We start from the raw sequence: 72,089 nt of genomic DNA, 5'->3' as shown, positions 1-72,089 counted from the left end.
TCATGGCAATGACTTTGATAAGAACCAAAGCCATATATTAAATAACCAAACATTTTAGAGTCCCCTAGTTTAATTTGGGAGTCAATTATTCTCCAAGACGATCTTCTTAAGAGGACAATATTTCTGGTTTATTCTATTGAAACCTGATCAGTTAAGTTTAATTTGCTCCTACCTTAACTTTCTCTGTCCTTCTTTACAAATCTTTACCAAGCTTAGGAAAAGAATGTGCAAGACCCGAGTCTGAAGTAACCCCATTAGTTTTTATTTCCTTTAAAGAAATAAAACCAGAAGTATTATTTCTGACTCTTGTCTGCAAGAAGGAAATACACAAACAAGATCTCCCTCCCAAATGTCTTTTTTTTCCTGTAATCTTTCTTAAGTTACTGTACAATATGATTTTTAGAAATAGTCACATTTTTTTCTGACCAGAAAAACTAGGAAAGGTGTGATTTCTTTTTTTTTTCCCTGAATACTGTCATTATTCTCTTTAAGAGTTCATAACAAGTGTTTGGGTCACATATTCACAGTTAATCTATATGAATGTAAGTCTCTTGAAAGGATGTGGTTTGTTAACAAGGACCTATTTTCCTTGCCCTTCCTGCTGCACTGCAGATAAGGTGGAGACTTCTACAATGAGAAAAAAGATGGCATTTCACAAGGGCTGGTGAGAACATCAGGCAGGGGAGAGGGGCTAGAAGGAACAATGCGAATAACAGATATTGTGTGGAAATGGGCTAGAAGGAACAATGAGAATAACAGATATTGTGTGGAGTTTTCTGAAACCCATGATTCAAATATGTAGCAGGGAAAGGGGAGATATGCTTACAACCACTTTGTTTCTATTCTTTCTTATTCCCTATTTTCTTTTTTTTTTAATTCCTGAAAGCTCCTTGTTTCAATTCCTGTTCTAATAAGAAGCTAGCTTTGTACAGTCAAAGCCCTCTGATGCACGGAATTTAAAGACACAGTGGAATCAGAACCATCTCAAGTCTTTAGGGACCACATCACTACCACTGAAGAAGAATATAAACTAGTGTCTTGACTTTAATGCATAGTTCTCTTCCTGCCTAATGATGGAGGAGGGAAAATAATAATAATGAAACATCCTATCTTCCACTGTGCAATAGTTATTCTGTCTGGGAAGACCATGGCTCAATCTCACTCCTTTTGCAGCCCATCCAATCCATTCCAATTCACCTTGTCCTTCTGTCTCTCTATCTGAGATGATTAACTTCTAGCCAACACATTCTTCTACATCTAAAACATACAATGGAAGGGTTTTCATCAGTGCTGGGTTCACTTGTGCCCACAGCTCAGACTTACACAGCCTCTTGTTCAGTTTCCCTCAGGGGATGGGGGAGAGAATCAGAAGGGCAAAAACTAGAAAACCCATGGATTGAGATAAAGATGGTTTAATAGGGAAGGCAAAAGCCACACACACAAGCAGAGCAAAACAAGGGATTAAGTCATTACTTCCCACATACAGGCATTACTTTTCCAGACAGCAGGGCTCCATTGGGTATAATAGCTACTTGGCAAGACAAATGCCATTGCTCCAAATATTCCACTTTCTCACAGTTTTTATTGCTAAGCACAATTATGGCATGGGATATAAACTAAAAATAGATATATAAAATTATATAATCCTTTTAAACATAGAAAGGTTTTTTAATTTCAACAGAAATTACAGCATTCTGCCTGGATATTTGAAAAAAAATTTTCTTCTAAGGGACTGTATGTATAGCTCCTTACAAGAATCTGGTACTACAAAATACCCAGATAATTCCTCTGAAATACAGTCTTGAGCTTCTCTTGAAAGCCACACTAATGCCTCGGTCTTGGAGATGAAACTTCAGAAGGAAACACTCCGGAGTGAGTGTCTCCTCTGAAGGGAAAAGGGCCCCCCCCTTTTCTTCCACTAATAAGACAAGTGGGTCACAGCAAGTGAAAGTGGAAGAAAACAAACTCTTTATTAACACAACCAGAACAGGGTAGAACAGGATAAAAAACCCCCTCAAAATACAACAAATTCCCGGAGAGGGAATAGACACCCAGGCTCGGACCACCGGGGCCACCCCGCGGGCCTGCCGGGGCCACCCCCACAGGCTCCCCGGACTGATAAGGAGGGAAGGGAAGCAGTGAGGCAAGGGGAAGGAAAGGGAAAAAGAACAAGAAAAAAACCCAACAGAACCTTTTCCCAGCTAGCTGGAACACAAAGGAAACCAAAAAGCAGCACAGTGCTCCCGGCACACCCCCTCCCGAACCCTGCCCCCCTGCCCAGGGCCCCCAGAGCCCCCGAGCTGTTGGGCCCCGGCTGTTAAACTGCCCCGCACTCGGTCCCGTGGCTCCCCCGGGTCCATCTTAAAGGCACAGCGTCCTTGGGCACTGAGCAGACGGTTAAGGAAAAAAGCGGCTTCATAACATCACCCCAGGACATTCTATCCCTTATTCCATACCGTCTGCTCAATGCCCAAATTAATACATTTCAACTTTAAACACACATGTTTATACATATATATACAGCTAAGAATTGGATCTCTCGGGCAGGTCCCTTGACTTTGTTCTTTTTGATGGCAAAGCCGGCTTCCAGGAGAATCTGGATGATCTTCTCTCCCAAATACCTCCAATGCTGTGTTCCCCCACGCAATGATGTCATCAATGTACTGGAGATGTTCTGGAGCTTCACCCTTTTCCAGTGCAGTCTAGATCAGTCCACGGCAGATGGTGGGACTGTGCTTCCACCTCTGGGGCAGTCGGTTCCAGGTGTACTGCACGCCCCTCCAGGTGACGGCAAACTGAGGCCTGCACTCTGCTGCCAGAGGAATGGAGAAAAATGCATTGGCAATGTCAATAGTGGCGTACCACTTTGCTGCTTTGGACTCCAGCTCATACTGGAGCTCCAACATGTCTGGCACGGCAGCACTCAGCGGTGGAGTCACTTCATTCAGGGCACGATAGTCCACAGTCAATCTCCATTCCCCGTCAGACTTGCGTACAGGCCAAGTGGGGCTGTTGAAGGGTGAGTGGGTCTTGCTGACCACCCCGTGGCTCTCTATCATTCTCTATCTTACAAATCATCATGTGGATGGGAATCACAGCATCTCGATTTGTCCGATACTGCCAGAGGTGCACTGTCGAAGTGGCAATTGGCACTTGCTGCTCTTCTCCCTTCAGAAGCCCAACTGCAGAAGGATTCTCGGTCAGCCCAGGCAAGGTGTTCAATTGCCGAATGCCCTCTGCCTCCACAGCAGCTATTCCAAAGGCCCAGCTGAGTCCCTTTGGGTCTTTGCAATACCCACTCTGGGGAAAATCTATGCCCAGAATACATGGGGCCCCTGGGCCAGTCACTATGGGATGTTTCTTCCACTCTTTTCCAGTTAGGCTCACGTCATCTTCAAGCAGTGTCAACTGCTGCGATCCCCCTGTCGCTCCAGGAATAGAAACCAGTTCTGCCCCCACATGTCTTGATGGAATCAAGGTGCACTGTGCACCCATGTCAACCAAGGCTTCATATTTCTGTGGTTCCGATGTGCCAGGCCAACGGACCCACACTTTCCAAAAGACGTGATTTTCCCTGGCCTCTACCTGGCTAGAGGCAGGGCCCCTCTAGTCCTGGTTATCATTTGAAACTTGAGCTACTTCCCTTCTGGTGGAACTCCCTCTCTGAGCATTACCATCCTTCAATTCATGCACCCGTGCTGCCAGGACAGAAGTTGGTTTTCCATCCCACCTCCTCATGTCTTCCCCACTGTCTCACAGGAAGAAGCAAAGTTCAGCTCTTGGGGTGTACCCTCTCTCCCTAGCTGTGGGACGTCTGCTTCTGGTAACAGGGCCTCTGGTCTGCACTGATGTGATTTGGAAAAGGCCCTCTTTCAGCTCCTTCCTGAGTTTCTGATGAGTCTTGTCTATCCTATCTTCCATCTTCTGTATGGTGTCTGAGAGACTCTTTTCCACAGCTGCAATTCTTGCTTGTGTTGGGCTGTGCACAGTGTCTGCATACGCCCAGAGCCTCCTCACCGTAGTACTCACTGTCTCATCCCCGTCTTTCCATGTCATCACTGCTAAAGCAGGGGCATATTCTGGTGGCGTGTGCTGTGCAAGTTTCAGCCACATCACCGGTGTACATTTTACCATGTCAGGTCTCCTAATTGCTTGGTCACCTGAGAATATGATCTCTATCACAGCCAGTTCTCTCAGGCATTGAATCCCTTGTTCCATGGTTTTCCAGGGGTTTAGCTGCAGCTGGAGATCTTCTCAGCACAGGTATCTTTCCTTCACACTTCTTAAGAACTGTGTCCAGAGACTGAGAGCTTCAGGACCCCTTGTCATCTCTTGGTCAATACTTAAATCATGTGACAGGGGTCCCAAATGCCTTGCTTCAGTGCCATCCAGAATTGTACAGTCACCTGCAGCATCCCAGATTCGGACCATCCAACTTAATATAGTTTCATCAGGCCATCGGGTGTAATCTTTCCTCAGGGTACGAAGGCTCTCCATGGACAGGGACTTGGTAATGATTTCGGGTTCCAATTCCTCTGCTGGCTGTGAAGGTCCTGGCTGTCCATCATCATCCACTGGGCGAATGGATTTGGCTTTGTGTTTCTTTCATTGGACAGGGGCAATCATTATCGGTTTAGGCTCCCCATCTGCTTTAGCTGCAGCTGGAGTGATTGGGGTGTCTGCTGGCTTATTCTCCTGCTCCTCTGGCTGTATCATCTGCCCTATAGTACCCAGCAGCGTGCGGTAAGCATTAGCCAGGACCCAGCACACGGCAATGAGCTTTTTCTTTTCATCCACGTTGTTATTGCAGTTTTCCTTTAGATACTTTCCCACCTCAGCTGGATTCTGAATTCGTTCAGGGGGAAAGTTCCAGGCTACTGAGTCAGAAAACTGCTTCAGGGTCTGGCCTATGTCCTCCCATACCCCACACCACTTAGGATTTTCCACAACTGGGGCAGCTGTCTGGGCAACCCCTCTGGATATCTCAGCCCTTATTTAAGACAAGCTGGAGACCACATAGAGAAACCCTGCTAGATAATATAATAAGAAGGTGGTATCTTTGACATCCAGGGGAAACTGGATGCTTTCAAAAGGTGACATGCCAAATCTGAAGGGGAAGAAGGAGATGAAGGGCTGGGAATTATCATCCCCTGCTTTTCCCCTAACAAACTAGGTGTAATTACTAGTACATTCCAAAAGAAAACTACCAATGCCAGAATGGAAAAACAACATAACATACACATTCTCAGTGGTTTCCATTACTTCCGTAAAACTTTGAGAAATCACTAGCACCAGGCATATTAAAATGGCGGTCCTGATTCTTACTCCTGACTTATGAAAGGTGTAAGCCAGGGACCCGACTGCCCATAGCTGTGGATATGTACTAATGGTTAGGTTCCACAGAAAAATTATTAAATCAAACAGCATGGTCTTACTGCTGTACCTCAATACAAAATGGTTCAAACCAAATGTTGGGGTTTTTTTCCACTTTGACGTGCCCCTTAAGTTGGGCGCCAAATTTATGTCCCAGTTTTGGAGACGAAACTTCAGAAGGAAACACTCCAGGGTGAGTGTCTCCTCCGAAGGGAGAAGGGCCCCTCCTTTTCCTCCACCAATACGACAGTGGGTCACAGCAAGTGAAAGTGGAGAAAAACAGACTGTTTATTAACACCAAATAAAACAGGATAGAACAGGATAAAAAAAACCTCCTCAAAATACAACAAATTCCTGGAGAGGGAATAGATACCCAGGCTCAGACCAGCCAGAGCCACCCCGCGGGCCTGCCGGGGCCACCCCCACAGGCTCCCCGGACCGGCAAGGAGGCAAGGGAGGCAGTGAGGCAAGGGGAAGGAAAGGGAAAAACAAACAAGAAAAAAACCAGAACCTTTTCCCAGCTAGCTGGAACACAAAAGAAACCAAAAAGCAGCACAGCGCTCCTGGCACACCCCTCCTGAGCCCTGCCCAGGGCCCCCAGAGCCCCCGAGCCATTGGGCCCGGCCATTAAACTGCCCCGCACCCGGGTCCCGTGGCCCCCTGGCTCCATCTTAAAGGCACAGCATCCTTGGGCATTGAGCAGACGGTTAAGGAAAAAAGCGGCTTCATAACATCACCCCAGGACAACTAAGAAAACACAGATGTGAAGAAATAAACTCACCATAGCAGCAGCTGGGCTTTTGAAGCTCAGCAATGCCCATTTTCTTCAGAGATGAACAAGGAAAATTAAAAAATTATAATTTAAAAATTGACAAAATGGCTGACACTCCCAAAATTAATTCTGCTGACAACACTTCTTAGTTGTCCAACTCCTTTTATCAACAGTACATAAAGAAGTGCAGTATTAGTAACCTGATATTTTAGTGACAGTTTTACTTTCAGGAATTAACTAGTATTAGAAAATTTGTACCATGATGTAGCAAGGTATATTTTTGTCTACTTTAGTCAGCTGAACACACACGTGAGAGATTAACATTTTGTTGCTTTTCTTTCTGTATACATTTAAGAGGTTTTAATTGGCAAATTCCTTGCTATTCAATCACCTGAGAGGACTGCACACATCTCTGATTTCTACTGCCCTCTTATTATGTTTGTCCCCATAATATTTGAATTGGGTTTTGTTCAGGGCTTTTTTTTTAATATTACAGAGCATTAGTGGTGATTTTGAAATGTGACATGATTGTGTGGAGGATTGTAAAGTGGAATCTCATTATATGGACTTTCATTAGCTGCCAGTAAAAAGTTTGCAGATCACTCAATCAGTTTTCTAGGCACTCTTGTCTTGCTGCTGACACCTGCTGATGTTGTCCTACTTGCACAGAGCAGAACTGAAGACACACAGTCTGCAAGTGACTCTCTCCATTTTCTGACCATATAGGCCTAAACAGAACAGATACTTCACACTGAGCAAGCTGGTCCACATGCTGCCCCACACAAGTGAGACCCAGAAATGAATGCCATCAGAGGATGAACAGGTAGCCTTTGGCAACTGTTGCAAGATACACATCAGAAGAAATTGGATTACATAGATTTATAACTTTTTGTCTCATTTCTGATTTTAAGCAGCTTTGGTAAACTCTTTTGTTAGTCTCTTGTTTGTTTTTATCCTTGCTGAACACTAAGGGGGTCCTGTACAAACGAACACAAGCAGTAATAAATGTATGAGTAGCAGTTTTGCTGGGGATCTGTCCTACCGATACAACATAAATGGGCGACAGACTGTCTTGGTTTGAAAGACAGGTGTCTGCCAAGGAAGGCAGGAGTCTCCCTTGAAACGGAAGAGAAAAAATTGCAACCTCCTTCCCTCTGAATTATTATAATTTTGAAATTAAGGGGCTTTCAGGCAAAGATATGAGGAATAGGAATAACAGTTCCTTACTATTATATATCTCTATGTGTATAACAAGTCAAACAAACAGCAATAACTATGGCAATAACAGCAAACAATCACAGACCCAGTCCCAGCCTTCTCGGCTGTCAGGCCCTTTCCCCTCGGGTGCAGTTCCGCTCGCAGCCGGCAGGGGCGCTGGCGGCTCCCGGTGAGCAGGGCAGGTGCGATGGTTCCCCCGCGGCTGCAGGGGGCGCTCCGGAGCGAGCTCGGGGAGCACGCGGCACTGGTGCCCTGGGATCCTGGGAGGGATGGAACAAAGGCTTCACAAACCCCTGGGCAGCTCATCCCGGTGTCCGGCCAGACCCCCGGGAACAGCAGGCTGGAACGGCAGGGACAAGCACAAATCCCGGGTGGCAGACGAGAAGTATCAAACTCCGGAGCTGCAGTGGGGAGGTCTGGGCAGGCAGGGTGAGCAGGGCTACAGAGTAGCGAAGGCTCGAAGCAACGGTAGGGGCAGAGCGGCTGCAGCCCGGCTCCCAGCGGGGCAGGGAAAGGTAGACTTGGGATCCCGGGGTTTCTCCTGTAGAAGGACAGCAGCTGAAAAAGCAGAAGTCTCCAGTGCTGACTGGAGTGCTGAATTCCTTCCAGCCTCTCTCTCCATCCAAACACTGGGAACTAATTGCTCACAAGCCCAGGTGAAAGAGTAGCCAGATGGACCCCTGCCTCTATGGCCAGGTCTTTTGTTTTTCTTAAGCACCCAGTAATTTGTCCCCCTGGCAACATGTATGGGGAAAATTCTTTAAGAGAAAAAGAAAACAGAAGGAGAACTCCTAAAACCACAACACAGACATATAGGATAAATACATGCGCACTACAGTTAGTTGTCAATTGCTTAGGAACACCCTTTTTTCTGGAATTTTGCTGTCACTCTGAACTTTGCCTGTTGAATTGGTTAATGCCTCTGAAGTACTTAAAGAGAACTACAAGTTCTGTTATAGATGGAAAATTTCTTACACAGTTCTAATGACAAGACATTACACTAATTGAAAGGAACACTGAAAAAACATACCTGTAAGTTGTAGAATGGTAAAGAATCTAACTTTTGTCATTATTTTTGCATTACAGCAAAACCAAAATATCATACATTATAAAAATATTTATCTAGTACTTCAATTTCTTTTGTGTGAAACAACAAAGACAATGAGGGACAAATCTGTCAGTTTGTTTGGGAGTTGCATCCCATTAGCTTCTCTTTTTCCCGATGTGATTTAGCTTTCTAACAGATAAACTTCCGATACAGACATGTTGGGAAACTGGTATTTACCCATAGGAACCTTTACATATATATCAGATTTCGATACCAGAAAAAAACCTAAGATCTGGGAACTTCTACAAGTTAATAGAAAGCATAGGAAATTCTATGCTTTTTAGGAGAAAAGTCATTTATGCTTCTCTCAAGTAATAAAGGCATATAGTTACCATTTTCCTAATTTACTTTGCAGTGTCATAACTACATTAAAGAATAAGCAAAACATAATGAAAAAAATCTCTTTAGTACAGCTAGGGCTGAATTGGGCCAAATTGCTGAAATTCTATACAGCATGACCAGGAAAAAAACCTACAATATTCGAGTACTTTCCTCCTCTCTGGTATTCTATGGGGATAGGACAGTTTAAGTTATGTACCTGTAACATCATCTGAAGTTTGAAATTCTAACTGATTTAATAAAATTCATGGCTATGTCATCTCATTGCTTTGTCTACTTATATCCAAGAGTTTATAGTGAGAATTGTCATTTAAATGACTACTTTAAATTCTCAGTTGCCATAAAAATGTATTTTGAAAGACATAACTGAAATATTTGGTGAAGGCAAAAAGAGAGAAGAGTTATTTAAAGTTTCACTCTGTTAAGTAGGTCTGCACAAACGAGCTAGAGAAGGTGAATTATTTTTGAGGGGTTTTCAGTATTTTTCAGATAGAGTGCTCAGAAAAAAACTTTGCAATAACTTATTATAGCATGATTTTACACTGACCTGTGCTGGCAGCCCTGAGAGTCTTTTTGATTCATTTTTAAAAGAAATTTATTTCCTGCTGCAAATAGATGAGACCCTGCTCCAGAAAGAAACTTCCTTTAACCTGGTAAATAGAAATGAGATGAGATATTGTTTCAATCACCACTTAAACTCTTTGTGTGGGTGGACACAATGCAGTTATGTACAGTTTGACCTGGAACTGTTGCTCTTGAAGATGGAAAACAAGTGCACCACTTAAAGTCATATATTGTACCAGGCAGCAGCAGCAGCCAGATCCCGGAGGATCCCTTCAAACAGCTCTATATGGTGACAACAGACCTTCTCCTTCTCTCTTATCCAGCAGGACTTATCTGAACCATCTCAGATTGAATCATGGAAGTTATGATGGGGTGAATTCAAAGAGGTCAAGCTTAGGGTATATAACAAGGGATGTAATTTTTGTAGCTACCATTTTTCTTCTGATTTACAGAGCTTTACATTTTGATACTGTAAAGCTGTGAACCCACAAAGGCTGCTGCTCACCTCTGTATGGCTGCCAGGTGTATCTTCTCAGAAGTATAGCTACACCAGGCTTTCTTACTCTTCTCACTGTTTCCTTCCTAGTATGAAAGCAGTACTGAAAAAAGACCACCAAGGTTTATAACTCAAGTTGGTAATATATAGTGTTTTCCTACAGTCACAGTAATGAATGCTAGGTGTAGCATGGGAATGACCCATGAAGAAATTTGTTGTGTTTGCTGAAAGTGAGAGATGGAGAGAAAGGCTCCCAGAGCTTCATATGGGAAAAATTTCCTCATTGCACCACATGAGAAGAGCCAATACACCTGTGAAAAACTCCTGAAATCTATTTATGAACATTAAGAAAAGATGTTGTAGTATTTTTCTTAGTTTAATTTTCAAATAGAAATTAGGTAGAAATCCAAAATTGTCTGGCCACTGGGCTGAAGCCCACTGATGGAATCATAGAATCATTACAGGTGTAAAAGACCTCTAAGATCATCAAGAACATCTGCTAACCCAGCACTGTCAAGTCTGCCATTAAACCATGTCCCAAAGTGCCACATCTACAGGTCTTTTAAATACCTCCAGGGTGGGTGACTCAACTCCTTGGGCAGCCTGTTCCAGTGTTTGACTATCCTTTCAGTGAAGAAATTTTTCCTAATATTCAATTGAAATCTCCCCTGGAGCAACTTAAGGCCATTTCCTCTCATCCTGTCCATTGTTACCTGGGAGAAGAGGCTGACTCCCACCTCACTATGGCCTCTTTTCAGGTAGTTGCAGAGAGCAATAAGGTCTCTTCTCTTTCCCAGGCTAAAAATCCTCAGCTCCATCAGCTGCTCCTCGTAAGCCCATGCTCCAGACCCCTCACCAGCTTTGTTGCCCATCGTTGGACACCCTGCAGAACCTCAATGTCTTTCTTGTAGTGAAGGGCCCAAAACTGGACACAGGATTCAAACTGTGGCCTCACTCGTGCCAAGAACAGTGGGGGCAACCATTGCTCTGGTCCTTCTAGCCACAGTATTGCTGATATAGGCCAGGATGCCATTGGCCTTCTTGGCTCCCTGGGCACACATTGTCTCATGTTCAGATGGCTGTTGACCAGCACCCCTGATTCTTTTCCACCTGGCAGCTTTCCAGCCACTCTGCCCCCAGCCTGTAGCACTGCAGATGGTTTTGACCCAATTGCAGGCCCCAGCACTTGGCCTTGTCAAACCTCACATCATTGGCCTTGGCCCATCAATCCACTTTCTGCAGATCCCACTGCAGACCCTTCCTGCCTCCACCAGATCAGCATTCCTGCCCATCTTGGTGTCCTCTGCAAACTGACTGGTGGAGCACTCAATCCCCTTATCCAGGTTGTCCATAAAGATATTAGACAGGAAACGGCCCAACTCTGGTCCCTGGGAAACACCGCTAGTGACTGGCTGCCAGATGGGTGTAGCACCATTCACCACCACTCTCTGGGCCTGGCCAGCTAGCCCAGGTTTTTTACCCAGAAAAGAGTATACCCACCCAAGCCATGAGCAGCCATTTTCTCCAGGCGAATGCTGTGGGAAACAGTGTTAGAGGCTTTATTAATGTCCCAGAGATGATTAATGTCCCTACAGATGATATCCCAGTAGACAACATCCACAGCCTTTCCCTTCCCCACAGAGCAGGTCACCCTGTCAAAAAAGGAGATCAGGTTAGTCTTGTAGGACCTGCCTTTCCTAAACCCATGCTGGCTTGGCCTGATTCCCTGGTTGTCCTGCATGTGCCATGTGATGACTGCAAGAGGGAGAACCTTGGTCTCTGAGGGTGAGGAGAAAAGGGAGCATGAATAAAGAAAGGAATAAATCATGGTCCAAGCACTTCAAAAATGGAAGTTCTTTGAAGTGGACAAGTGAGAGAGAGGCCACCCCAACAGTGGAAGTCCAGAGCTGTCTGCACTTTGCCTTGCTGATGCTACTCACTGACTTTTAGTCCAGTGTTTTGTCATAGGTTAGCAAGCATAGTCCCGGAAGGGATGTCCTTGCTAAGGGGTGCTTACAGTTTCCTCTGGGAACTGATAGAACCTATCAGCTGGCCAGTTTGAATATGGACAATTCTCTATGCCACTTAAAGTTGTGACCGCCTCTGTGATCCACATTTAAGAATAGGCAAACTCCCCCTCCAAGCTCTCTCTCGTTTCTGGCGCTGGGACAGGTGGCTGCGGGCCCCGTGTGGGGGCCAGCGGGCCCGGCCAGGCCCTGCTCGGGCCAGGCCGGGCCGGGCCACGGCCATCCTGGAGCCGATGGACCTGTTCCAGCCGTGGAACCCCCCCCACTGCCTTGCCGTGGGCAGCCGGAGCGGCTCGGCTCTCCCCCCTCTCCACTTCGATAAGAAAAATTCAACATTCCAGCTGCAAAGCTGCAAGGCCGAGGTGAGAGTAACCCTTTTATTGCTGTGAAGAGCTGAAAACCTGAGGGAAGAGAGAGAGGAGATGCTTAAAGCTGAAATTCTGTTGTGAAGCTATGATATATCAGAGTATCCCGTTGTAATTTCATGAAGATATGGGGGGTGGAGTGTTCAACTCGTGAGCAAAAGCACCTGCGCTGAGATAGGCAGATGCTGAGGCAGCTGTAATTTCATGAGAAGTTTGGACAGGGAGAGAGGGACCAGATGAGGACTTTGGCTCCAAAGGGGAAAGGAGGAAACCTCAGTCCCTAGAGATGCTCCCAGAGATAGTCCTAACGATGAAGATGATGAAGACCCTTTGCTCCCAGGGAAGGAGAAGGGCCTCTGGTTTTGTTTCTGAACGGCTCAACCTTAAAATTGTACCCCAAAAAACTTCAAGAGTGGACCCTCGAAAGCAGTTGCGGGAAAAGCTGCAAGTCGGGGGAAGGGACTCACATGCAGGCAGAGAGACTCCTCTTCCTAAATGGACTGAACAATATTTGGAAGTGGGCGGCTGGCTCGTTGTGATAATGTTTTCATTCATAGCATGAGCAAGAAGAGACTTCTCTTTCTAAATGGACTGAACAAGGTTATTATGGAAGTGGTAAACAGACTGAACATCTTAAGGGTTGTCTTTTCACATTGTCAGTGGGAGAAGGGAGGAAGGTGGGGGGAGGAGGAGAGTTCTGAAGGTGGTATAATTTTTTTTTTCTTTTCTCCCTTCTTTTAGGTCTGTTAATAAACTTCTTTATATTCTTTCAAGTTTGGTGCCTGCTTTGCATTTCTCCTAATTCTTATCTCACAGCAGATAAACAGTAATGAGTATTTTGGACCAAACCACTACATGTTTATACCATTCTCAAGGATCTAGACTAAAAAATTATGATAACTAAAATTTAAAAAAACCCTCTCCAAGGCAAAAAGAGCAAGTAGCCTGCAGAAAACATATGGAAATGCCAAAAGTACATGTCAGTTATGGGAGACACTGAAGGCACCCATGTGTTTTCTCAGGCTCAGTCGCTGAACTCACGGTCACCTGATTCAAGGTAGCAAAGTAGCATCAAATTATGGTCATGACACACTGGCTTGTTACAATCCAAAGCTGTTGGTCATGGATACTCACCTCTTCTTCATTGTCAGTACGATTTCACTAGGCACAACTCTTCTCTTTTGCTGCTCTTTGACCTTCATATACGGGGTCTACATACAAGTAAGTGTACACAGACACACAGAGCAGAAAACAGGAAATAGCTGAGGGAGAAAGGACCAGCTCTACCAAGGTGTAATTAATGTTTCATATTCCAGTCATTAAGACTTGCCTACAATAGAAATTTTCTTATAAATAAGTTAAACATTATAGATAAGATGCCACCTGTAGATAAAAATTGCCTTAATAATCACAACTACATAAAAGTTTTGCTGTTTCCTATACTAGTGAAGCAGTGTTCTCAGGCCCTACAAAATCCTTCACCTGTCCCTCCCCTCACCTCTTTGAGCTACCCAGGTGGATGGACGCTTCTTGTATAAATATTAAGATGAACAGCTGTTCATTTTCCAACTTGCTATTTAGTCATTTTCCTGCAACTCTAGGGAACTTTTGCCTCTCTGAGAATACAGTGGATGAGAATGCAGCAAGAAAATGTGGCCTACAAGGCTGTATGAACCACAGCGAAACCGCCACTGACAGCAACATAAACAGTGGTATAGCCAGAAACAGCATTGTGACAGTTTGTCCTGGAAAAAAACTTTTAAGTTCTGAGACTAGAAATGGCCAGCACTGATGATGGTAGCTTGTAAAAACTGCTTACCAGGGTATTGTAGGCCATGGATTAACGCAGTACTCTTATCAATCTTAATAAATGTCAGCTCTTCATTGCAACAGTGAATGAGGATATACAACCCAAACGTGTCTCAGGTAAAACTGAGAATAACCTGTATCTGCATCTAGTCAGTGGGAGAAAAAAAACCAAAACAGAAAACCAACCAACCATAAAACAAATAAACAAACAAAAACCCCAAACAACAAACCATTGTGGATAGGCAGTGGGAGGAACAACAGATGGTGCAAAACCTTGCAAGCTTCAATTACCCTCAGTGAAAACCACAGTGGACATTTTGACCTGCTTTGCATCAGATCTGTAATCCAGACAGCTTCAAAAGGGAAATGACCCACCGGACTGGAACCAGAGTCCAGAAACACGTGACTGTCACCTGTGTCAAGGCAAGAGCATGAAGGCAGGAGTATCTCTCAATTAACAGAAATTATTGATCATCCCTATAGAGAGAAAATCTGATCCTGAAACAAGTACAGGCTATCAAGAGTGATAATTCTCTCAGTATGGGACCAGTAGGGTCCAGAAACTAAGCTATACTTATGTACTTATGTGTAGAAAGGATATCTAAGACAGAGTTGACACTGGCACCAGCTACACTAAGGTCCAGGCACACAAAATAACCGCTGTAAAACCACAGCACTACCATCCTAGGTATTTCCAGCACCTGTTGACATGTCTTTAATAAATCAGACACTAACAGGAATGAAGCCAAAGGTAAATGGTCATAGGGTAATCCTCCAGGTAAATATGACTTCATGGTGTAGTATGGGATAATTGTCACTCTTTTCTCTGTTGACAATTTCTGTTGAACAAGACACTGAGGATGATCGGTAAGGTCTGACAAATAACAGAGTGTTTGTTCTTATACATAGTATGATAAACCCTGGTGGAGAGGCAGACACTGCATTTAGATGAAAGCAGAGAAGAATCAAAAAGTAGTGTGGGTTGTGAAGTCAAAGAAGAATAAGAAAAAAAAACGCTATAAAACTGTAATTGGATTAAAAGAAAACACATCATTCCTATGTCTATGCACACAGATAGAGTCATTATGCCATTAGTTATCCAGCTGTACAGAGGAGATAAAGAACTCATTTATTTTTGAGAAATTTGCAGATTCTAGTGTAATATCTGGAGAATCCTTGAGCTGACTTACAGGCAGAGGAGTATACCCCAAATAAACAGTACCTTTCCTGTTCAGCAAGAATTTCTGGGTTGTTTTATACAAAGTGATTCTGAAGCATAAGACAAATCATAATGGTTTTCAAGTAAGCAATAATAAGGTGGTTTTTTTAACCAGCTGTTCACTGTAGTCCACAATATTCTGTTACACCTTTGGGTTTTTTGAAACATTACACCCTTTTCTTTCACATGCATCAAGCATTGGCTCTTTATAAGAGAGATTATGTAGGGTAATGACAAGATGAAAACTTATAGAAAGTGAGGTTAATTTTGAATGTGTTAGATTAAATAAAATTGGAGTAAAAATTACATTTCTGATGCTTATTACAGCATTGCTGGAATAGCGCCATAATGCATGCAAAGCACACAAATAAATGCTGTTGAAATTTCAAGACTGATTTTGAATTAATTGATTTATAAACAGATAGAAATATGTTTGTATCACATCTTTCAAAATTGCATTGCCAATGATATGTATCAATCTGGCATTTTGCTCTAAAATGGCTAAGTATTGCTTTTTAAGCTTTGAATTAATTGGGCTCAATGGAGTGATTAGTCAGAAAATAACCTTTTTGGTAACAAAGTGAAAACAGAAAATAAGCAATAACTTAGTGTTCAAGTAAATTAAAAAAAAGTTCTCTAAGTACAGAGACTTGCAAAATTGCACCTATCCAGCAGAATAATATCTAATTTAACACAGTTACTAGAGATAAATGATTTTTCCTGATCAAATTATATCAGGATGAATAATTTTATACTATATAATTGGTGAGCTGGATAATTCAATAAGCCCATTTGCTATGGTTGACTTCCTTTCACAAGTAGAAATTCTGTAATGAGGAAGGCAGTTTTGTCAAAACAGCTGCCAAATGGCAGTAGCATAATAAAAGAAGCCCATTAATCAGAAAATTAATTAAACATTCTGTGTATGTAAAACCTGCTGCATACTGAGAAAATGTGAATGGCCTGACAACAGCATTTGTAACAATTTATTCATTGGAGAATTATAGGAAACAACCAGTGTATTACAACAATATTCAAATACAGCTATTCTACAGGAAGAAAAGGACTCAATTTCTAAGGTTAATTGGCTGGAAAAATAATCGGAAAAACATGAAACATTCCTATTCCTTTTCTTACTAATCAGAATATAAATACTGTGGGGTACCAATCCTCTCGTTTTGTCTGAAGAGTGCTCCTAGCAAAGAAGACCAGAGTGAAAAGCAGTAGTAGTATGGGTGGTGGCTATCAGACCGCTGGCATCTCTCAGAATCAAGTAGAATTTTAGGATGAGCTGGGACCAAGATATTCTCCATCATGTGACACTGAAGGACCTATACAATAGTTTGGGATGCTTCTAAAAATAATTTCCAAAGTATCTTTGCATTCGTTAAAGACATTGATCTATTCTTGACATTTAAGCTGGCTAATACTCATTTTGAAAGCAACATTAATTTTCCTCAAATTAGATTATACCTTGAAGATCAAGCTGACATGGTGGGTTTATGACATTGAGAATCTAGAAAAACAAACTTTTAGGGGTGGTTTTATAAACCTATGGTGGTAGCCACCAAGATAAACATTGGCGTCTATTCATTGATCTGAAAGAAAAAAAAAGGGGGGTAATAATCTTAAATCTCATGCGGCACAAACACAGAGTGGGGCACGTGGCCAGCGAAAATAGGTGTATTTTATATAACTTAGTAATGAACACCGGCATTTTCTCCCTAGGGGGAACTTCATATTATTTTGGGAATTAATGCAGAATTTTGACACATTCCCTCCTTTGTTTTTTTCATAGAAAAATATTCAACAGATGTGCTGCACAACCATTTTTTATGGGAATAAAATGTGCCCCAATTTTCTGGGCTATATAATCACAGAAGATTACAAATAAGAGTTCCATAAGCTTCTAATGAATTTAGACCCCCTCGCTCTTTTGAAAATCAATGAGAGTAAAACAGGTAACAGCCTTAAGAACTTTCTTATATCTGCATAATTGAGTTTGAAATAAATGAAAGAGGTAAACTTCACGGCCTCATGTGCAGTGTCGGCTACTTTTAAATAACATTCAGTATAATTATTTCACATTCTTTGCTTCCTTTTTAAGTCAGCCATGAACAGGCACAGGATAATGCTTGTGGGAAGAATCCCAGGTCTATGATCCTTATGAACACAAATTGCTCTGAATTTACAAAAGCACTGGCTATTTCCAATAAAGTATGTTTGAAATGCTCTTTCTTTTCAGCACCAGATGTTCTTTTCCATGCCATGTATTTGATTTGAAGTAACACGAATATTTCTGCTTATAGTGGTGTGTCTGGTTGGACAGATAGAATATCTAAATTATTTTCTGTGCTTCATAGCTAACAAAGTGATCCAAGTATTTCCATAGTATCATATACAGAAAAGATTAAATCAGAGTTATTTGGAACAGATAAAATTTAATAGCAGAATTATATTTTCTCTCCACATTTTGTTATAGGAAATGATTTATTCATAGATAGTTAGTGCTTGAAGAGTCCCTATGTCTTTCCTTTGTGGAGGTCAAAATCGTTCTGGAATAACGTGAAGTCACCTCTTACTTCCTATAGAACATTTTACTAATACTGCAGAATCAGAACAATTGGAAATTGAAAATTAAGAGGTTATGGGGGGGAAAAGCCATTGTGGAGAAAATACCGCAAATACATTGAATTAATGACCAATAGCTTTCGTGAGCGTGTTCCACTTGCAATATTTCAGTCTCCAGCTGCAGAAATAGAATGTTGAACTGAAGCCATGAAAACCACTGAATCATTCATTAGCTTGCCAGAGGTAGAGAGTGGTTAGATGGCACATTGTGTTAATGCATAAGCTTTTCAAGCTGGAGGCGAGTTATGACTAGATTTAGGTCACAAGTGAGACACATTCAGTGCTATCAGCTTGCTTTCTATGGATAATTTTTCAGCTGTACACACAGATACGTTTTATGATTGGCAATCCATTCTAAAGTTAAAAAAGACAGACATAACGAAACTATTGCAATTGGGATTAAAAGGCTGTGCAGATAAAGATTCAAACTGACTACCTACATGACACCTAGCTCTTTCTAAAAATTATTGCTCCATTCAGAAAGACATAAGACACAGGCTTCCTCACAAAATACAGAAACACTTAAATGTTTTTTTTTAGAATAACACTGAAATCAGAAATAAATAAATTTTGCATAAAATCACAATTTTATGTGAAGCAGGAAAATGAATCTCCAAAATTTACATCATTTTGGATAAGCAAAATAGGCATGTAGTCTTTAAAAATACTAATAGCACTTAATACCTAAATACATGCTTACAGCAAAAGAAATTGCCTACACAGACTGAGGTATGGTTCGGAAATCTCTGCCACTGCCATGCAGATGAGTGCTATGGATAGAGCCTAGACTTTTTGCTACACAGATACCTTCAAAGCTAGAATAAACAAAGATGTGCTGCTGGAAAGTCAGTGAAGTGAAACTCCTGCTGTGCTCAGTTGTTGTTGCAGTATGTTAGAAGGTTGCTCAAGTATTAGTTTTGGTCTTTTATATTTTCCATCTCCTCACTCCTTGAGGAAGCCATGATAGCTACACAGAAGTGAGAAGGACTGTTTTGATGTATCAGTTGTAGACTGGACCATAAGATAAGATTTCATAACAATCAGTTTCAGAAACAGGGACCTTGAAGGCCCAAGTCTGGGTTAGCAGAATCATTTGCTACAAGGACATATAATAAATACATAACCATGATTCTTGTTGCAGACAGCTTATACTCTGAAAGCAGAACAAGAAGAATCAATGTGAAGGAGACTATAGACTGCACAAAAATGTATTGAAAAAAGATGGTTGTTGTGCAATATTGTAAGGTGGTATTTTAATCAGATTTCTCAGGACAGCACTCAGTAATTACCCTGTAAACTTGTGATAGTCTACTCGGAGGAGTTTTTACTTCTATGTCCATCTTATCCCTCAATTCACCATAGAGGAGATTAAAAACTCTTAAGTTTTCATTTGCATCAGTCCGATGTTTATTTAATCTATATTTGAAGGCAAAATCCCTGCTCTGAAGTATCCTTCCACTTATCTCTAATAATTTGTCATTTAACAATCTTCCTGGGAACTTTGACTGACATCTAAAGTAACACAAAGTGTCACAACTTAAGTTTTACAAATCAATTCCACAACTTATGAGACCTTAAACTTATGGTTAATGAGGCCAAGACAAACTCTTTACTATTTGTGAGTTGTGCAATTGGATTCAAATATCAGTTGACAGTTGGTGAAAGAAGCAACCTTCCAGGTGGCATGATTTTCTGATGGAGTCCTAGCATGGAGGATGGGATGCATTCTGAGAAGAAATGTGTTTGCTTTTGTGTTGGTTTTTTTGTTGTTGTTGGTTGTTTTTTGGTTTTTTTTTTGTTGGTTTTTGTTGGTGGTAGTTTTTTTTTTGCTCTATGGGGAATTTTTTCTGTGGTTCATTTACAAACTTCATCCGTCTAATATCCTACTAAGAAAGATATCAGCATAGAGAACAAAGGTAAAGAATCCATCAGATATCTCTTAATGCCTCTCCCCCTTATGTTTAAGGCACAAATTTTGGAGAATAAAATGAGCTTTGAGAGTTCTTAGCAAGTTCAAAGCACTGGATAAAGTGCAGAAAAAAAGCAGCATTTCCTTTTTAAATACACCATAATGCACAGCATTCATTTATATCCTTGTCCATATACTTATTTTCATGGTTAGTTATGCAATGAAATACCAGCTGTAGTTTAGGCCACTTCAGTGTTCACTGATAAGAAACGTATTCCTAATCTATCAATTCTGAACTGCTTTCTGAACAACTTGTTGACACTGTTGGAGAAATAGATGCTTAAAGCAAATGCTCTGAATGAAATAGATAAACACCAGTATAAGAATGTAGAAGGGATGAAAGTTAACTAATGAGTATATTGCTTTTAAAAATATTAAATCCTTGCTTTCCCCTCCATGTTCTACCTTTAAGTTTTTAAGCATTCTTCCAAAAGATGGAAAAGGAGGGGAAAATATATCATTTTCAGTTTCAAGACATCTCTTTCCTCTTGGTGGGCTTATCTAAAGCATCTCAATTGTTTAACAAAATTTAAATATGATTTATGCTTTTTTCTTAAAAAACAAATTGCTTTGAAGTTTTATGAGTAATTATCTCTTAATTAAAAGTAAATTAATACTATTTTGTATTTCATAAACTTTATCTTCCTGTCATTGCCAGAACAGTTATAATGCCATTCTATAGAATTTATTAAAAGGTTTTGAAATATTTCTAGAAAAGAAATGGTCCTGAAAGGAGTCAAGTTCTCATATCATAACAACATTAACAAGACAAATCTGGAGTGATGTGTAAATAAGAAGTATTGCAAAATATACGGAAAAGTAATGTATTAAATATTCCTTGATCTAACCTGTCTTAATTTTGGAACTACTTAACATCTGATTACTTATTTTTGCAACTATGATGTTCCCATAACAAATAGATAATAAATAGAGTTTTGTATTGCAATCTGAAATAATTGTAGATGAAGTAGAAGAGTTTTGATATAGAACTTCTATTGATGTGTCCAGTGGCAGGACAAGGGACAATGGTCATAAACTGAAAGACAAGAAGTTTCACTTCAAACTGAGGAAAAGCTTCTTTACGTTGAGGATGACAGAGCACTGGAACAGGCTGCCCATGGAGGTCATGAAGTCTCTCTCTCTGGAGACATTCAAAACCAAACTGGAGATCTTCCTGTGTCACCTGCAGTAGGTTACTCTGCCTTGGCAGGGAGGTTGGACTAGATGATCTCCAGAGATCCCTTCCAACCCTAACATTCTGTGATTCTGTGACCATGTGCAGAGCCTCAGTTCTGGTCTTGGGGATAGCATATTTTGTCTTCCTCAAGGGCCTAGTTATTGAATCCCACAAGAACCCATTCCCAAGGACAAAAGGGGCCACATGCAGCTGGAACAATCTTCCAAAAGAGCAGTAAACCGTTCACACACTCAGCATGGATTATACAGATGCACAATGCTCACTGACGCAACAGGTACTCCTCACCAAGCTCCAGGGCCAGAGGAAAGACTCCTGAGGCAGAGTTGCGTTGGCATAGAGCATTTGTGCCATAAGTGAACCTTTGCTCAGAGGTATTTTGACAGAAATTGCATACAGTGAGAAGGAGCCTGTCATTCCAGAAAAGTTGCACAAAGCTAGAGACACATGCTTAGCTCGCATGTTCTGTGGGAATTACATGGGAGAAAGGAGCATGGAACTGCAATGTTATTCATAGGGTGTGTGATCCTGAGTCAGGATGTGTTTTGGAAGGTTCATTTTCACATGAAGAAGGGCCTTCAGGGAAGTGTGTTAGAGCAGGTAACACCTGCACAGAGTCAGAAATTCTGTGTTTAGCATCTGTTATCTACTTAGCTGGCAAAGGGGGGAAGTGGGAAGACAAAGTGCAGCAAACGGGGACTGGTAGGGATGCAGCAGTCAGCTGGCAGGGCAGTGCTCGTTTTTCTTGGTCTACTGTCTGTATCCTAGTAGGGACAGGCTGGGAATCACATCGTGGGACAAAAGAGAAAATGGGGGCTCTGGACACAGCCCTTAGGATCGGCACAGAGTTTGACGAAAGGTTGACCCCTCATATGTCAGAGGGGTCAACCCCAGCAGAACTCCTGAGGGGACATGCAGCCACTGAGGTGAAGGGCTACAGATACAGCCTGGTGTCCCTCCCTGGGCTGAGCAGGATGGGACTTTCACTTTTTGGGATGTGAGCCCTGATGAATTACAGGGGTAACATGTGCAGGAAGAACACAGCAGATTTAGGTACTGCAGGAAGGGTGAGAATGGAATTGATAAAATGACAGCATAGACAAGAGCTGATACCTCAGTGGTACTGGATGATGAAATACATGGTTCAAAGAAGGGGAAACAGTCAACAAATTCTTTGCAGAACAAAGCACTGTAGAAACCCAAGCACTTGATCAACAGGGAATCTGTTCCCACCTCCTCTGGAAAAACTGGATGAGTGTTGGCTGACAAGACAACAAAACAATTCCTACCAATAATTTTTGAAAAGCCACAGGTGTCAGGAGAAGCCAAGTAATCAGAAAGGGGCAAATATTTTGCCCAAATAAAAATATTGAAGAAAAATAACCTTTACTTCAATTCCTGGGACAACTAAGGAGGAGGTCCTCCGGAAAGACATCTCAGGAGCACGAAGGATAAGGAGGTGATTGGAAGAAGTTAATACAGAATTACTAAGATGAAATCATACTTGACCAATCTGGTTGCCTTCTGAAATGAAACAATTAGCTGAATGAATGAGGATAGAGCTGTGGATGTCATCTGCCTTGATTTTGTCAAGGTTTTTGATCTGGTCTCCCACAACATCCCTATAAACAAGCTGTCAAGCTCTCTGATAAACAGAGATGGACCATTATTGGGTAGAAACTGATCTAAACTACCAAGCTCAAAGGGTGAATGGTTCAAAGTCCAACTGGCAGAAATCACATTTAGAGTCTTCAAAGAGTTTCTCCAGGGTCAGATGCTGTTCACTGTCCTTGTAAATTATCTCAAAAGTGGGATTGAATTCACATTCATCAGGTCTGTAGATGGCACTGAAGCAGCAGGACAGGCAGATGTGGTACAAGGAAGAGTGCAGCAGAGAGGTTGTAATAGGCTGGATAGTTGAACCAACAAGGGTTGTGTGAAACATTGCAAAGAAACACAAGCACACCTGAAACAGAACAGTCACAAACAGCAGAACAGGCTAGGTTCTGTCTCGAAGGTGTATTTATCACTTAAAAACAATCATTTGATTCCGTTAGTGAAAAAGAAAAGTGGCTGCCGTATTTCTGTATTGTGGCTCTCACCAACCCAATCTACTTTCCAAGCCACCACTCATGGAGTCTCCATTGAACCAGTCAGGAGAGATGAAAAGACCAGAACAGCTCTGGTGACCTGAGAGATTCTGAACCTGTGACTATGTGCAAGGTGGAAGTCTTTCATGTGCAGTTCTCTTTCTGGAGATGTTCCCTCCAATTCATTGATGTTCAGTCACATTCCCATCAGTGACTCAGACATAAGTCCCAAGTCCCTAAGGCAGATGTACATCAACTTTTTTTTGCCAGGAGAAGTGACATCAATTCCCTGTTGGAGACTGTTGAGAGATGCAAAGGGACAGAAGACACCAAGCTGTGATCTGTGAGAGAGGGTGTGTGTATCCTTGTCGTGAAGGTACTTTTAGATTCTGCCTTGTTTTAGACTCCTGCTGTCCTGGTTAGTGAGAGAAAAGAGCTCAGGGTGAGGAGTGAAAGGAATCTGTCACAAGCCAATGTTGAAGATGTCCCCATTCAGAGGGAAAGAAGAAATGGAGAGATGAAGGGACACAACAAAAGGTATACAAAGAAAGGAAGAAATTAAAAATGACAAATCTTGTAAAAAGAATCTCTTATTCGTATACAGTTTTATACTAACCTTTTTTAATTGGTCCCTCCTTCCAATGCCATGCCCAATTATTGGCCTAATTATTGGAAAGAAAGTGAGGACAGATGTATTGCTTTGGGTAACTTTTCATGTGCATAGTCAGGCAACACCATAAGTGAACAGTTGCTTTTATTTAAAATCAAACCCATAAAGATTTGGAAGAAGAAAAAATTAATTCAATGAAGAAACAGAACTCGGAAATTCAGGATAGGTTTTAACACTTGAAAAAGTAAGAGGATGAAATTAAGTTGGGGTAACAGATCACTTGATTTCCCAAAGTTTTATTCTGTTTTCAAAGTTTCCTAGGAAAAGGGGATGAAAAAAGACCCAGTAAAAAACATACAAGCAGTTAAACTATAAATAATCCTGGTTGTACTAAGAATAGATATGTAGCATATCTTTGCAATACTGTCCAAATATGCTCTCTCATGGAAAAAGCAAAGGGTTAAAACAGTTCTTGTTGAAACACCTGGATGGAAAAGCAGAAACTAAGAATTTTAAAGATTTTCAAATAGCAAAGAAAAAGAGGGTGGAAAGAAAAAAATCTCACAAAAACTTGTTCACTGGAAGCATATGTAGTTGCATATTAATGATGGCATCTGTTATGTACTGACTTGAGTTCCCTTAACCACAAAATGTTGCATAACCACTGTCAGGAGATTTAAGACTTCCATTACTTTGTGATGGCAGCAATTAGCAAGGAGGGTGTTAATACTTTCTGGTGCTCAAGCTGTCAATTTCTGGCTATTTTTCATTTGTATTCTTTGTAAACTCACACTGTTGTTTACACAAGGATATCACTGCATCTAGGCAGAAAACAAAATTTTTCTTTCTGCCATGAGATATTCACTAGACGAATGACATTTGTCTTAGGAATAGCTAAGGATATTTCACTCAGAATAAAATCAATACTATGTTTAAATCACTATATACAGAAAAGTTAGGCAGTTTGTGTTTGATAAAGTGTATTTCTGTCTGAGCACATCTAAGTTTTTTGTATGTATATGCTGACATGTGCTCTATGTAATTTGGCAATGTGAATATTATGAAGTCTTACAGTTTAGCAGATATTGGGGAAACATCTGCTAAACTGTAATTGCTTTTGAAAATTTTCATAAGAATAAAACTATTAGTCAGAATTGAAAGTTCTTTAATGATTTTTTTTTTTTAATAGGTTATTTGAGATGATTTCTCTGCTTAAACTTTTTGTGGTCAAGAGGTGAGGTCAAGTGACTTGAAGCTGCAGGACTTGAAGCTACAGGGCATTAAAGTATTCTTTTCATGTAAGAATAAAACTCAATAGCTGAATTGACAACCTTTCTATGTTCTGCTTTAGGGTTAGTTCCTCCTCACATTCTAAAGAACACAGTGGAGGCCAAGAAACAGTACAGAACATTACTAATACACGAGGTAGCAATGATGCACTCCCATTTTCCCTGCAGGTGATGCTCTGAAGAAGATAGCATAGATCTCAGTTGTTTTAAAGGTCTCTTGGAGATGGCATCCAAGATAAGGGAGGTATAGTTACACCTAGCTAAACATCTGTTATATTAACTTACCAGATTCAGTCACCATATAACAGCATTTCAGTTCAGAATATGGTTTTGAGATAATAACATTTGATAAAATTACAGTATCATCCAGCATCCAGCATCCTGAACCATGTGTGTTTTGAAAGCATTTAGAAGTTCACACATCTATTACAAATATAATATTAATCTATGTTTAAAATATTTTTGTGTCAAAAATGTATGTAAATCTTTTATGTGCTGCAAACATATGGAACTGAAGAAGTATATCCCCTTCTGGAATTAGAAGACAGCAGCTGAGCTGTATGAACTATCTTGTATAATGTTCAAAGGAGAGAAAATTATTCCAAGGAGAGCAGAGTAAATTCTGTCAGCTACAAAAAACAGCTATGGGATCCTTTTTATGACCACATAAAATAAAAAATCATAGAGGTCTTACTGAAAGACCCATAACACAGCAAACTACATGCTATTCCATTTTTTTCTGCCTCAGTTAAATTGCTAGGTTTAACTGGCACTATCAGAAATTGAACTTTTGATTCTGTGGAACCTATTTCAAGCTTAGCATAAAAAGTGTAGTGATCTGTCCCAGTTAGGTCTCTAGGCTGCACTGCTTGATAGCATTAGTTAAACAATACAAGCTGAATTGAAAATAGTCCCCATCACCTGCAATGGTTTTCACAATCTTTATTTAAACATTCTATGCCTTCAGTAGTCTAAGATAAGCAGAAATAATATTTCTTGAGGTTTGTGGGCTTTTTTTTCCCCCACTGATAAAACTCAATAACTTCCAATGCTCAGTTTAACGATCACTATAAATGCCTTTTTCTCCTCTGTGATCATCAGCTGCATAGCTAATGTCAGCAGGAAATTTTGGATAACTGTAGAGTAGGAGGACACCTGGGAACAGGCAGCTAAATCAAACAAACATAATTAAATTGTGGAGCTCATTTTCAATTGATGTTTTGGAAAACAAAAGAATAAATGTGTTTTAAAAGGCTTTTGCCAAATGGAGGATTGTCTATCAGTGACTATTAAACTTGGTGGTCCAGATGTATTCTCCATTTCAGAAAATTCCTGAAGTATTTTTTTTGCTGATCAGGAATAACAAAGGAAGTTTTCAAATAATTCTCTATTTATTAAAATTGTTTCTAAATGCCTGCCTTTATTCACCACCAGCAGCGGGATGATAGGTGGCCAAATAAGGACCTTTGGTATACTAAAGACTGTGAAAGTATTTCATTCTCTTCCTGGACCAGGTTCTCTAAGGAAGAATAACCATAAAACAACAGCTGTTCTCTCGGCATGTACTGCTGCAGTGGCTGGGAATGCACCTCCTCTTTACACTTCTTTGCCTTCTTCTTTTCAACTACAGCCCAAAAAGGGGAAGGAGACAGTCACAGCATTAATGGGAGAGATGGTTCTATGCTGAGCCACGGAACATGGCAGAGACAAGCTCACAGATCTGCAGGATGTTTGTACTACACTCTACATAGTACTGTAGTGTATAGTATTATACTATATGCAGTATTAAAATAATATTTGGAGTCAGGGAGTCCTAATAAACCAATGGTGCTCTGGTGGGATTGTGCCACTACTGCTCAGAATGGTGAATGAAAATACAAGCCTGAACATCCTTCTGCTCCCAGGGTATTGTAGAAAAAAGGAGGGTGTCTCAGAGATCCGTCTTTGTTTAACAGTTCCTGGGGGATACTGGCAAGTAAAATAAAGTTGTTAATGAAGGCACATGCTATTACTCTAATGTCATGCAGGGATTTAAAACTGCCCATCCTTATTGCATAGCACAGCACATGTAGACATATTTTAATCTTATAGCTTTGGTTATCAGTGTACTGAATCTCATTATGGCAGATATACGTATATCTCGATATATACTCAAGTGCCTCTTGCCTCATCAGAATTTGACCTGGGTGGGCTAATGTTAACTCGAGTGATCCTGTCTGCAAGGAACTGGACACTCTGGATTGCCTTGTAGACCTGCCTACAGGTTGTTGAGGGGCCAAGACAGGCATAAACTATCAATCTTCACAAGAACATTTGAATGTAACATACCTAAGCCCCTCATACAGATATGGTTTTACATGCTTAATTAAGTTGATTGATTTTATTATCTTGGTTTTTCAGAATCAGAATAACAGAATATTCTGAGTTGGAAGAGATTGGGGGACTGTGGGGAGGGAAGCTGTAGAGCTTGCACCATGAGGCATGGCTGAAGGGCTAGGAATTGTTCAGCCTGGAGAAGGGATATCTTCAGGGGCACCTTACAGCAGCCCTTCAGCAGCTGTGAGGAGGCTGTTGAGGAGATAGCTATGTACTCTTGATGCTGATGTACCGTCAGAGGACAAGAAATAACAAGAACAAGAGCAGTTGTGACAGGATGTAAGGAAAAGATTTTTTTCTTCTGAGGACAGGGAACAGTGGGACAGGTTGCCCAGAGAGGTGGTGCAGTCTCCAGCTGTGGAAGTTTCAAGACCCATCCAGATAAAAGCCCTGAGCAACCAGGACAGACCTCAGAGCTGGTCCTGCTGAGAGCAACAGGTAGGACGGGAGGCTGCTGAGCGGCCTTCCAGCTAGAATTATCCTATGATTGTTACAGTGGGGATACTGCAACATGCATATATCAAACCAGGAGTCGTGTGGAAAGGAAATATATAGGACAGACAGATTCTTGATGGTTTCAGAGATGTTTATTTCTCCAGCCGCATGGCCGGGGCTCTGCCGAGGAACTGTTCCAGTCACGGGACCAAGGGTCCTTCTGCCCGCGCAGGGAACACAAACCAACCCATGGGAACGAGGCTGAGCAGGGGCAGGGAATCCCCGTGTCTGTGCCCTCAGGGCCCCTCTCCCAGGGCTGCAGGGCAGGGGGGGAGGGACCCCAACATATGATCTTTTGCTCCTACAGGTAGGTGTAGTCATTTCAAATTTGATGACATTCACATTCAAATTCCCAATTGAATTTGTTCAAATTTTGTTCTTACTGAGATGAATCAGATCAGACTCTAATGTTAGCTGACTTTTTCAGCCTTTCTTTCTGTGAAGAAAGAAAGGAAAAGCCACACTGACTTTGGTGTTGATGTCAGCATTTCAAGTAATGCTTCCACAATTTCATGTCCCAGAAAATAAATCTTTTGAATTTGATAGTAGTTGCAAAAATGATGGAAGGCCAAAGGTAGCTCCTGAATGACTCCTGTGCATGGCACAAAAGTGTCTGGGAAATATAATGGAATTAGGTTTTGCTTATTGTAAGCATAGCTTTTTAAGACCACATGGAGGTCCATACTCCGATCTGCATCCAGGACCAAGTTGATCAATATGCCTGCTTTCTGCAAAGTTCTGGCCAGGATTACAGTCTCAGAAGCACTACAAGGCACTGAGACTTTCAAAGCACTTGGTAATGTTTTGCATACCTAAAAATATCCTTTTGGTTTCTTTGTTAAGAATTCAGGGCAGGTAGAAACTTACAGAAAAACCAAACCAAGCACACAACCCCCAAAATCCCACACAAAACAGTAACAATCTAACAACAACAAACAACCAAAGAAAAGCCCTCAAAATGCTCTATTGAATAAGGCATACTGCTCACAGAGCCAGTGGAAATGCAACAAAAATTGCAAGTTTCGTCTGCCAACAGATATATTAAACTTTGAGTATAGAAAAAAAGATGTTTTCCGATAAAAATGCGGATGACATTGACAAAAACAAGAATCAGATCTGCATTATTCACTGTATTTTGAAACACTGCATTTCTTCTTACTTGTCAAAATATGTTTGGTTTTAGTGTTACTATTTCTCTATTGCTTTCTCTCTTCTATGCATTTGAAAATGTTCTCTTTAATACCCCAGTAATAGTGCTCCTGGATGCTAATGAAGCTGCCTCTTTGGAAAATGCGCTCTCCATTTTCTTTCAGAGTGGCAAAGAAAAATTCATTCAGTGGGAAAGGTTTGTGGTGCATTTGAAAATTGCCATTATTTTATATCTTGATAAAACAGGTGGAATGGAAATTTTTTCTTTAATATTGTTTCTAATTCAAATTCTTTGTTATTTATTTGATTTAATTCACACACACAGGCAATGTGTGCACCCATGGGCCCATTGCCATAATTTTAATTAAATAACTTCTGTTGGCTTTAGAAAGTGTATTTGTATTTTCTTTTTTATTTTATATTCTTTCTTTTTCCACTTAATCTTACAGCAATTTGCTTCAATTCTTATTGTTCACTGCTTTTAAAATGGGAAAGTCCTGCAGAATACATGATATACTTATCCATGGAACAGCCATCTGATGAACAGATAGTAAAGAACTCAGACAGTATATCAACAGCAGAAAATCTATTGCTACAAAAAGGCTCTGCAGCCCAGTTTCAGGACTAAAAACCTTTTATTGAAAAGGACAGGTGTTACTGGAATACAGGCTGCAGCACACGTGCCCTTTGCTAAGAAAATCACTCTTTTTGAAATGCAAGGCATTTCCCTGGCTTGCATTCAAATGAATATGTATAATCAGGAGAACGTCTGAAGAGAGTACCATCCCCCTGATTTTCATGGTAAGGCCCCTGCAAATATCAGATGCAGCATATCCAGTTTTGTAATGCATGTCTTCATATGCCATTATTATTAAACTTATTGCTTGTAGTCTAGATTCTCAGTGGTTGCAGCACAGTGGATGATTAAGCCATAAAATAGTTGTGAGTTACTATATGTCTTGACCTTCTGTGAAGCTGTAGGATATTTTAATTATGATATCTATTTTATCTCCATTATTCTAAAATTTGAATAAAATTGCCATCTATACAGAAATCAGCACATAAAGGTTTTAAGTACCTGTAAGGAAATGAATCACAAGTAGTTGAGGAGATAGGATGCAATTGTACTGAAGAGAGTTACAATAATCTGGCAAATCAAAGTGATTGCTTCATAAGTTGGGAATAAAACCTAACTGTGTGGAACACAGAGACATCTCACAGCTCAGCAGCCTCCTGCACACCCTGGGGCTCGTCCCACTTGCTTTAGTATTCCACCTCCTCAAGGAGGGTGTGTCCAAACTTCCATCACCTACCAATGCTCATACAAAACTATTAGTCATAAAGAACTGTCCTCCAGTATAAGATCATTCAGAAGCCTTCCTGTCAGTCTTTGGAGATATTTTTCACTAACCATGGGATGAAAGTTCTGTCATTATTATTAGCAGTGCTAATTATATATGAGCAAATAATAATAAAGGTACTGATGCATTGATACCTGGTATTAGTCATATACTTTCCTATTATCTTAAAAAATGCCTTCTTGTCTCACAGACTGTTAGACTTTATTAAGACTTCATCAATGGAATGTGAAACTTGAGCAGTCAGAACTGCTTCCTAAGCACCAGCTACAAGGAACTCAACTCCTTTGATTGAAAACTGTATACTGAAATAGATAACTATAATGTAGGAACTATTGAACCTTTACCTCAGAACTCAAAGGCTGACAGCTGTGCCACATAAATCACTCTTTCCTTCCTCCTGATCATTTTGGCACAGTTTCTTCAACAGTATTACTGTTGTAGAACAGAGGTGATTTTTTATTTACCTGATGTATCAAAATTAGACAAATAGAATTTTTTTTTTAAGACTTTGGAAAATGCTAGACTGTTCACTAAGGAGGTGCTTTTTTTAATACTTAAAAAAATCATCTGTATTACTGTTATATTATATTCTCAAAAATAGGCTCTTAGTGATGGGAGAGGTACAGACATTATAATTAGAAAAAATATAGTAAATTTTCTTCTTTTTTTTCAAAAATACTTTTTTTAAAATTCTATATGAAAACTAAGAAGAGTTTAAAAACAATGGTTTGTAAAAGAAAAATTCTCAAAAAAAAAATCTCAACTTAAACAAAAGGAATGTTTCTTTGATTACACAGAAAATCGTCCCAGTTTCTGTTTTATTTTTTAGCAAAATACATTTCATTACGCAAAGTGATTTTTAAGGAAAAAAAAAAGTATAGCTTTGGAGTGTTAACCAAAACCTCTTTTCTTAATGAAGTTTAAAAACTAGGACTGTTTCCTGACATCACATTAATTGATATTGTAACAGTTGGATGGATCATAGACCTTGTCCCTCCCTCTTTATTTTAATTATGTCTTTACAGCTTTTAGAATAAAAATTACCTCTTAGCTCCTTGCATATCTTCTTTTTTAATCTTTAGTGTTTGAAGAGCGCCTTTAGTTCTTAAAATTATGGATTTTGATCTTTGTTTTTCCTCTTGCTTCCCTTTCCCTCCATACATTCTATTTTCTTTCTCTGAGTACGTTTCTCTAATCTTTCAACTACAGTCATAGGGACTCGCAAAATTTTCCACAAGAAAGCAAAATGGGATCAGATATGCAAATATTTTCACACATATGTATAGTATACATGTACATAGTATATATACACATAAAATTAAAATACATCATTACAGGACACCATCTTAATATCTTCCACTTCCCTTTTTGGAGGTGAGATATTGTAAAGAATATTTTTATGTCCTGTGAGATGCTTGAACATTAGAGGGTTTTACCTCGTTTATGCAGTGCCTACTGTGTTTTGCACTCCATTTAAGGTTCAAGGCAGTAAGTTACACCACTCATATTAAGTCAGATCATATATATACCAGCAATTTTTTACAGTATTCAGCTTGTTCCATTCCAGGCTGGATCCATGGAATTTGACTGCTAATCGTGGAAGTACATAATAAGAACAAAATTTAACCTATGCATCTTGTTTTAAAAAACAGGAACAAATTCTTCATTGTTTAATTATCTTAATTTCCTTTAAGCCTTAAATTAATATTTAGGAGTCTTCTGTGTCTGATTTTTGTTATATGATCAATAATTTATTGCTGACAGCATTTAAGTAAGGATAGGGTTTTGATTTATTTTTGTTCATCGTTTTATAACAGTTTACCATTATAAATGGAAAGGTATAAGTCTTACTTGATTTCCTATTTTACAAGCAATTTATACAACTATCAGTCAACTACTAAACTCTAATTGCTTTCCACACAATGTACAAAAGTCTATATTAAATCGTTATAAAGATACTCATATTTTCTTCTGACAGCTACTTCTCATCAGTGAAACATGCAATATAATCAAGATCTCGTTTTGGTTTTTGCAAACCACTAGGGAAAGCACAATTTTCATATCTGATTCTACAAATATTTATGTACAAATCCTGAAATTAATCACAGGAAGAAGTAAAAAATTGCCATAAATATTTTCAAAAAGTTCAAGTGGAAATATTCATATAGACTGCAGACCTAAACTATAATACTACTTTTACTCGTCACTAAAAATATAACACTTCAAGCAGTTTGACATTAGAGTGCTTGACCACTACTTTTGTTTTACCTGAAGTGGCTCCCTTGAGCTAATGGCCTATTTGCATGATACAGGGAAAAGTACAGTAAATATTCCATGATGTGCCATTGGATTGCTAGGTGATGGACGACCCTGAAAACTTACTGCTGCATGAGACAAGTGTGTTTTCCAGTTTAAGAAAATTAAAAATCTGTGCAACTTAACTCAGTCCTGTTATTACAATATCCTGTCTACTGGAGTCTTGGGGTAACCTAAGTTATTGTCTCAGTGCAGACACTTCTATTTGAATAATATGTGGTGAATTTCATTCCATACACATTTCAAAGATATGTCTATAAGTATAAAGTAACTAATACTCTTTTTGTGCTTTCAGACAGAGATAATTTAAATGAAGTTTTAAAGTTCTTAAAAAATATATATATCTTGAATATTAAACTTTTTTCATCTTCCAAATATCTAATTATGTTTTAACTATAAGTATTTTCTGTTGTCTGATTATTTTATTCTGCAGTTTTTAGATATTTTTGTCTAGTTGTACTCTTGGGTTTCAGTTTTAAATTCTAGAACTAATCATTCACCCATATTTTTCTAAAGTCAGAAATTTTCTATATAACTGATGACTTTCTCTATATTTCCTTTGGGTTTATACCTAGTTCCATTGTTCTTATTTTTTATCTTGTCATAAGACACCCTAAGAAAAGGAAAAACAAAACAAACAAGAAGGAAACTATATTTTTAGAACATATTATATATCATCTTTCATGGATGGCATTTGATGTAAAGTCACAACCAACATTCATATTTTGATTCAGTGACCACCATGTCAAAATATTCTATTGATAGATTATGAAGTATGAAATATGAACATGAATTGCAGTCAGTATTTGTCTAACTAATCAACACAACTGTTTTGAATCTCTCTGTGTAGTTCTTGGTTTCATAATTCAGTTAAAAAAATATATCTTTTACTATTTCTCCTCCGTCTCGAATATCCATCCTATTCCCACTTTGAAAAGACAACTTGATTCCTAAAGCTGTATCTTTTAATCAACATTTGATTGAATTATATTTTCAATGTTTTTGATAGTTATATATTCATTCATTTAGAGCAAAGACAAAAAAAAATATTGGAGGGTTTTATTTTATTTTATTTTTGCAGAATGCAACAGGGAAAGTACTCCTATGAAGAGCTGTACAATATTTTTAAACCGTAATTCCAAAAGATTACCCCGGTTTTTACATCATCCCATACACTCTGATGCTTAGATTGTCTCTGAATGACAATAGCTTCATTTTATTCTGCTGATAAATGTGTTTCCAAAGATGATGGTGTAAGATCAGCAAATGTTTTGACTATTATAATTCAGAAGAATGATTTCTGCAACCTGCAATATATTATATATAGCTGATAGACTTGCTGGTACTTTTTTGTTTGTTCTTAAATTAGAAGCCTAATTCTTCATTCAGATGTTACATAAAGTTCCTGGGTTCTCAAAATCTGCTAAACAACTATTTTCTTTTCCTAAAAGACACTCTGTTATTCTAAAATTAAAGAGGATGTTTTTTTGCCCATGACATGCTACACATTTCCTATCTAACTTGTAAACTCTGCTATTAAATACTGCAGTAAATACCTAATTTGTTTTTAGTTGTGTGCCAAGTAGTATATACATATATATATAGCCCCACCTGACAGGTCAACCTGGCACAGGGGCTCACTCAGGTCCCCAGCCCCAGTGGGACCAGGGAAAGAATCAGAAGCATACAAGTGACAAAACTCACGGGTTGAGATAAAGACAGTTTAATAGGGAAAGCAAAAGCCATGCATGCAAGCAAAGTAAAACAAAGAATTCATTCACCACTTCCCATGGGTGGGCAGGTGTTCAGCCATTCCCAGGAAAGCAGAGCTCCATCCTCCATAACAGTGACTTGGGAAACACCAAAATTCCGAACAACCCAGCCTTTCTACTTCTTCCCCCAGCTTTATATGCTGAGTGTGGTGTCATATGGCAGGGAATGTCCTTTTGGTCAGCTGGGATCAGCTCTCCTGGCTGTGTCTCCTCCCAGGTCCTCGGGCAACCTCAGCCTCCTCACTGGTGGGGTGCAGTAAGGAGCAGAAAAGGCCATGACACTGCATGAGCTCAGCAAGAATGAAAACATCCCTGTCTTATCAACACTGTTTCCAGCACAAATCAAAAACACAGAACCATACCAGCTACTGTGAAGAAAATTAGCTGCTGAAAAGAAACTCAAACAAATTAACAAAGACCCACAAGAAAGTAACAACAACAACAACAAAACTCCATGCTAAGGAATATATTATCCTACTCCATTTGGTTTTTTTCCTTAGGCAGCTTGACTGACACTGTGGTCTTGCACCATGAAAAGGAGATTTCTATTGCAGTACAAAGAGAAGGGTGTATAAATGAAGAAGAGAGAGAGCTGATAGGTCTATACATACACAGACTCAGTCTATCAGTCTTCCTAAGCATTCCATCCAATTCAAATGATTAGCACTATAAATTTAATGCATGTGCTCATATTTTTTCTAATTGAATTCAGAACAAAAAATAAGAAATGTATAGCCAAAAATTAGACTAACAAAGGGAACACATATCACTCAGGAGATAACTTATATATTCTTTTAAAAACAGAAGCCTAAGAAAAAGCTGATAAGACAGAAGTTTTTCCTCAGACTTCTTTTGTTATCTAAATACTGGATAGCTGCTGAAAATCACACACAGTTAAATGTCATTTTATTTGCAAAATATCATATCAATGTTCTTTTATGTTATTTCTAAATATTCTTAGATGAATATAAAGATAGTAGGTTTTGTGAAGTATAGAAATCTCTGGAATAGCTCTAGATGAGCCTGTAGAAATATTCTAAGGAGTATAATCACATCAGGAGGGACCTTTTCATGACCTATTTTATACTATAAGCAAGCTAGAGCTGATCCTTAGCTGAACCAGCTGAACTTGTGATCCAGTGCTGAAATCATCAAACCCTCTGGAGCTAAGACTTACTTCAAAGACTTACAAGATTCTATTTACCTTATCTAGCAATTTATGTCTTAATGTTTGGTAAGCTCCATGAAGGTAACCAGGCCACATTCTATTTTATATATTTTCCCAGTAGTTATTTTATTTCTTATTATTATTTTCATTTTTTCTTATGTAGGTTTTGGTTTGGTTTGGTTTGGTTGGTTTTTGGAAGGAGAGTGGGGCTTTTTTTTGGGGGGGTGCCTTTAATGAATGGGAAAACCTGGAACTAGCAATAGTTCCACTCTTTAAATGTTTCAGAACCTGAAGTATTTCAGATATATTTTATTTTGGCCTGTAAGGTTCAGGGATGCTGCCAGATATCTCTTTTCTCCTATTTTCAGGGCTTGCTTCATATATAAAATTTGAGTGTGAGGCTATGATTTTTTTTCATTTCTTCCTCCTGTTCTGTTGTCTCCATGCACTGTTTTGTACAAGTACTTGCTTTTCCAGCTGGTATTGTAAACATCACCATCCTGCATATGTTAAAAAATGAGCAGCCTGCTCATCCAATTTTATAACTCAGAGTAGCAGAAGCAGATTGGCGATGTTTTTTGACACGCACAGCATACATTACTGCAAGATGTCATATTTCCCCAAAGGGGTACTCAGAATGTCAAGAAACTTGGACCAGGCACAACAAGATCATAAACATCCTACAGAGAACACACCAGAATATTTGTATAGGACTGTCATTATTGTATAGGATTATCATTAGGTATTAGATGAATACTGTTTCACCACATGCTCCCGGTGGAATAGGATTTGATGGTTACATACTTGTGATAATATGAATTATATTGCCATTTTAATACCACTGTTTTTCCAAAGAGATTGCAAAAGTAAGTAGTGCTTTTATCTTTTACATAGTTTAGAATTCTAAAAAACTTAGCTAAGAAAAGAAATCTGAATTAATTAGATATGGTGTAGCGGGTTTGGTTCTGTAACTGGGCAGAAACACCAATTTAGTGTAGTGGTTTGGTCCAAGATACTCATTACTGTTTATCTGCTGTGAGATAAGAATTAGGAGAAATGCAAAGCAGGCACAAAACTTGAAAGAATATAAAGTTTATTAGCAGACCTAAAAGAAGGAAAAAAAAAAAATTATACCATACCTTCAGAACTCTCCTCCTCCCCCCACCTTCCTCCCTTCTCCCACTGACGATGTGAAAAGACAACCCTTAAGATGTTCAGTCTGTTTACCACTTCCATAATAACCTTGTTCAGTCCCTTTAGAAAGAGAAGTCTCTTCTTGCTCGTGCTATGAAGACAGTATCACAACGAGCCAGCCGCCCACTTCCAAATATTGTTCAGTCCATTTAGGAAGAGGAGTCTCTCTGCCTGCATGTGAGTCCCTTCCCCCAACTTGCAGCTTTTCCCACAACTGCTTTTGAGGGTCCACTCTTGAAGTTTTCTGGGGTACAATTTTAAGGTTGAGCCGTTCAGAAACAAAAACAGAGGCCCTTCTCCTTCCCTAGGAGCATTTCATCTCTAAGAACAGAGGCCCTTCTCCTTCCCTGGGAGCAAAGGGTCCCCTCATCTTCATCTTTAGGACTATCTCTGGGAGCATCTCTAGGAACTGAGGTTTTCTCCTTTCCCATTTGGAGCAAAAGTCCTCATCACTTCCATCTCTCCTGTTCAAACTTCTCATGAAATTACAGCTGCATCAGCATCTGCCTATCTCAGCGCAGGTGCTTTTGCTTACGAGTTGAACACTCCACCCCCAATATCTTCATGAAATTACAATGGGATAGTCTGATAGATCATAGCTTCACAACAGAATTTCAGCTTTAAGCATCTCCTCTCTCTCTTCCCTCAGGTTTTCAGCTCTTCACAGCAATAAAAGGGTTTATCTCACCTCGGCCTTGCAGCTGTATGTTTTATCGCTGTTGGTCACCCAACCTCTGCCGGACAGCGGTGCCGCTTTGCCGAAATCTTGGCCGCAGTGGAGGGAAGGTGGGGGGGTGGTGCTGAACCGCTCTGGCTGCCCACAGCCCTGCTGGGGGGGTCATCCTGGAGCCGTGGCCCGGCCCGGCCCAGCCCGAGCAGGGCAGGGCCGAGCCCATTGGCCCCCGCTTGGGCCCCGCAGCCACCTGTCCCAGCGCCGGAAACGAGAGAGAGCTGTGGGGGGTTTGTTTATTCTTAAGTGTGGATCACAGAGGCAGTCACAACTTTAAGTGGCTTAGAGAATTGTCCATAGTCAAATTGGCCAGCTGATAGGCTCTGTTAGGTCATAGAGGAAGCTGTAAGAAGAACATCACTTCCGAGACTCAGCTTGCTAATGTATGACATATGGTAAAATAGCAATTTTCCTTTATAACCATCTGAAGACAAAAATATCACATATTACACATAATATGCATATAAAATATACATATCTTTTAAGTACAAATTTTAAAATACGTTAATTTAAAAACACAGGCTAAGAAACAAAATCTCATTTCAATTTGATCCAAATTTCTTTTTCCCAAAAACTTAGTAGAACAACATGTAATGAAGAGCTTTATGTTTTACTTAAGCCGCAACCTTATTAATTCTACTGGGAACTATTTGCAATAACTTACACAGTGCAAGTCATGATTCCTACTTTAATGGATCTGGTCTTGTGGACAGTTTCAATTCTAATAAATCTCCATCCAGAAAAACTCAGAAAAGGAAGAAAGAACCTGCTGTGAGCCAAGGCTACAATATTTTGATCACACAGCTGGTCTCCACCTACTATGACCCATAATCCAACCTGAAAAAAGGATAAAATAAAACAGTTTAGCAGATATAAACCACTGATTTACCTTCTGCAGGTGGAGCTTTTATATCGCTTTATGATTTCACATGTCATCACTGATAACCCCAACTTAATAGGCCCCTATTTCCATGTGAAATAACCAAACCAACCCTGAACAAATTAAAGCCTGACTTATAGTGAGATTTTTAACAATACAAGTCTGTAAAGAGCACTGTCACAAACTGACAGCCCTCTCCTCTCATAACTCCCTCCTTGTGAAAAAGCAAGCTCATGGTACTACCAGGCACCATTAGAAGAAAATCTGTACTGCAGTAGCTTTGCATGGCATAGTTATTTCCTTCTCCTGGAGTTCCTGTTCTCTCTAAGTTTGTGTGTTCAGAAGCTGAGGGTACAAATATTACACCCAGCTTCCCACTGCAGGTTTTTGCAGTCCCCAGCCCCAGTGCAGCCTTCTCTTCCCATGCTCTGTGCAGAAACCTCTGCTCCAGGAGCCGTGGTGTCACAGATTGTACTATCACATTCTGTAAGGAGTTGGTCTGGCCCTAAACAGAAATCAATAAATTTCCCCACGCCTCAGATATCCACCTAAATCGTGCAGGAAGTGAGTGGTTTATACTAACTGTCCTGGTTTAGCATAGTTTGGGTTTTTAGTTAAAGAGGGCTCCATCAGCCAGGGAAGTGATTCTTTTGCAGAGGTGCTTACAGCTTCCTCTAGACCCGACAGAATCAATCAGCTGGCTAGTTTGAATATTGGCAACTTTTTAAAGCCACTTAAGAAGCTTGACATGCCTCTGTGATCCACATGTAAGAACGAACAAACCCCAGGAAAGCTCTCTTGGTTCCGGCTTTTGGACAGGTCACCGGGGGCCCGCAGTGGGCCCAGCGGGGCCGGGCCGGGCCCTGCTTGGTGCAGCCTGGCAGGTCAGCCACGGCGCGGCTTGGCTGAGATCTCAGCCGCTTCTGCTCGCTGGACACCCGGCACGGCCCCCTCAGTGCAGCCCAGGCCGCCCAGCAGACAGCAACCCTGAGCCACGGGACCCTGTTCCACCCGCGGCCCTGCTCCGTGCGGGCGGCCCTGGAGCTCAGCCAGCCCCTCCCAGTGCGGCTGCTGAAATCAAATGCTGCACCGAAACGAGCTCCGGCCGCCAGCCGGCAGAAATTAGGTGACCAACAGCAAAAGGTGAATTCCAGCTGCAAGGCCCGGGTGAGATTAACATTCTTAGTGCTGTAAGATTCTCCGGAACAGATGAAGCCTGAAGATATCAATCCTCTCCCGAGTCAGAGAAAGAGGAAAGGTGAAGGCATGTGGAGAAAACACCATAAAGACACCAAAGTCAGTGAAGAAGGAAGAACTGAAACCCCGAGAGAGGAGAAAGAGGAGATGCTTCCAACCTAGAAGCTGAAATCCTGTTGTAAAGCTATGGTGATGGACTATGATACATCAGAGTACCCGTTGTAATTTCATGAAAGCTTGGGGGGTGGAACGTTCAAATTGCAATTGCGAGCAAAAGTACTTGTGCTGAAATAAGCAAATGTTGAAGTAGCTGTAATTTGATGAGAACCTTGAACAGAGAGAGATGAAAGTGATGAAGACCTTTGCTCCCAGGGAAGAAGACCTCTATTCCTAGAGATGAAGGTGCTCCCAGAGATAGGAGAAGAGAACCTTTGTTTCTGAACAGCTCATCCTTAAAATGGTACCCCATTAGCAAAGATTGGAGCCTCAAAAGCAGTTGTGGGGAAAGCTGTAAGACAAGAGAAGGGACTTTCACATGTGAGCAGAGAACCAATCCAGGCAGCTTTCTCGCTGTGACATTGAAGCCATGAGAGAACTGTTTCTTGTGGAGATGTCTCCATAGCGTGAGCAAGAGAGACTCCTCTCACTAAGTGAACTGAAAAAGAGATTATTACAGAGGTGGTAAATTGACTGAAAATCTCAAGGGTTGTCTTTTTATGTTGTCAGTGGGAGAAGGGAAAGGGTGGGTGGAGGAAAGTGTTCTGAAGGTTTAGTCTGACTTTTTTTCTTTCTTTTAGGTCTGTTAATAAACTTCTTTATATTCTTCTAAGTTCTGTGCCTGCTTTACTTTCTCCTAATTCTTATCTCACAGAAGGAAAATAAGTACGTAATGGATATTTCAAACCAAACCACTACACTAACCAGAAAAAAATCAAACTGTAAAAGTGTAGCTGTGCCAGATAACTTGCATTAACAACTTCCAGCGCCAGTTCACTAATTTTTCTCATTTCACAGCCTGAGCCAAATATAATGTGAAGTATATTGCAGAATCACAGAATCATTGATGTGGGAAAAGATCTCCGTGGTAATTGAAGCCGATTATTGACCCAACACCAGCATGTTAACTAAACCACAGTGGCATAGTGCGCCACATCATTTCTTGAACACTTCCAATGATGGTAATTCCACCACTTCTCTGGGCAGCCTGTTCCAATCCTTGATCACCCTTTCAGCGAAGAAATTCTTCCTGATGTCTGACCAGAGCCTTCCCTGACTCAGCTATTTCCTCTTGTCCTGTCACTGGTTGCCTGGGAGAAGAGACTGACCTACACCTGAATACGCCCTCCTTTCAGGTACTTGAAGAGAGTGATAAGGTCTCCCCTGAGCCTCCTCTTCTCAAGCTAAACAACCCCATCTCCCTCAGCCTATCCTCATATGATTTACTCTCTAGACCCTTCCTCAGCTTTACTACCCTTTTCTGGACATGCTCCACTATCTCAATGTCTTTCTTGACGTGAAGAAACTGGACATCGAATTTGAGGTGTGGCTTCACCAGTGTTGACTACGGAGGAACAACCATTTCCCTGGTTCTGCTGGCCACAGTATTGCTGATAGAAGCCGGGATGCCTTTGGCCTACTTGCTCACATGGTCACTTTGCCATCTTGTGTTCAGTTGGCTGTTGACCAGCACCCCAAGGTCCTTTTCCACAGGGCAGATTTCCAGCCACTCTTCCCCCAGCCTGTAGTACTGCATGGGGTTGTGATGGCACTCAAGATAGCCTGTTCCATAGCCTTCCCTGGCACAGAGATGAGGCTGACAGGTCTGTATTTCAGATTCTCCTTCCAAATTTTTTTGTAGATGATCATCTCACTGGCTAACCTGATTATATATAGATATATTTATATATTTATATATTTACATATACATATATTTATATTTATATATAGAAATATATATATGCAACCTGCAGCTGTATGTATTGTCCAACTCTTTATAAAAAAATCCAGTCTCTAGAATCAGCACTCCCTTCATTTCCTCTTTCAACCTGGCCTTCTGTTTATTGGTCTATTGATTTTTTTTCCCTCATTATCTGTGATCAATATTTAAAAAGACACAGTGACCTATGGTCACTGTTCTGAACCTTTCCCACAAGTAAGAAAAGACCATATCTTCTTTTTTTTTTAGGGACTGTATAACTACCTCTCTTTTGACAGGGCTCTGGCAGGTGCTGCTGCATCATCTGTGCTTCACAGGCCTTTTCTTGGTAAAGAAGTCAGTTCATTTCTCATTGGATGTCTGAAGATATGAATAAAAGAAATTTTTACCACAAAAGCAGCCAAGTGAAGTAGCTAATCCTCGTTAAGACTGTAAATTATCATGCTGAATATGTTGTGAAAGTCTGCACAGTGGGAATTTTTGTCCAGTGTGCTAACCAAACCTTCGCCTCCATTACACTTGGAATAAGGCTCTTCCTTTTTGCTGTCTGTGTTTATCTCGAGTTCCTATTGCGGTGGCTTATTTTATAGGAAGTTCCTGCTGTGGCTTTGACAGTGTTTTGAGAATGTCAGTTGTGATCTTTAGGTCCCTACACACGGGACCAGTTTTGTTATCCTCCAGAATCCTCAAATGGAGGATAGATCTGTCTTATTCCTCTTGGCTTATCCATCCAGACCTCAATTTACAAAAGCCAAGAGAAGAGTTAAGTGTTTTGGGAAAAAGTCCAGCCTGTCACCTTATTTCCCTGGTGGAGTGTGAGTTTCTTTATGAGATAAAAAAAGCTCTCTGGCAGCTAAGCCAGCTTTGCACTGCTCTTCACGCCAGCTGGTTCCCCATGTGAAGCCCTTCCTCACGCTCAGCCAAGTGCTCACTGAAAAGTAGAAATGTTGGAGGAAAAACAGGGCCAAGGTGAAAATAAACTTCTTCTTCTCCAGCTACACACTCGCCTGCTAACCTCTACAGGGAAAAACTTTATGGTGGGAAGAGAAAAACTCATTCTTTATGTCTGACCTTGGCCCTGTTGTCAGCTAGCCATCTTTGTTTCTCTTCCATGCCTTCCCCTGTGGTTACCATAGGAAAATTTCAGCAATAATCATAAGCAGTAATCATTCTTAACCCTGATACCTGAGTGGGTTTTTTGGGACATAGTCCTCACAAAGCAATAGAACTGCATATATTCACACCACAGGGCTCCACAGACCATTATATATGGGGATACATAAGTTAGGGAGATCAGGATATACCTGTCACAGAATTGCAGAATATTCTGAGGTGGAAGGGACTTACAAGGATCATTGAGTTCAACTCTGAAGTGAATGGTCCATAACGGGGATCAAACTCACAACCTTTTTGTTATTAGCACCAACCAACTGAACTAATCTCAGTGGCCTCCCACTGTGCATGAGGATCCAAGGTTTAGCTTGGTCTCATTCACACCAACCCAATCTCTGTAAGCACCTGTTTCTCTGTCTTCAGATCCTGAAGCCTTTAAAGGAGATACTTACTTTTCTCTAGTTTGACAGAGACCTTTGAGACTTTGATCGAATACTCAGAATGCTAGGCAATTGAAAACTTAAAAAAATTTCATGTATCTGATTTGAAATTATTGAGACTATCAAAGAAAGGCAAGCATGTACTTGTAACGATAGAACACAGTAAATGCAGGATGGACTACTGCCACCTCTTGGTTACCTATATTTTAAAGTACTAAAAATAATAGAGCTATTCATGTTAAGAAGGTTAATGTTAAACATAACTAGCCCTTCCAAATATTTTTTTGTGATGGTATCAAAACGGGAAATGGATAGTGTCTCAGGAAAAAAACAGATGAGTAACATGGTAAGATAGAATACCAGCAGTGGTATTGAGCTAGCTGCAGCATCTCAGTGAAAATCTGGGTAGCTGAACCAACCACATCTGAAATTATATGAAACCAGAAACTGGAGAAATTAGGACACTTTTTCATAGAAGCTACTTTTATTTTATCAGATTCTCCAAGTAGCTCCCAGCCATTTTTCAGATGTCTGTAATGATTACAAATCTTAGAAACCTAGAAGTCTAGTTTTATGCCCGCATTTTTATCCACAAAATGTAAAACTGTGTGTGGTGTGAAAAATGGGCATTGAGTTGCTCAGTATTTTATTCTTCTCTGATTAAGTCACAATTAAAAACATCACTATTCAATTTGAACACACAACCAAATGCCTGACGTTAGATACAAGCTATTAAAATGCAAGCCAAAGACTCTCAATATTTCATGTACTCCATAGGTCATCAGGGAATAGAAGTTTGCAGTATTTTCCATATATTACAATTTTACAGAGCAAGAAGAATAACAATTAGGTCACAAAATGCTGTAGCAATATATTCATTTCACCTAAAAAGGTACCAGAGATGTGTACAAGAGAAAGATACATTTTAAATCATTTTACAATTAGCAATATTGACTGTAAAAGACTGATACTCAAATACTAACATGAGCACTGTTTAGGTTATTGCCTTTAGTCCCTCATCAAAACATTTCGCAAACTATGTCTAACATTTTTTTCACTTCATTAAAAACAAAGCTGAAAAACTATTCCAACTTCTGACAAATAAAAATAAAAATATTTTGTATGTGTAAACGTAAGTATTTAAGGAAAAGCTAGATCCTTTACTGCAGTTGATGAAAATAATGAATGTGCTGATTTTTTTCTCTGTTAGATTTTCAGCCAAAGTCTGAAAAAGAAACAAGGTTGGGGGGGAAGAAAATAGACATTTCAGGTGAAATAGCTACCTTAAAGTCACATTTTGTTGGTGGTTTTTTTTTTAATTAATACAGATGTTTCAATCATTTATTGGCGCTTGTTGCAATTCATAAAGAGTTATAGGTTCAGAATTGCAAGAGACCTAAGTAAATAACTTAAATGCAGCCAGACATTGCTCATTGTATCCTTTTCTGGAAAGTTTTGAATAAACTAGTTTGATTCAAGAAATAAATTTCCACCAGGTTTCTCTTGTGAATGGGTAAGGGCTATTCTAAATGAAATAATTTGCATTTTTTATCATAAAACATAAAGATACTATTAATAGTTCAGATGTCTTGTAGAGAAAGGCTTGTTTACTGTTAGGAGCTGGCAGAATTTAATAGAATATCAGGGCATATATGATTCTCTGTAGGGAATGTCTGTAAAGTTAAGACTAATTTTGAGTCAATAGGTCTGTGTGAATGCCTCATATCCAAAAGGTACCTGAAGTTTCTCACACTTTCAGCTGCACTGCATGCTGTAGACATCCACAGTGATATCAGATACACAAATTATTGTGGCTATATCCAAACTGATAAGCTAATGGCACACTTCTTATGAGGATGAGGGGGAAGAAGAAACAAGCGAAAAAAAAAAAAGGAGAGAGCAAGAGAGAAAGCAAAACCAAGAAAAGTAATAACCTCTTCCAAGTGTTCAGCTTGGAAGAGAAGCAGCAGCAACTTCCAGATGCATATCATCTCAGGTATCCTTCCTAGTCCAGCAGACAATTCCTCCGGTAGACTTTTTGCTTATAGCTATACATTTTTCAGCAGGACCCACTCGAACTGCCCACTGTGTCCACCTGTCCATGATGTGGTTATTGGAGTATCTTGACCAGATGCAGTTGCACATGGATGAATTGTTAATCTTTGTGAATATCTGTTGTAGGGTAATATTTGTTAAAAATATAAAGAACCCTCACTGGAGAAGGGTTCTGGCAGGAACTGCAGCCCATGGAGAGAAGCTCATGAATTATAACTCTGTGGGAGACCCACACTGGAGCAGTCCATTCATAAGGACTACACGTCGTGGAAAGGAGCAAGAAGAGGAGAAGTAAAAAGAAGAGGAGGAGGAGCAGGAGCAGGGGGAGGAGGAAACATAAATTTTCCAGATCATTTTGCATATGTATTATTACAGGAAAAACATTCTGAAACAGCTGTACAGTCCCTAAAGTCATGCTAAACAGACCATGGAAGGCAAGATTTTTAATGTTTTATGTACAAAAGGGTAGTCTTTGAAACACCAGTGGGCAAATCCATCTAGAACCTCTGGGTATTAAACTGGTAGTAGTCTGTAATTGTACAACATGCTTTGCACTCCTCAGCCAGATGATCTTAATTACCTGTTTCCTCCTTTTCACTTTTGCCTTTGGCCTTCCAGAACCTGACATAAAAATTATTCTGCTTCTGCAGCACTGCTTTTTGAAGAAAATTCCAACAAAAAGAAAGTCTCTAACGCAATATTAGACAGATATCATTGTTTTTTACAAAATTCAGGGAAAATCATATATGAATAAGATGAGGTTTTCTTACAGATTTTTGACAGTCGTATTTTTTAATACACTAATTTAATACTTCTTTTTTCCTTACTGAAAGATGATGACCATGCTTGCACTGTCACCTGAAATCTCTGGTCATCACCACTTGTGTCTCACTTTAGTCAATGACACTTTGCTTCCATTATGAGCTTTGGGTATTTCCTTTCTCAATTTTCATGTATGTAATGGTGTTACTTGAAAGTGAAGATGTGGATTCTTTTGGGTTGCCCTGAGGTACCTCACTTCCACATGGTGATGTTTTATGTTCTGTACTTGCTGACTGCACTTGGCTCCTTTCATTATTTCTCTTTCTTGTCACCTAGTGAGAAGCAGTGTGATGAACTTAGTCACTAAATGAAGCAGACCAAGAGAGATCCCCAAAGAAAGAATTTCTGCAGAGCCAGTCAAGCTTTAATGTCATAACTAGAGATCAAATTGATAAAAGAGAGAATAAAAATAGAAAAATAGTATTAGAAAAAAGCAAACTTTCAAATAAGGTTAAATATTGGGTATTCATTTAAATGAGGTCACATATAAAGGTTCTGTGTTTCCTTTCTTATTAGTGGACCTATTCCATAAACTAATAAAAGAGATTACACACGAAAATTGATCATTTAATAATGTCATAGCCTTTAGAAAAGATTATTCACAATGAACGTTCTTTATGCCTTTTGATATATATTAAAGTTTCGTTTTCACAATGACTTATTTCTGTATTATGTAATACTGTAAATCCTAAATAATTTTTTGAGAAAGCATTCAAAAATTAAATTTCATTGTTCATGCTTTCTGGCAGACAGCATTTATTCATACTGCTGAAATCCCCAAGGATCGTGTTTGGGTTTTAGTCAAACATAGCTCTAGTGATAAATAAGATGAAAGAAATTCTTATTCTGGTTTTAAGATTGGTTTTAGGAGAAATAAACAAAAATTCATCAAACTAGAAATAAAGACAAACTCTCTTATTACAGAAATTATAAAACAGGTCTATTATTGTTCATTTTTTTTTCATATTAAAATATAATTAAAATATTTGAATTGACAAAATTCCATTGTTTAGTGACAAAAATATAGATTACGTTGGTGAAAATGCAAGCAGCAACAGATTATCATTATTTTTCCATTTTTCAGAAAGGAAATACTTTTTTAAAATGCTGAGAGGCATTTGGTCATAAGACTAAAGACTCTAGAAGCTATTTCTGAATTTAATTTCTCAGCTTTTATTCTGATTTTAAGCAAGTCACTTTAAACTCTCAGAAGAAGCTATACTTAATCCACACCGTACATTAAATACTTCATTTGTTCACTCCTGTTCATTCTCCCATTTGGATAGGATAACTATGATAACTGCATAAACATGATGTATATCTAATAAAAAATAAAAAATGCTATTTTTTAACCAAACAGGCAAAAATATTATGTATAAAATGAATGCAATACATTGTTTTCTAGAATTCCTGCTCTGAACTTTAGTCAAGTATTTTTGGTGTAGTATGGTCTCTTTGTCCTGTGTAAGTACTTGATCTTGCTACTTAAGAAGATTACAAAGTGGTGTTACAATCTAGATCACTGTTAACTTTAAATATGGACAGAAAATTATTTCAGGAAGCCAATGAATTTTAAATACCATGTTATATCCTATACTATTAATGCCAGATTTTGACTAGCTAAGGAAAGATTAGTTCATGTATTGTAAGTCCATGTAATTTAATTAATTTCTCTCTTAAAAGAGTCTGACAGAACAAAATCAAACAAGACAAAATCCAGAATCACATAAATCAGAAAGACAAAACTTCTTAAAAGCTATTCTAATTACCCATTTCAGTCATAAGAAGTACTTTCTCACTTATAGGAGACATTTTTTCCTGCTACTCACAGATATTAACACACTGAAATCCTATTAAACAGTTTTAAACTGCTAAGTATTTAAAAATACTTTGTGACTCATGCTAATACATAAACTATTATGCTCTGTCCTATTCAATTAGACATGCTTGATCCATAGACAACCTGTCTAGCTGTTGTCTTTCATGCCAAGTAACTTGTGCCTTGGAAAAATTCCATCAGGTTTAATAAATTGAGGAATAAATCTTACCCCATTATTTTGAACCAAAAAAGTCATTCTCCCCTTGTGCTAGGGATATCGCTGGTTTTCTGTACTGTTTACCTTTATTTACCCCTAGAGTTAAATGCATTTCACCAATAAATGAAATATTTTCTGCCTGTGTTACAGAAATGGCAGAAGCTGATTTAGGGAAAGAACTTTTAAATGAAAATGACAGCTAGACAGAAGATAGGCAGATGATTATGTAGAAAGCGAAGTGTTTTTCCTGTTGAATATAAAGTGTAAAGACTAACATTGTAAACTGAAGTAATAAAGAGTATAATATGGTTGTTGTTGAACAGAGAAAAAGCATTTCCTTAATAGTCAGTATTCAGCTCTTTCATACCTTGTAAACATATCCTTTGTTGGTTTTCTACATTGTGTACATTCACAGATTTCTTGCATGTAATACAGTGGGTACAACACAAGAAGAAAATTTCACCTTAATATTTTCTAGTGCAAGTTTCTTGCAGGACTTGCCTAGGCCTTCACAAGGGTGTATAAGTGTGTGCTTGGCTGCATTTTCAGGGCTTGGGAGGAGCTATCATATCACAAGCAGTGTCAATTCTAAACCAACCAGCTGCAACTCAAAAGAGATTAAACACTGTACGGCTTTAAAAGCACCAGAGAGGGTGCAGAAACTATACATTTCTGCTTCTCACAAGTTTGTTTGTGGATCCAGTCATGCACAGTGCAGCAGCCCTGCTTATGAGACATGAGAGCACCAGTGAGCACACCAATGTTTTTAACTATAGTGTACTAGTGATTCTGTCAAACCTCAGCAAGTCATGGTGCTATATTGGTGGTCTTGATGAATGAAGCTAAAAGTTACTCCTTGCTCATTTCCAGGGAGGTTCTGCCACCTACCAGCTGAAAACACATGACATGTGGCAACACAAGTCTCTGAATTCATTCATTGTATGAGACTGATATCAGAAGAAGTGGAAAAACACTCAGATCTGAAATTGTTGCAAAATTAATGTTGACTGATATTAAAATTGGGCTGTTTGGAATTTTTTCTGTGCTTTTTGTGGAGTCTCGCAAAAAACATACTGTCTTGGAGAAAAAAAGATTTCTTTTTAGTGGATATGATACAAGCTGGCAGCATCTACTGGCTGCTATGACTATCAATTCTTCCTTTCCTATTCTTTCTAAGATGTTGTCTATAAAGAACAAAATTTTATTGGCTCATATTAAGATACAATTCTTCATTAATCACTTTCTTTAAAATCAAGAGGTGTTTGTAAAGAAACCAAGGTCTGTGCCCTTAGGTTAGCCATCCACTGTATTTTGTACTCCCTCAGCACAGATACAAATGACTGTCTAAGGTGTATGTCAGAAAAGGTTGCTGACCTCTGTGTTGGACATTCTTTAAAAATACAAATGAGTCTATTGAATTCATGCATGCTATTTATGTATAGGATAATGAATCAAGGTCTTAATTTGTTTATGGATTTCATAAGCTAGAATAAAAAAAAATTCTTTTAGCTATGAATTAAGAAAAAAAGTGATTGAAATTGACTGTCTTTGCATTCTTTTAGTATTTTCTTTAGTTTAAATCAGTTAGGCCATAGTATAACTATGAACCCTCAGACAGGTCTTGTAAATTGTTAGCAAATCATCATCTTTTCAACACCTTCAGCCAGAACTCATACTCATGAACTAGCAAAACCATGAGTCACCTGTTCATGAAGAAAACTGGAATTTAGATGGGAACAGCATGTTCAATAATTTCTGCAGTAGCATTCAAGAATTTAAGTAAACTGCCAAAAAGGGTATGGTCCTGCTGTGCATTCTCCATACTACAACTCCAGTGAGGGAAGATGTGGAACAATAGTAACAAGGGAAATAGCTGTCTGCAAGTGCCACCCAGAGACCCTGAAACTCAGATTCTTCCTCCAAGGAGAAGGTCTGCCTTGCGTGTGCATAGACCTGCTGACACAGTTTGGCGATTTTAAAAAAACAAACAAAAGCCACAACAAAACTCAAGCAAATTCACCTGCTTGATATCAGTCATTTAGAAGTAGAATAAACCCCATACTATTTAAGTAAGAAGGATCCTTACTTGTGCTTTATCTCCATTCGCCCTCAGCTAGCCTTCATTTCATGCCCTCTGCCCTTGGAGACACTCCACACAGCTGGCATCTGATGGGCTAAAGAGCCTGGCCAGCCATCTAGCCTTTAATTAATACAAAAATTTTCACTGACATTACTATCATTTGCACTTTAACAAAACACACAGGATTTACAACTACATCTTCTTCTGAATTTACCATTTCTCAAGAAGTAGAGAAAACATCCCTGTCTGTGTTTTCTTAAATCATCTGTGTTTATTTAATTCTTTTGCTGTTTTGACTAGCACAGTCTTCTTTAATAATTGTCTCTGAAGACAATATTGGGGTTAATAGCTGTAAAATGAAGACAACAGACCTACTCATAAAGGAAGCAACAAAAAAGAATTTTACTGAACAGAAATTGCTGCTTTTTTTCCCTTCCAATCCAGCAAAAATATGCAATTCATGTTTCATTTGCCATTAACATAAATCAGCTTGAGCTTAATGGGGAGGAGTCAAGAATCCCATTATTAAAATAGATCTAAATGAATAGCGTATAGACAGTGCTAATACTGTGAGGCAGTTTTTCACACTTATTTACTGACAGCACATCCCTCTGGGCATAAATTATTGGGAACACATAATTTTAAAGCACACTGAGATTCAAAGAATGCATGCAGATGCCTATTGCTTAGGACTAAATTTAATCACCTCCTGCTTGTGACCGTTTGGCAGCATCAGGAAAGTTTTCTCCAGAACCATCTCTCTGAAGCCAAACTAATAAAGTGCTAATTAACGAAAGTACATGGAAGACATGAACACTAGGAGCCTGGAGTAATTGGCCACAAAAAAAGGCAGCTCTGAAACACGTCACTTTCTCTGCTGCTCCTGATTAGGCTCTAATTCAAATACCAGAATTTCACTGCACGTCAAGGTGCTTTGGGAAAGATCTTGGGGTTTCTCCATTCAGCAGAAGGTCTGCTGCAAGCAGCAATACAAATGCTGAAGAAAAAATCCTATATTTAATCATATGCTACTGTCAGGATAACACTTGTGGCAGTCTGGGCAGTGCATAGAAAGCTTTTCTTTTCATTCCACAGTGGTGAGTCAGAGATCAGACAGAAATGAAGGAAAACCACCATTAAAAAAAAAAAAAGATAGGCTCTGGAATAGAAACCATATCCCAAGCCTGTCACAACTGAGTAGTAATTAATCTGAGGAGCCTTTCATCTGCCTTGCAGGCAAGCTGAAAAGAACACCTACTGGCACTTTCCTGAAGAAATGGGCAACAAGTGAAAGTTGCTTCCTTTATTTTTTTTTGAAATGGGTTTTATTACTGATTTTCTCTTGAGTACCATAAACTTAACTTTGTTTGTGTAAGATGATGCACAATTTCATGCTTTTCGCTGTTGCTCTTGTAGCTCAATATCCTCAATTTCCTGCTTTCCTGAGGACAAATACATTCTCTCCTCTGTTTATATTATCACTATTTAGTATCCAGAGAAAACATTTTTGAGGTAAATTTATTCTGTGTGTGAAACAGGAATCTGTGCAACTAACTGGACAACTCGGTTTGTGAATCACTAGAGCTGGCAATCTAAAGGGAAATGCTTTATATAAAAATAATCATACTACATTCATACTTTAATGCACTATCAAATTGCTAAATGCCACATATGGCCATCCACTTAAGCATCTGATTTTAATAAGAAATGGACCTCTGTTCAACAAGGCACTTAAACATGCAATTAATCCCACATCTGCTCAACAAAGCTAAGCAAATATAGGTGTAATTTAAAAAACTTTCCCATGCTACACAAGAGATGATAAACTTAACGTAATTCTTAATTTTCTGAGTTTGAAAGCATTGTTGGTTTTTCACTGAATTATTTAAATAGAATGAGACCATTACTTAGGAAGAAAAAAATAAACCAAAAAAAAGTAGATTTCTAAAACTATGAGAATTAGAGTTTGTTATGCTATGTCAAATTGTACTTTTATAGTTTAATGGTACATTCTTTTAGATCAAATAATCTTTTTTTTTTTTTTTTAAATTGGAAACATTCAACATCCTTCATCTCAGGTAATATGTAAAACCTCCTCAGTCTGTTAATATAACATGAAAAATCATTAACCACAACTGTTACAAAAATTGTACCAACAGAAAAGAGGGTTTGAATGTTTCTAGTAAGGCTTTTAACACAGTTTATTTTAATATTTTCCAGTTACTTTATAGTAGTTCAAGTTTAATTTCAGAATCAAGTATTTCTCCAGTATTAACACCTTGATGATATTCCTTTCTTCTACAGAATGGAAAAGCTGGGTCTATTAAAACATATGGAAAGACTCTTTAAAAATATATATTGACAATTACTGAACAGTCATTGCAAGTTCCAAAAATTTTATTCAATTTTATGGTCTGGGAGTGTTGTTAATGGCAGGATCCTTAGAAGACAGTTTCCATACTGAAAGATAAAAGGGGTCGGAAACACATATCCTGAGCCTTATGAAAATATCAAATTTGAATGAACTCTAACGAGACATCTAATGGAGTTGACTGACAATTAATTCAATTTTAAGGATAAACAAGAATAATTTAATGAATACCTCTCTTCACAAAACTATGCACAGATTAACTCTCACTAGTTTTGGATGAGGTGGAGAGACATGATTCATCCTGATAGCATCTCCTGTGTTTATTGAAGCGTTCAGTGGATCTAAATGTACTTGGGTTTCATTGACCTGAGTCTAATCCTCTACTCCTGTTCCTCCTAATCACAATCCTTCTTTGTGTTGTACAAAATATATAACCATTAAGTGATATTAGAGATCAAAAAAACTGCCCAAAGCTAGCATCACAAGGAGATTCTGACACTCTTATTCTCTAAGTACATTATACCTAAATACTTCTTGACTGTAAAATAGCTATAAACACTGCAACTGAGAGGTACTACCCACTGCCCTGGTGGTAATGTGTTGCAGTATGAAACAAGTCCTTTGGTCTAGGAAGCTGTTCTTATGTTCCCTTGCCACATTCAATAAGAGGGGAGGAGGAAATGAGACTCATTTCTTTCACTGGAGTGCTGTCTTAACATGGTTAATGCAGGTGATACTACCCCCATGTGTTAATCAGAAAGTAGGATTCTCCTGTGTGAGTTGGATTAACTTTAACAAGAGAATTTGACAGATCTTAACCGAAAAGGCTGAATATCCTCATAGTGAGGGCACTCTTCTGGGAACAGGGAAACATGAGTGTAAATTGCTTCAGGCAGAAGAAGAAATTGAACCTGGTTCCCAAGCTGAGAACCAGTAAAAAAACCCCTCAGTCTTCAGGAATCCATTTTCTTTTGTTCTTCTGCAGGTGTTTAAAATATAGCTTGACACGCAGTAAAATGCTGCATTAATATTAGAAAAAAGTTTTCAAAAGTAGGAATCCCCAAAACTGTCAGCAGAATTTAATGCAACTAATGAAAATAATGGCTTCTCAACATTTCACTTTGGCAAGGGAGTAAAAAATTTATTCCTCTGTCAGCCTGAAACATAGGAGTTAACACATTTACAAAGTCTACTTTAGCCATACCTCAACTATTTTCTTCAGCAAGGTTTCTCAGAAACAGGAGTGCATGTATTACATTTCTAACGCTGACCTCTACAATTACCAGAACCTTTCACAACTAGGAAGGAAGCAAGCAACTCTCAAGCGCTAACCCACATTGTACAATGGCCTGTTTGGTGTTGGTCTCAAAACAAATTTTTACTGTAGGAGTGTGAATGTTGAATAGATAATCATTACACTATTCTTTTTCTCAGGATAAGGCTGGCATTTACCTTCACTTCTCTTTAGTCATAATAGATGTGGGCTTTGAAACAGATTGTGGCCTTTTTAATTTTTGTTCTGTCGTTGTTTCACTCCTCTGGCTCTTTGTGTAGATATTACTGAATCACAACCACCCAGCTGCATTGTAGCTATGCTAGATATTAGGCCACATTTGTTGTTCCCTTGACATAAAACCTTTGCAATAATTTACCTTTATAAATTACAATAAGAAAGAGAAAATAAAGCCAAGATAAGAAAGCTATCAGTATTCTTATTAATTATGTGAAGGCTGTAATAAGGTCATGTTCATTGGGTTACAGTAATCACTGTAAAGAGAAGGCTGTATTTTCTTTTCTTTTTTGTCCCAAAAGAAAAATAAAGATTATGCCAACCTTGTTTAACTGAAATCTCCAAAGAAAGGGTACTCTGTCTTTCTGTATGTTTTCCCCCACTGAATTTGCATATGAAATATCAGGAAAAATTGGACAAAACACACGAGGCAAATCTCTTTTCTCATCATAGTTAAGGTTATAAGTCCTACTGATTTTGATGGGAGAAGAAGTGTATCCATTACAATCACATGGTGTTTGTAAAATTACCTCTTATTTCAAACTGATATCTTTATTAAAGCCTAATCATTTCTTCGTACATTCACCTAGATAATACAAAAACCTCACTGTGAAGTGTAAACATAATACCTATCCATGTACCTGTAGACTGGATTTTAAAACTGTTTTATTACACACAAATATACTTCTGACATCACAGCCAAGGCTGCATACAGAATAAGTTTGCTAATTTATCCCAGAATATTTGTTAATAAATATGGACAGCAGAACTAGCTTAGACCCAGAAAACTTTAAGAAAAATACCTGGCATCTTAAGAGTGTTTGAAATAAAGGGAATAAAAATGTTGCTCAAAATATTTATATGAGCATTTATTGTGTCATTTTGAAATTTTAATTCTCTATTTGATGTATGAATAATGCATTTCAAACTAGTCATGAAGACCTTTGGACATGCTATTCCCTTTTTTGACATATTTTTAGTAATAATTTTAAGATTTGGGATGGCTTTTTTGCACATTTTTTCCTTATTCCCTCTGGCATAAAATTGAAACTGCAATAGAATTATACATCAGATTATTTAACTGTACGGTCTTTGATCCATTTCACAAAAGATGTATCCCACCACCCTTTATTTTTCTTGTACATAGTAGAATATGAATTATGATCATGAGCTCTAGGTTGTAGATGTGCCATGATCTTTTTGATCTATTTCCTAGACGTCAGATTCTGCAAAGAGATTATTTTCATTTCAATTGTATATTGAGATGCATGTGAATTAACATAACCACCTGGGTCAAGATATTAGTAACAATATCATGTGTCAGATTTCTCTAATGGTATTATAGATAGGAGTTAAGAGATCTGTTCTGTAACATGCATTGAAAGATGACTATTTTATATCTAAATATAATGTTTGTCCATACCGGCAACTCTATGGATACTAATGCCATACTCATGGCATTGCAAGACTCAGGTTGACTTTAAAAAGAGCCTGAACAGTAGCATGTACAATTTTCATTAGGTTTAGCACTGATTTAAGTTGACATGTAATTGAAGCATGTATCACTTTAAGTAGAATTGCAAGCTTACATATCATCACTAGTGCGCTTTCAAATATAATTCTTACATGATTCGGATAATAAGACATAATTCAATTGCTATTAAAGTAATTATTTGTAATATCTTGGGCCTTGAGGATAAATTATTTCTCTACATGAGGATTGCCTGCAGTGCAGATAAAGTAAAATATAACTGAAAAATTTTATGCCACTTTTAATAATCAATTATCAGTCTCAAAGTGGAAAGAGAAATATTCCTTTTCAGCAGCCAGAAGGCAGGTGTTCACTTAGCTAATCCTCACAGTGCTCAATTTCCCTATTTTAGTTTCTGCTATTTCTTTGCACCTGCTTTATTCCCCAATCTCTTTTTCCATTACCTATATTCCCACTGTAGTACTCATGACTATGCTCTTTTAAAGCTTCTGTTCCTCCTCAAGTAGAGAATTTTGTCCAGTAGAGAGTGTGTAAAAAGCTTCCACTTGTTTAATTCTTTACAAGAACACTACTGTGTGCTGCAGGATACAAAAGCACAGAGATTTTTTGTTTCTGTTCTTTCAAGAACTATGTAAATTGAAAGGCCTAAAAAATGTAACATGTTTTCCTGTTTTCTCCAGTCTCCATCACAGGCAATACACATTGTGTGTGAAATGTTGGACACCCTCCCCTACATACAAAAAACCTGAAGAATGCCTTATTTTGCTTCCAGGCAACACCAAAATTCACTTCTTGGAATATCTTTAATAAGAACAACCAGTAAATACTCCAACTTTTCAAAACTGTTATGTTGCTAACCATCACTCATTGCCATGGCAGCCCTTAAATGAGCCAATTAAATTAGATATAATCAGTGTAAACATCTGTAAAATACTATTGACAAATACACAGCAATTAAATCTCTTAGCAAAGAAAAATACAGAGACTTAATAAAGCAGTTGACTCACATGTAAATGAGAGTGCCATGACCAAATAGTAAAAGCAATTGAAAAATGTGCTGATGTGGATTAGGCTGGCGAGATACCAAAGAAGAAATTAATGTTAGAGCCAGGACAAAGCCTATGGATGGCCAGGTTAAATAATTCCTTTGTCTCATGAATTTTACAAGAGAAAGGAGTTTAGCTTGGTTATGGAAAGAAAGAGCTGACTCTAAGGTAGGAAAAAAGATAAGATAGGAGGCAAATAGGGATTATACAAGCACAATATATTACCTAATTGCTCATTTAGACACTGGAGTGAGAATCAAGTTTGTAATGAAGGAATAGAGGAGACGTGCAGGAAGACCCAGTTGCAGCACTGCTATGCTACCAGGATGGGTGATCCCTTTATTCAACTTAGTTTCAATTTCCTCCCCATCCAGAAACCTCCTTACCCCAAACATCCAATGCTGAGCCCATCTAGAAATGTGTGTCCTGGTTTCCTTAACAAACAACACTCATTTGGGTGAGATGCACAACTGTATATGTCACTGGCTTCCTATGTGCAGAGTACTTTATATAAATATATATTTTATTGTTGGGGGGGGAGGGGTTGTTTGTTTTCTTTCCAGAGAGAACAAAATAAAACAAGACAGTACATTCACTGTAGAAAGTCTTCACAAAAATTGGCCTTGAAGGTAAAGCTTATACCAGAGAGTGTCATCCTCAGCTATTGCAAGTAATTACTTCATATAATTCTCTTAATAATAGTCCTCCAAAACTATCTCAAAGGAGGGTTACTTTCTTGCCCTCACCATGCTATTTGGAAAGTAATACAAAAATTTCATTGACTGGATATTTAGAAAGTGTCCAATAAATGCATTAACAGTTTAAAGTAATGTATTCTTGTTCCAGCATAGTCCTTTACTTTTTACAACTCCTTTGCTCAGATACTTGCTCCACGGAGGTATTTATAGGGAGCCATCAGCTGGGTGAATCCAGCCAAACACTTTTAGTCTATGCCAATAAGATCTACTCTTTATCACTGCAATCATCCTAGGATCCTTCTAAATTTTTTTCTAAATGAATCTATCTTTCTGGAGTACCAGTTGTACTAGGATTGCATCAGCTTGGAAATACCCAACTACTGCTGTAAGAAACTATAGAAGAAATATTGGCTTTAATGATTCACGCATTCATTATAATTGTACTGACCATAATGGAATAATTCAGTATTAATGCTGATCTCCAAAGGACTCTATTGAACCAAGTGCATCTGTTAAAGTATCTGTGAAATGAAAAATCATTCAGTCCAAAATTCAAGCATTCAGCCTCTCAAATGCTTCTTCAAACCCTAACCTTAACCTTCTTCCTCAACTCTGATTCCTGCTTATCTGAGATGTGAGCATGTGATTTAGCTGCTCAATCCCTCTGATTTCCAGAAGGCTGATTTCACAGGAATGTATTGTTTAACAGTGTCGAGTAAAAGTCAGTCTTATCCTATTGAAATAGAAGACAGCATTTTCTACCAGTCTTTTCAGGAGCAAGTAGCTTTTCTCCTTATAATGTTTCCAAACTGGAAGCACTGAGAAAATTAACTAGTGAAAGCAACAAACAATTGGCAGTACTTCAAGAACACTTTCAGCAGTGGCAACTTTTGAGGCATGCCCCAGTTTGAGACAAATTAAGGGAAACAAAACATGAGGTTTTGGTTAGTGCTGCATTTCTTAAGAGTCTTTCTTTATGTTTAAGGGAAAGAGTTTCTTCCGCTTTGACGTGGTTCAAACTTTCACAGGCACCAGTCCTGCCCGAATCTGCTGCAGTGAAGAGATCTCTCCCACAGTTTAGCAGTCTTCTCACAGCTGCCAACGTGGGTCATAGTGGTTCATGAGGTTTTAATCTTCTAAGGATATTTAGAAAGCTATTTTAAAAGGATATTTTAAGGTTTTAGTCTTTTTCAGGCTACTCCAGCCTGAAAGTAAATGCTTTCTTCTTCAATCTCTAAAAGCCTTTCACAACATCTATGGGCTCTGGCATTGAGCACTTTTGCACGAGCTGCATGTGGATTTTTACATCCCACCAAAGTACTTCGATGAGTTATAGAGAAACAGTTTGTAATATTACAGTCTTCACCACGGCTTGCAAGGAGAATTTAAGCTTTGGCGCTGGAAACATTGTGGAGAAATTCTATTTTTCTATTCCCAAGACCAGGGCAGATTTGGGGACAGTATTAGCTCTCGCTAGAATTTAAAGTCAAGCAGAATAGTTGCTTATGGTCCGTGTCAGAAACTGGTATGGAGCATGCTCCAGTGATGTCCACTCTGGCAAGGAATATTATGAAGGGCTGGCTGTAGCCTACAAGTAACCCTTACAGAGAAATCTATAGTCATGCTAGAGCAGGTCTTTGTGCTCTTTTCACTTAAGAAACCAAGTTCTATTCTACTCTAGCACTTCAGATTAATTAATTACAAAATATTTTGTCATTAAAAAAAATTAAAAATAGAAACTTTCTGTATATGAAGGTCTCCTCCATCCTCAACAGAAATGTACTAAGCGCATAATCCTTTGTGCCATTCTCATCAAACACAGGGAATTCCAGGCAAAGCTAGAAATAGAACAATTAATATTATAATGCTTAGGGGCTTTAGCAGTTGTAATTCAGTGGTTAATTTGTACTGTAGTAATGAACCAGTAAAACTGATGAGACTGGACTGTGAAGGGAAATATCCTGTCTCTATGTCAGGTGGCCTTCCTTTAGGTCATCCATTGAGCCTCTGGAGGATACAATACAGGAAATTATTAGAAATGCCTGAGAACAACCTGAGAGAGCTTTGAAAACAGGCAGGCTCAAGTAGGAGAGCCAGAAAGTCAGGTCTGTACTCCATCGCTGATTTTCGTCCTGTAACTGGTAGCATTTGTTATGGTAGCACATGTGCCTAGCACTCCCTCCCCTCACACACACCCTCCCCCAAAAACGGAAGAGCATAAGATCATACAGAAGGCAATAAAGGAAAAGCACTCAAGAAGACAATGAAATCTTCTGTAAGCTTCAGTCTACATAGTCTTATATAAAACAGCTAGTGTAGGATTTCTTTCACTTACTAGTCCCTAAAGTGAAGGTATAAATGCAGAGGTTTGCAATTAAGAGAGAGTATATTCCAGCCTTCCACTTTGTATAGATGTTCTTTATTACTAAGGAAATCAAAGTGGTTTTGGCAGGTTTCTGGAAAAAAATGCAAATAAATCTTGCTTAATTTTCTTCGAGTTCTGCAACTTAGCCCATTTAGTCCAACATTTTAAATACAGGTTTACGAATTTGACTGTTACATTGTCATTAGTATAAATTAAATACTCAAACCAAAAAAATTATTTGGAAGATGTGGTCTCTATCCAGAATTTTCTTGGTTTCTAAGACCAAATATACACTTTAATCTTATGTGAAATCTAATTTATTTTTTCATTTTTGAAAAGAATTATATGAAATCTATAAAGATGCTGAGACATAAGTTTTCTTTTGCCTCTCAGGAACATAATTTTCCAAACATGAACCTCATACAAACTACTGGAATCTTGAGTTTAAGATTTTCTCCTGCAAAATGATATCTCATGGTTGATGTCCTGTAATATTTGTATTTCACTTCCTTATTGTTGTAACTTAGTTCATTTTTTGCCTGCTTACTCCCATATAGAAAAAATCAATTTTTGAATTTTCAATTGTTTCCTTTTTTTCAGTGTAACAGGTTAAGACTGGAACTCTAGATTAATGACTGAATAATAATTTTAGTCGAGATAGGTTTTTTTCCAAGACCACCATCACTATCATCTTACGCACTCCTCTAGCATGCTTAGACTTAGACCAAATTATCTTGAAGAATTTTCTTTTTCTATCTGGGCAGGATGCCTGTGACTAGCTGTTCCTCATAAGGGTCCAGATTTTTACTGTCATGTAGCTGAGGTGCTCTTTCTTATGAGACCAACTCTGTAAATCAGGTGTCCCATAGAGTCACCCAGCACAGGAAGATTACAGAGCAGCTCCTCTCCTGTTGCCACTGCCTCTACTGACACACATGGTTTTCCATTGGGTTAAGGATCTGGCCAAAGGAATGCTTCATAGCAGATTCTGGGCAAAGAATTTGCCCCAGATTTGTAAAGGAAAAGAGTCTACAAGCAAAAGCCACCTCTTCTCTCCTTGGCCAATGAATAAGATTTGAAAGGAAAGTAAAGTAAACGGCACACATGGAATTTTTAGAAGGTTTGGCATCTGCCAGTGCAAATCTCTGATGAACCACCCAATGTAACTGTGTAGCAACTAAACAATTTCCAATTATAGATTGCCCTAGTGTCTGTATAATTACAAGTTTAAAAAAAAAAACTTGTCGCTATACAAAATGAGGCTCTTTGTGATTTCTCTAACAGTAGAGGGTACTCCAACTAACTCTGTCTGGATAACTAGCAGACAATAAACAACTCTGTCTTTTAAACAGGGAAACATCCATGTGGATGTTTTTTTCCTTTTTTTTTCTTTGAAAGATAACTTCAAAATAAGCTACTACTAGGATCTAATTTTAATATCCTTAATCTTGATATTCTCTTTTCTCAAAACAAGTAATGTACTGACAAAATGAAGTTCAGATCCTTAATAATTTAAAAGTTTTATAGTTTTAAAAGGTCCTGATTACTTTGGAAACTACTGGTTGTTTTTAAGCTTTTTTTAAACAAGCAATTTCTCAAAATGTTCAGCTATTAACTCAAAAGTAGTAACAAGAGACTCAAAGGGCATCTTTTACTGTCTATGCTTCATAAGAGTCATGATATTTTGATTTATTTTTTCCAAGAGACAGGAAAAAGAAGGCATTCCTGAAACTTGTTATCTGAAATATATATCTTATACCAAACACCATCTGAAGATGGTGAAAACTTACAGTGAGCAGCAATGTATCAAACTAGGTTTAATTTAGTTATCCTTATCCTGAAAACAGGTGAAATGCTTTTCTTGAGGGGAGAAAAAATTATTTTAATTGATTTCCCATACCATTGGAAACTCCCAAGTTTTTCATCGTTGTGGTTGTGTTTCCATGTGTGTTTGAGTGAATAACAAAGTAAACAGGGAACTGAAATTCATGTATGACCTATGTTTTGGGGATTTTGCCACCTTAATGTTCACTTAAGAATAAAATTTAAATGTCTTTAAAATGTAGCTTTGCAGCTGGCAAGTCTTGCCAAAAAAATCTGCTGAGCATCCTTTGGGGAGTGTGATTGCAGGACAGGTAGCCGTACCTAAACATAGGTACTACTGTGGTTTCACTCTCCACACGATGTACATGGCCCTTGGCACTCACAAATCTCTGCTTCCTGCTTTGTCTTTGTGGATATTGTTTCTCAGATTCCAGCTCTGAGAATATGTCTAACCATGCTGTTGTTTTAACTCAGTTTGCCCTGGCATTTTAAATTTTGCACATTTTAAATTTCCTTTAGCTCTGCTAAAGGAATTGCAATGGGCCCCTTCCAGTACCAGGGATCAAGGACTCCAGCAATATAACTCTTGTTTGGCCTGAGATCCTAGGTCTGAAAGCACTAGTTTGGAAGTCCTATATATTTTTCATATGTTTTTGTTAATTATCTGTATGGCACTGTTGAAAACAAGACAGAAAATGTCCTTTTGACATTGAATGAAATCCTTACAAGCTACAAGCACTGTGTGTACTTTTACTTTTATTCCTGGCATCTCTGGAAAGATACAGTACAGCTAAAGAAACTGTAGAGGTTAAATATAATGAACAAGAATGTAGAAAATTCCCTTACCAGGAGAGAATAAAAGCAGGATTTGGGTATATTCTTTCTGGAAAGAAGACTGAAGGGGCATGTAATCAAGATTTGCAAAATCAGGAATGTGGTGCATAAGACTTGTGCAGAGCTGACTTTCATCAAAACTTGCAATACTGTAATTAGAGTAAAACAATACAACTAGTAGAGATTCTGTTCAAAACAAATAAAATACAGCACTTTTCCATACTGGGGGCAGGGAACTTCTGGAAATTCCTGTCAGAGGGGTCACAGCAGCACAGTGTCAGCAGGATAGAGGAGATGAGACAAATTGTGAGCAATAACTCAATAAACAGATGGTAAAAGAAGTAGAAGGGGATAGTCCTTGCAATGTCAAATGATCAAAGATGCTGCAGAGCTTAAATGTCAGTGGAGAGCAGAAAGGGGCCAATGCTGTGTGCTCTTCTTAAACACCCTCCAGTATTGCCATAGTCAGAGACTGACTTGCAGGGTAAATGTTTTATTGTTCTTTCCTTTCTGACATTGTACCTCACGCCGCAAAACTCCTCAGCGATATCAAATCCTAAGTAATACAAGATAAGATGAGATAACAAGAAAAGCTCTCTGATCCAAACTAGTGGAACACAGACACAGAGGATGGAGTTATGGGCACTAACTAAATACTAGACCAATGACAAAGCTAATAAAATAAGTGAGGTTTTTTCAATCCTGGGCCCATTGCTCCACTGGCAGCATCTTCCTGTATTTGTTAGGACATGCAACTTCCAGTGGCACAAGGTGCTACAGAGTAGTTTTAAGTGCACTGATGTAGCGTATGGAATGTGAACAGAAGTGAATTTTATCTTTTGTGTGGTTTTTGTTTTGTTTTTTTAGTTTATTTCACAAAACAAATCAGATTGTTTCTTTGCTTTTCTCTCTTTTTAGCTAAAGTTTTTGTCATAAACCATTTTGTACACTTTTTTCAGTCATTAAAAAGCAAGGAAAAGCTATTTTCTTCCAAATTTTTGTTGAAAATGTCTTTGAAATTAAAGTATAAGAGTTCCAATTTTAGTATTATTGTTCATCTTAAACTGTAGAGAAAATAATATACATATTAGTATTGTACATGTGTTAACAACAGTGTTGCTTTGCTACTAATAATTTTACAACAAGGAAAGAGATGAGTTAAACCAAAAATTTTTAATATTCTATTATTCTTGTTAATTATACTGATAGTGTCTTTGGTTATCCAAAATGCAATAAGTATGTGTCCCTGAAATCTACATTATAGATACCAAAAGTGGAAAGCAAGGGTAGAGCTGGTTTACAGGTTTAAACTAGGTATTGCATTAAGTACTTTTTAGCAGAAGGTATTTAAATTCTAATTGTCTTATGCTTACAATTTTAAAAAAAGTGTTTCTCAGGCAATAAAATTTTAGATTTAAGCCAAAACAAGTTCCATACTACATGCTTGTACCAGTAGTTGAACATAGTGCTAAAATGATATATTTTGTTTAGTTCATGTGGATAACTGCTACTTTTAAGTTGTGCAGGTGTGTGCAATCCAAAGCAAAAAAGTGGTTAAAGCAATAAATGAAGATAGACTCATAATGTGGTATTTTTAAACTAAGAAAGATAAATTATTTTGCTATTAATCTCTTATTTATTTTTTTTCGTTCATTTACATATTATCAGAAGAAAGTGTGTGCTCAGGGGGGAGAATTTCCTGCATTTCAGAAAATTTTAATTAAAAATGTATTAGTTATTAAGGAATGGTTGGCTTTTAATGTATTCACTTTTCCTTTTAATCTATCTATTAGCTTCACATGTTTTATTAATTATTTTTTCCAAATGTACTAAATACAGCTGAAGCACAGTTGTAATGTAAATCATGGTTGCTAATTTTAACATGGGCGAGGAACAAAATGATGTATTTAAAATTTTCAGATTTTTTTTGAAGTTTGTATTAAGTTTTCTTGTAATTTTTGTCACGCAAAATGCTGCTCTCCCTCACTGGGTTGTTTGGTTGCTGGGTGGCAAAAGGAATAACTATTGAATACTTTGCAAAGTGAAATACAGACCATGTGAAATTTAATGTGTGTTTTGTTTTGGTTGGTTTATATGTTTTCACCTCTCTGTTTTGCTACTTTTTGCATGACTTGAAACTTTTTAAAAAGTACTTTATGCATCTCCTTCTTCTTACAGAAAAGCATTTCTCTATGTCTATCATGTTTTCAGATTAGATATATGTGAAATTGCATGGTTTTACTAACAATTTAGAACTGGCCTAATTAGGTTAGGTTATTTGAACAAAACTCAGTATGTCAATTTTTCCTCTAAAATAGAAGCATATGAACAATTTTCATTCCATTTCTGTTGCATAGGATAGTGAATTAATAGCTTCAAGTAAACATGGTAGTTTGTTGTCAAAGTAGTCAAAGGACAAGTCTTATAATTTCAGAATTTTCTAAAGTAAAGTACAAAGAAAGAATTCTTAATTAGCAAGCCAAGGAAATATTCCTCCTTATTAAATGAAGGACTCTGTAAATACAGTATTTGAAAGCATTAACAGCAGTTATTGCACTCATGGATGATATAAGTACAAGTGGGAAATGAATTGCCTCCATTGACTTCAGCAGAACGACTGGGAACCTAACCCATGCTGTGAGACAACTTTTGAACAACTGCTGTAGTCATTAAGAACTACTTTTTAATTTTGTTACTCAAAAGGATGACTTACCCATATGTGTTCTTTCCTTTATAATCTCAGTACAGGTTAAGAATATACCTCTTAGGATCTGGAATTTAAATACTTTCTTTTTCAAATAAAGCCAAGGCACTGAAATTTTCTTTTATTTAAATGTTGTCAGCAGGAATATCTGGCCCAAACTGATATCTTAGTACAATGTTATTATTTTTGTTACCAGTAGTATTCTCATTACAATTGTTCACAGCACTTCTTTTAATCACCTCGTGGAAGATCTCAAGAGTCCCAGGCTCTGTCATTAAAGGATTTACAATTTCAGCACCTGAACCATTAGAGCTCTTCTCTGAGGAGCCACAAAATTACTTTGCAGCTCTTAATTAAGCTTTGCATTATACCCACGAAATGGCACTAGTCTTAATTTAACAATGGAGACCACAAGGTACTGAGGTGTTAAATGATACCCCATGAGAGCCAGCCAAGGACAGCAGTGTTGCAGTGCTGCCCACCCCTGGTGGGTCAGCAACCCACACCACCATTCTGACAGATCCTTCACCAAGTTTGTGTTGCTTCCTTCCTGACCACTTCTGCAAAATGACCCCAGTGAATCGAATCACTTTTTAGTGCATTTCTAACATTACCTTTCTGTGACCCATTTGATAGAATGAGGTCAGGGATGAGGGTGTTGACAGGAAATAATCCCCCCGGGGAGAACAATGAGAAGTCTCTGTAGGGACAGACAGAAAATTTACGTGCAGCCAGCTGGGAAGCAAGTATGCCCACACTGAATTTTGGACACTTTGCATCCTCCTATTGCAGTCTGCTACTTGTATGACCTCTGTGTTGGATTGTTACTGCCCCCTTAACCTTCCAGGTATTCCTGCATAGTGACTGCAGAGAGAGGAGTAAAGGATGTATACGTTTATAATTGTTATCCTAGCCTAAATTAAAAAAAAAAAAAAAAAAGCCAAAAAAATTCACATAAATTCTACTTACATTATTCTGAGTTTTTTTCTACCCCAGAAAGTTTAAAGTTTATAAGTGTAATGAGCTGAAATCAGTAGTGAGTTCTCTAATTTGGTTTGTTTACTTCTGAGCTGCTTAATACTATTATTTACAAAACTGCTTCAGTAAAAACATCAGGTCATCTGAACAACTAAGTAAAACACTTTTACACCAACTGATTCTTGAATAAGTTTTTTACAAAGCAAACTCAGTTTGACAGCTGCAAAAACTGCAGTCATGTAAGTCTGCATAATTCAAGGCCCACACATTTGCAACAACTCCTAGTGAGGGCAATAAAACTAGAATCTTTATTTCTGAAGTAAATGAAAGCTTTACAGAATACAGAAAATGCACTTTAATTTATTACATGGGTTGCAAAGACAAACTAGAATACTACACTATTTGGAAAATAATAATCATAGGAATAGTATGGTCATCCTCTTTTGTGGTTTTTTGTGAGCTAACAAGCTCCTCAGACAAACCTTGGAGATGGAATTAACTCTAACTTTGGAGTCTTGAATAGCAACTTCCAGACCACTTCTGACCTAAGTTGTTCTATAAATATTCACTTTATGACAATGTTAGCTATGAGCCTGCACACATAGGGTGAGGTTTACAAATAAATACATCCATTAAAAAGTGTATGTGTACTTCCTACGTGTCTATTTCCCTTTGGAAATTTTTAGAACAGTGATCAAATCAAAATCAAACCTAGATGATGATACTGGCTACTTAGGTCAGAAACTTCCTTTACAGATGAAGGAGACTTCACTGAGTAATGGTACTATCTGTAGAGATTATTTCTATCCCTGTTCTGTCAAGTACCAAACTACTCAATGTTTTTATATCACCTATGACAGATTTCTTCCTCTGACATTTCAGGATCCTCAAATATTTCTAGAATGCTACAGCAGATATGTTTTTATCATTGGAAATCATATTTTGTGTAGCTGATATATTTTAAGCTCCATGTGTTAGAGTGTAGAGTACTTTTAATGAATTAATAAGCAGTATGGTTAGTAATATAATTAAAGACAGCTTACCATTGCAAAACATTAATTTGAATATCAAACAATGAAGCAATAACTGTCTTTTTGCTGCTGGAAGCCACCATTTGAACAAAACTGTCAGACTATCTTACTTTATGACACATGTCAGGGTTCCTACTTGTCACATTCACTGTAACAGTGAAAACACCATCCTTCATGAAATAAGAATCTGGGTTTCTACTCAGCAACAACCCTTAAGATAATCTAATAATATAGCTTTAAGTTGACCATGAAGCTCTGCTGTTTGTTTGTTTGTTTGTTTTTAGAAATTTCAAACCATGTATTTTATACTCCTTTTGGAAATACCTAGAGGGGTTTTTTTCTTGCCTTGTTTCCATGGTCCTTGTAAATTCTAAACAGTTAAGCACCTTTTAAATACCAAATATCTCCACAGTTCAATGTGATTGCATAATATATTCTTTCCCTTTCCTAAAGAAAAACCTAGAAGAATGAAGAAAAACTTTTAATACTACAGCATGGGTGACTGAACTAGGATGAAATTGTTTTAGGGAGAGGAAAGTAAAGAATTGATCTGGTGTTAGCAATTTTCAGTGATTTGAATACATTATTTATAAGAAGATCTGAAATGATTAAATTTGACAAGGATTTAAGTACCAATTTTGCTTTTGTAATAACCCATTTTTTTTCTTTTAATTTTGGAAAGACATGTTCATTCACCAAGAAGAAAAGACATTTGATAGAGATTCTTACTTTTCCTAGAAATTTGGTTCATTGAATTTTCAGTACATACATTTAATTGTGAGAATTGAAATTCTGTGTATCAAAATTATTAAAACAAAAAAAGTGGGTCTCATATAATATTTTAGTCATTCTCTTGTCTCTGTTGTTGCCAATGGGACATTTCACACAGATATATGTCGAAAACTTTCTTGATTAAAAAATTGATGGAAAGAAAAATGAAATTTAATTTCATTATGGCAGAGATGTTTCAGCACTTCAGGAGAGGATGCCTTTATTTCAGACAAAAAATAAAAACGTTGATCTATGGGGAAAATAGTTTGATCTATGCTATTTCCTTCAGAAGCCATCTATTCTCTTTCTCTTTTCTGAAAAAAAACCAAAAAAACCCCCAGTCTCTGTTGTAACCAGGCCTATCAAAAACATTCATAAAATAGTCTAAAACAGACTGAGTTAAAGAGACCTGTTGGCTCATAAAATATATCTCTAGTTCATGAAGATTATGGCTAGTTTTAAATTGAACCAATATATCTTTCTGACATTTAGTCACTTTTCTGGGTCTCTCTGAAGTTCCTTAGCATCCTCTCAAGCAGGAGCTCTTCTAAATAATTTTGCACGATTTCAGACATTTTTCTACTTCATAGTTTGGCTGCAGTTACAGACCACTGAAATAAATACAGAGCAGTTTGGTATTATGGATTGGGTAGGGGTCCAAAGCCCTGCTATTTTTCCAGGGTGAGCACCACAGCATACAGGACAAGCCGCTTGGCAAAACCAACATTACCTTGTGCACAAGAAACATTTCTCACCATCAATAGGCTCCACTCTTAATTGAAGTGCCTGTTTTAGTCATGTTTTATCACAGATTTAATGGGCCAGAGAATCTTGCCCTACATCTGCTGTATCCCTTTCCCTCCCTGGTTTTGTTAAGTGCAATGGGCAAAAGAGTAATCAAGTATGTCTGGAGAGACTGGGCTGACCTAATGAACATATGTCAGAGTTAATGAACATTTCCATGGACTTTGTCAGTGCATATCCTAAGGCGGTTGTAGGCACTGAGTGGCTGTCATTTTCTGAGCTGCAAAGTCATTCAGTTAGCTTGCCTCAGCAGTAAGCCATTCCAGTTAGTGATTCTATTAATAACTGCATTCAAAGTACCTCTAATTCTGCCAGGGGTTTGAGCTTTTGTTAGGGGCAGAATGCTTCAGTGCTTGATTACTGAGATCCATAACTGCATGCTGCTAAGTGGGAGTGAATGGTTTTATTTCCTTCATATTTTATTATTTCCTTAAATCTCCTGAATTTTTACAGATTATAGGAGAGAAGTTGGAAGAATAAATGCAGTTTGGTGTGTTAACATTACACCCAGTCTCCTTTTACTGAGAGACTGCCTGCTGTCTGTCTCATTTCTTCTCTGTCTGGATCAGCTCTTATTCCCACTCTAGCTCTGGCTATGCAGCCTCATGAAATATCTATCCACTTGCTCTCTTGAATGACATTGTAACGTTTTATTTTCGTGTTTGAGTATGTGGGAGGGTTAGAGAGTCCACCAAGATGTCAGCAAGCATATGTCTACTCTACTGTCTGGGGTATTTTTGCAACACAGATGTGCCAGCTTTGCTATCCTTTCATGTAAGCAAGAAAACACCTCACGAAAGTAGTCACAGTGGTATATGGTTATTTTAATTAAGCTGTAAGTTATTTTAATGAAATTCTATGGGTTTCTCATGACAGCAGATTTCACTCATTCTTTGGGATAGTAGGAACACGGTCAGGCTGAAACTGCACACACAGAATATTCACAAATCCTTACAGAATGAAGAGTCAACTCCAGCACCCTGTACCTCCTTACTTAGATAAATAGCATGGTCTTTGACAACAGTGGGCTTTTTTTTGTTGTTGCTTTTTTCCTTTTAACTAAACTACAAAAGATGTGCTACAATTTCACCATCAACAAAAAAAACAATAAATCATTTTGCCAGCCAAATAATGTCATGTAACTGGCTGAGTGGTAAAAAGGGAATTGCAATTCAGTGGAGGAAAATGTAGAATGATGCACTCATTGAGGGGGTTATAACTGATACTTCTGGGAAAATGACAGTTTATGATCTGTATCAATCCAAGAAGTAAAAAGTGTTAAGAATTTTTAGGAAAGGAAGAGAGAAAAAAATCTGAAGACATTGTTACTTCTTTGTACAAAGTGCAGCCAGTCCTTCAACCCTATGTGCAGCTCTGGTGGCAACAGCAGTGTCCCTAGAATGTTGTTGTGTCTCCCTCAAAAGGGATAAGTAACAGTTGTGAAATGTAAAGAAACTATCAACCTGAAGAATTTACATAGAAGAAACAACCAAAGTGAAGTTTTTTCTTTACAGAAGAGAGATGCTGAGAGGCATATGATACAGTTCTTTAGAACTGTAGGCATAGAAAAAGTAAATAAGCAACACTTCATCATCTTTCCTGTCACATGAGTTAAAGGCATCTTTTAAAAATAGTAGGTGTCAGAGTTCATATAGGTTGAAAAAGTAGCAGGACAAATACATGAAAGAAAGACCCATAAAATCATTCTATCTAGCCCCGGTAGTCCAGAAGCCATGTATATTTGCTGTCAGATATCCCAGGGAAGTGCACACCTGATTTAGACTCTAAGAAACAGATTATTGGGCTTTATGTACCTTTGTTCTGACCTGATGAAGAATTGTTTCAATGAAAATTAAAGGGACGTACTTTTTTTCCTTTAAAATATATAAAATAAGTTATGAGCTTTTACTTCTCTTTTTCTTCCATTTAAGGATATCTTACTGAATGAATTGCAAATAGTATGAATAACATATAATATAAATATATATCCACCTCTCAAATAAGTTGAAAGATAGGCACATTTTTCTTGTAAATATTAAAGTGTGCACTCCTTCTGTCCCGTATTGTTGCCCTGACAGAATTTCTGAGAGAAATTCCTCCGAGAGCCACAGCTCACGTTGCCCAGCCCTTCAGCCACCGTGAGTGACTGGAAGGGCTGTTACCCTGCAATGCCACACTTTTCAAGGAATCATAGCCTGGGTAAGGTTGGATGGAACCACAGTGGACCATCTGATCCAACCTCCCTGCTCAAACAAGGTCATCCTAGAGCACATTTCACAGGATTGGGTCCAGATGGTGCTTGAATATCTACTCCATGACATCTTTGGACAACCTGTTCCGGTGCACAGTCACCTGCACAATAAAGAAGTTCTTCCTTATATTCAGATGGAACTTCCTGTTCATCAGGGTCTGCCTGTTGGCTCTTCTCCTATTGCTTGGCACCACTGAGAAAAGCCTGGCTCCATCCTCCTGACACCCTCCCTTTAGATACTCATAGATACTGATGAGGTCCCCTCTGAGTTGTATCTTCTTGAGGCTGAACAGGCCCAACTCTCTCAGCCTATCCTCAGCTCCTGTCCCTTAAGCATCTCTTTTCCCCTCTGCTGGAGCTGCTCCAGGAGCTCCATGTCTCTCTTGCACTGAGGAGCCCAGAACTGGGCACAGCAGTACAGATGCGGCCTTACTGAAGTCCATTATAGTAATCTTACTTGCTGCCCTACTCCCTCTTTGCCCACTACTGAACTCCACAATCTCATGGTCTTTAGAGCCAAGGCTGCCCACAGTCTCAGATCTCCATCAAGACTTTCTCTGTTTGTTGGTATGGGATCCATCAGCACACCATTCCTTGTGGGATCATCCACAATCTGTGGCAGGAAGTAGTTTGACTCTAGCAGAGAAGTGCCGGTGTCTCCTGATTCTTCTGTCTCCTGATTCTTCTTGTGCAGGACTGCCATACAACCAAGAGCACCCCCATGTAGAGCTGTTACTGTTTCAGGCTCTCTGCAAAAGAGATTTGGTGTAATTCCGACCTTCTTCTCACAAACCCTCCCAGGATGCTCAGTAAGGTCTCCTCTTCACATATTTGGCATGTTACATCAGAAACTAGACAGAAAACTCAATTATTTCATTTACTTGATTGATCCAGCTGGCATACCAGCAGCTAGGCATCAGAGAGAAAAGTGATCCAATGCTGGTCAAAGGTAAGCACAGCTGAGTACTCAGGCAGAACTGCCCATGAGTTAATTATATTTACTATTTCTCCTGCTTAAGAAAAAGACTGAAATTGCCATTGTGTACCCAACTCAGACAAAGCTCCTGGGGTGACTCAAAAGGATAATCATGATATTTTCATATAAATTAATTATGAAAACTTCAGTTGGCATTTAGTAAGGAAGACATGAAGGAAACAAGCCTCTTTTTGCTTTCCCTTGTTTCTCTATAGAGCTGATTACTGAATATCACTAAGC

This window comes from Corvus kubaryi, unplaced genomic scaffold (genome assembly GCF_017639235.1).
Source record: "Corvus kubaryi isolate FWS band 111438036 unplaced genomic scaffold, C.kubaryi_AGA036_p1.0 132, whole genome shotgun sequence".
Taxonomy (NCBI): Eukaryota; Metazoa; Chordata; class Aves; order Passeriformes; family Corvidae; genus Corvus; species Corvus kubaryi.
The sequence above is the reverse complement of the archived record's forward strand: the minus strand, read 5'-3'. Positions refer to the sequence as shown.